We start from the raw sequence: 72,089 nt of genomic DNA, 5'->3' as shown, positions 1-72,089 counted from the left end.
TCAAGTTAGTTTGGTGGCTGTAAAAAGTTATATACAATACTTCTTTAAAAAATGGTTTGATCAATGTTCAGTTAATTTTTATGGCTAGGCAGTTTTTTTTTGCAGGCAATTTTAGTTTAAAATAAAATGCCTCTGGGTAGTGTCAAACTCATACCCTTGGGGATACCAGCCCAAGAAACATCGCACGCGCCACGGACTCAGTTGAATAAAACAATTAAATTTTGAAGTTACTTTTTTTTTCTTCTTTTGTCTTTGCTTTAAAAGAAAAAAGAATGCGTCATGACCGGTCAAATAGTCACTGCCTTTATTTTAACCTTCCAGCTTCTCCACCTAACTATCATACTGTATTGGCTGTGTTGTACTTTATGTAACTGTGTTATTTTTGTTATTCTCAAAACAGTCTGATATTTAGGAGAAAATTTAGTAATTCTAGGTGAAATGGTGTAATTTGGAGGTTGAAATGGTGTCATGAAAAAACTGGAGTCTGGCAACACTGTTATCTTGCATGTAAGGGGTCTGCTACTATTCAGTGAAATTCTTTTCGATGAGAGCCCTAGTTGGTGATTTTTTTGAAAATTATCGGGTACCGTAGCCTAATTATCATTGCTGCTTTTACATCGTTTTAACATCGCTAAATGTTGAAATAAGACCTTAACCCCTACTCTTAACCCTATAACGGCAATGATAATTAGGCTACGGTACCCAATAATTTAAAAAAAAAATCACCGAATAGGGCTCTCACCGAATAGGGAACTCACCGAAACGGGCCATTCCATGCATGTGGTGTATTTGGATCTTTCCTAATAAGCCTCTTCAAACACCTTGTAAACTGTTTTTAGGTTTACCATCTTCCAAAAGAAGTTTCGTGTAAATTTAACTATGGAAATCTAGAAAAAATGTTGAAAAATACATGTGATGGAATTTGCAATGTGACACAGTTTATAAATTTACGTTCAATAAATGGAAAAATTAATTCAGTCTGCAACTTCGAACAAACATTTTTTGGGAAATGTTGCACCATCTATTCTGAACAATTAACTGCACACTATGATGGCGTCAACTTTATGGAGGTTTCAAATGGAGCACAAAGATATCTTGCGTCAGGTTAGCTAAAGCAAATATTAGGCAAGTTTACATTACACTAGCCTATACCCTAATTAAATAAAAGTGCGTTACTGTATTGCTCATGAAGGCATTGTTTAAAATGCAGAAAAAATACGTTAAATCATAATGGTGTGTTGGTAGCATACATTAGCTGGCATAATGTTCACGCAGATGCTGACATGGGCAATCTGGTGCTCGCAAGCCATACCCTGTTTTTGAGTTTTTTAATCCTGGTATTGTATATAATTATCTAATCCTAATCTTGGTTTAATTTATGCTCATGCTTTAAATCAATTTAATTTTTTTATCACCATATTTACTTGACCGTGCAGGGCCTGCACGCATCAATATAGTGTATTGTGATGTCACTTGCTGCCTTGCATCCTGCTTATCGTCAGACATTAGCTGCTTGGTTAATCAATAATGTTAACAATTCAAGCAGAGACACTAGACTAGACAGTGTGTATTGTGATTTATTGGATGTTTTGACTGCTTTCTAATCCTGTGTGATTATAATTGGCACTTGCGTAAAATTTTCTCGAAAGTTCATGGCGAACAAAATGTCGGTTTTTGTAGGTTAATCGCTGCCATGGCCGCCTTTACGTTCGAGGCCTGTTTACTACGAGTTTACCACTTCTGTGCTGTATCCCTGACTAACCAAGAAGAGTACAGCAATCTTGCATGCAATGAGTCCGATTGTAAATCCAAGCACTTAAGCTGGCATTTCTCATAATCGTCACCATTTCACATATCACATACAAATGAATTTATTTTCACACGGGTTCAATCATAAATAGCTAAAAATTGATTTTGATCAAGTAGTAGATAGATCAATAAAAAATTTCACGAAAGAGTATGGTATAGAATTGTACCATACCCCAAGCTTAACCAGGAAACAACAACAATGTGCAAAACATTGGTTGACACTAGAACGACCAAGTGGCTTTTTTGACTCATTTCCATTTTTGAACAGCTAGCATTCAGTCAAATGTTGCCCTTTTCGGCTGAAACTTCCTGACATTTATTTGTTTTCTGTAGTCAACCACGTGTGGTTTTTATTACATGTCTATTACAAATAAAAAAAATACACATGAAACTACCTAGAACGACCAAGTGGATTTTTTGACGCATAGCAGTTTTTGTACAGCTGCGATGCGTAACAATTTGATGATTCAGCATTGTTCGGTAATGGCGTAACAATAGAATCAAATGTGTCAAATAAAAGTGATAGAAATAATAAATAAATTCTGACCTCATCTGCGAGCATTGTTTGTGATTGTTAGCTTCCTTGAAAGCAATAAATCGGAAAAATTGCACCATGCGTTAAAAAAGCCACTTGGTCTTTCTAGGTAGTTGTAAATATCGGTCGTTCTAGTGTTAATTTGATAAAAAAACATAAATGGACAAAAAGAAGCTTTCACTAATACAAACTCTAAGAAGATTGGATCATCCCAACCTTGCGAAAAATGCTCCCTTTGCGACAATCATGGTGAATACCGTAGTATGATCTCATTCTCTACTACAAACCATCTCATCACCAAATCAGAACAAAACTTTGGCTTATATGTTGCCACATGCAAACTATGTAAACAGCAATATGTTGGCCAAACTATTAAATCTGTTTCAAAAGATGGCCAGGTCACCGAACAATGTGGAGCATTGCAATGGTTTGTTTCACTCAGGTGAAGTACAACAAGGAAATGCAGCTTCTTGTCGCTTCTGGCTTAGAAAAGGTGAGACGGATGTGGTCACCTTACAAATACTTGAAATTCACCGGAATTGGAATGACTTGTAAACCGTCAACTGCAGCAAGTCGAGCTCTGTACAAGTACACCAGGAAGGATTACATTCGTATGTTTTTGGACCATGGGTGAGTTAAACCAACAATTGCTTGGCGATTATTTTACGTAAGTTTTTGTTCCTTACAAAAACTTGCTGACAGTACCGCAGTACGCCTATAAAATTATAAAAACTTATGGGTACCGTTATAGTTATTGTCTTTTTTAAAACTTTGAGGTTAAGGATAAGGATTACTAATTCAACTGTTAATCCAAGAAACATTTTTACTTTTGCAACTTTTGTGCTGTTAATAACATAATCCTATCGGTTCATTTTATATCAGCATTTGTCTATTTTTGTGATATATTTTGTTGTGGGTTCAGCAAAAAAGTCACGCTCAGCAACGGTTTTGCAAACCAAAAATTCCATCTTGAGAGCAAAAGTTGAGTGATTATTGTCATTAGTTTTGAGTTTACAATATAAAAGTTTACAAAATCATACATTGATATACTTAAAGTTGAAATTTGTTTGATAAATATCTTGAAAATTATAGACCAACACGAATGCTAATCTGGCCTGGCCAAACCCACGCCAACGCCTCAACCGACATCGACGCCTCAACCGACATCGACGCCTCAACCCACACCGACGCCTCAACCGACACTGACGCCTCAACCCACGCCGACGCCTCAACCGACATCAACGCCTCAACCGACACCCACGCCTCAACCGACACTGACGCCTCAACCCACGCCGACGCCTCAACCGACATCAACGCCTCAACCGACACCCACGCCTCAACCGACATCGATTCCAGCAGAAGCGACTCTGACTCCTCTCCGGGTGCTTCGAACAAGCCAAGCAATGTTAAAACAGCAGTGACACATTTCAGGAAGATAAACGCAACCCATTATTTTGAAAACACTTCCAGCGGTGATGCTGATCACCGCTCAAGAACTCGCAGGTTCAACGCCCAGAGGCGTCGTCGAAACGTACCCACGAAATGCGGGGTAAAACGATTTGTTCCGACACACCACACGTCACCCAGTGAAGGTGACCCGCATTGTAGCAGTAGCCCAATCCCACATGAAACCCGCCAATCTAACTCAAGTACATCTCGCGAAGAGGAAACCCAGGTCCCAAACGAGCCTTTCCATACCAAGCAGGATTGGCCAAGTGGGGCGCGTGAAGGGAAATTTGCAATGGCAGCCATGAAATTACCGAATGATCACGACGAAAGAAGCTCGTCTGATGATGAATGATTTGACAATGATTCAGAAGCTGTCTGTTGTCAGTCAGTAGACTATTTTCGTACGTGTAAAAGCGTGGGACTCGCAAATGACTATTTTAGGTCACTGTTGCAGAATTTAAAACAAACTAATGAAAAAAAATTGCTGACGTTTCAGCTCAGTATAAAATCAAGTGAAATTTTTATGAAGAAAAATGTTTTATGACACATCATCATCATAATCCATCGTCGGTTTGCAATATGGTAATAGTGCAATATGGTACATGTTTTGTTTTTGTGGTTCACTGTGGAGATGGTACGTGATAGGTGTATTATTCTGATCATCGTGCTGTCTACCATTTTCCCATGTGAGACTGACTGTGGCATGCTCTGTAACTTGGCTTTCCGGTTGTGCCGAGTCTCGGACCGATATGCTTTTAAACATCGGCCAGATACTAAGCAAACAGGACGAGGTGTTAGGACTTCAGTGCTTTCGGAGCTTCAGTAAATCTTTATAGCACTGAAGATGAAGACAACGCAGTTTTCAAAACTTTTGTTTACTAAACATGAGTTATGTATCCACATTTTGGGCTCTTTATTTTTTGATTAAACAAATTCGTCTCTTTTCGAGTAAAGTTAAGAGCACAATTCCAAGAATAAGAAGCCAAATTTGAAAAAATATTGCAAATATAAATGTTATTGTTTTAATACTTTTAAATCAAGCCGGGGTTGGTCTTTTTTAACGACTCCGGACGCGCTAAAATCCCTCCGACTTCACAGCCCTCTAGACAAAACCAGATAAAATGCTTACGAGTTGTGCGTGTATCTAGTGGAAGGTATGTGTTTTTTAATCCTCGAACCGTGAAAAACTTTCTACACAATTTGCCAGTAAGCGAATGCAATACCGGTATATTGTTTTTTACCGTCCATTCAATTATGTTTAAAGATTTTAGATCAGTGGTTCTCAACCTTTTTGTTTTGGCGGACCCCTTTGGTACGTTCGACGCGGTCGCGGACCCTTAAAAAATTGTTATCTGAAATTTTGGTATATCGCTTCTGTAATGGAATTAAATGTTTCGTAAGTTAAGTTTCGAAGCGACACACTCATTTGCTGAACTCGCAACGCACTTATGACGATTGATGACATTGACAAAGTTATGTTATGAGCTATATGTTGGCACACAGCATCAAAAATCAGTAATCTATATGTTGATTTAATGTTTTTCAATAAATTTTATCAAAAATCGATAGAATTTTGCTACCGTTGCAAACAGCTTCTTCCTTTTTTCATTTCTATTCAATATTAATTCGTTATAATCTTTGTCATTGCAAAACTGTGAGTAGTGATAGACTGCTGACTAACGTTTGCATTTCTAAGTTCTTCTTCGTCGTATGAGCTGTTCTTCTGGACTATATGTTTGGGCATGATGTCATCAGCCACTCGACAGTCTCGTCATCCAGGGCCTTCAGTCCAAGCGCTCCATGTGGTGGTTGATGGATTGGGCAGTCATGGACGACATGATCTACTGTCTGGTCTGTGGCGCCACACTCGCATCCCGGTGAGGGAGCCAGGCCCCATTTGCACATGTCTGAACGAAAGCGACCGACGCCGGTTCGTAGGCGGTTAAGTCGGACCCACGCAAGTCTTGCGAGGTACATTCCCGGAGGGTGGGGATCGACGTCGGGTAGGAAATCACGGAGTCGGGAGGTGTTGTTTTGCCACTCCATGTTCCATGTGTAGTTCGTCCAGTGTGCCGCACTTATTTTAAGATTTTCAACGTTGTTCAGAAGCTGTCTAAGTTAAGCATTGATCAACAGACTGCTGTCACAAAAGAATTAAGTTGAACAAAGCCTTACTAAAAAATTGATTTGTTTATATGATGTTTTTTTCGAAACCAAACCTTTAAACTTTCAAAGGAAATCGCACAAGTTCGTTGGAAGTACAGTTTGAAAATCACGGTAATACACAAATAAAGCGAAACCAACCAATTTTTAAATTCGTAATTTTACGATCATACTGCAAACTCGAAAACTTCCATGGACCCCCTGAAATCGCTTCGCGGAACCTCGGTTGAGAACCACTGTTTTTAGTGTTTTATATAATGGGAATGCGAAACTACTTTCGCCTTTGGTTTATCCGCCACACAAGAAGGGCTACTTTTTCTAATTTACAAGATATCATTTTCTAAGAAAATTATGAAGCTCGTTTTAAAGAAATTTAAAGTTTCTTGTTCTGTAGAAGCCTCAAGCTGCCAACGTACAGTTAGTCGAATTGACCCTTGTATTGTATGCGGTAAAACAAAGCTTCCACATAACGTAATGTCCCTTAGTCATATCTTTAGTAACAACATCTGTGGTTTTGACTGCCAATACTTGTGTGTCTGCATTGCGCTCGGTCTAAATAGCTGGTTCTTTGGTTACCAAACCCTTCTCTTTGATATCAACAGCCTAACTTGCAATCACTGTTAAGCTTTGAATGTTGAAATGCGTTGCTCAAGCGCACACCCCGAGAGTCGAACTAGCGTCGCTTGGTTTCCTACTTTTTCGTATGCAAAGTCGGCGCTTTCCCAGCTTCACATTATGACGCCATCCTGCGTATACCCGATGGTCTGCATTTTTCTACTTTATGAAATCAGCGTGTTGTGTCCAAGCTACTACCACAGGTCGTTACTATCTATTCTACTGTACATTGTGAAGTAAGCAACGATCATGCTGCTAAAAGCGAAACTCAAGCTATTGCTTAATAACTTCATTTGAACAACGCCATTGTTTTTGTATGCCATGTTTAATTTTAAAGTTATGGTTTAGACCTGTGGTTCTCAACGGGGGCGGTACCGCCCCCCGGGGGGGGGAGCACTTTGATTTTACAGGGGTGGCGGTATGATTACCTCGGATTAAAGAGGGCGTTTTGATTATTAGGGGGCATTCTGGTTTAACCCATCTAACGCCCAGCGTAACGATTTCGTCAAAGAGCTCGTATCTTCGTGGTAGCATTTCCTACCTCATTCCTGGTGGAAAAGGGATTCAGCTGTGTTGTTCTGCTACATACCAAACAGCGAAACCCACTTGACATAAGAGGTGATCTTCGAATGTTTCTCAGCTTTTCATTAAATATAGTTACTAGTCTCTAAAACCCATACAGCCTGTTTCACGCTAAAAGGGGGATCATCAAAAGGTCCTTATTCTAATAGAAATAGAATTCTATTTGAATAAGGACCTTCTGTTTTAATGAAAAACGGGCTGTAAGGGTTTTAGAGGCTGGTATCTAACCTATATTTGATGTAATTCGTTCTGCTTGGCTTTTTGCTTGGCATTGAGCACTTTTTGTAGTATTAATAGTATTTATTGTTTTATATTCGCTTTTCGTAATTAATTGTTTTTGTTGGGGAGCGGTAAAAATTTGCCAGTTCATGAAGGGGGCGTTGGGCCAAAAAAGGTTGAGAAACACTGGTCTAGACCGTATTTATGTTTTTGTGTTTGCTTTGTTGTTGTAACGGTGCGAGTGTTGCTCTCGAAATCTACCTCTGTGAATAAATCTTTGAAACTCTACTAAAATTAGTTATCCTAGTTTTGGAATCCCGTGATGGGATGAAGTATGTGCAGAATCCTTTTTGAAGATGCAGAACACTGCGAGGAAGATATGAGAACACCACTTCCCTTTGCTGCCAACAAGCGCATGACTTTACAAGAAACTACTTTTAGAGAAACATTCAACGGTGCTGGAGTCGGCATTAAAAAAAAATGTTTTTACAATGATCATAGTGAAAGAGTCAATAAGTCATGTAAATTTCACTGCGTGGAGCTATGTGCCCTTGAGAGGTTACTGATATTTTTTTCATTTAGGCTCAACTTCGGAATCCAAACTTTGAAAATTTGGTTTATAGGCCTATGGCTCCTTTCGCCCCCCGCCCTCCTTAGCTACGCCTATGCTTTGGTAAATATATCCGAATAGCATTCACCAGTAAGCAAATGAGGCGAAGTTGCCTTGTGTGTTGCTGAACAAATAAAGATTAGAATCTGTACAATTCATGAAATTTGTAAAGAAAAGTTTTGAGCTGTTACAGAGTTTGAATCAAGGTCGATACACCAAAACATGATTGTGCTTTTATTGCTTTTGCCATTTCAACAACCCTTATTTGTATGTTAGCAATGATTTTGCCTCCTCCTTTGGGCCTCACTCAACTTCTTAATTGTATTAAATTTAGGTAAGAAACCGAGAGCAAACTAATTTGTCCCATAAATATTTCCTCCTCCAAAATCGTCCCTGAAAAAATTGAGATAGTTGGATAGAGAAGTCGCGCAACTTTCCCCCCTAGCATAACATCGTAAAGGAAAAACGAGTAGTTTTTCGGTTTTTCACTTTTGTTGGGGCCCATTTTTTGCTACTAAAATTAAAATGTAACAGCTTAAAAATGAATAAATTTTTGAGTGAAATGGGTAGCCTAGTTTCAAGTATTTTCTATGATTGTACTGTAGATAATAGCCTACTTCATTTGTTTCTCATCAAGAACAAATCGTTGTCGTGAAGGCAGGCTATGTTCAACTGCTTCAATACGTAAAATCTGCTGCTATTAAGCCTACTGATTTCTGTGTCACTGAACGGTTTCTGTTGTTTCAACACGAAAACTGGTGATGCTTCGGCTAAGCGTGTAGCTAACTATTAATGATAATCGTGCTTTTATTTGCGCCCATTGCGATATCATACAGTGCATTGCGATCACAGATGCGATACAACAGACGACAGGAAGCAGCAAAGTGACATATAGTCTTCGAGTCAGCTGCTCCCCTTATTTTGGCTTGCCATTAAGTGTCTTTGCTGAGACACAGCCGCGTGTTCTCGAGCGGTGTCGAACCCACGCCCTTTCGAGCGTCGCGCAGACGTTCTCGCCACTCGGCTACGCAGCCGACTATTTTTGCTTGACCAACTGAACCATGACTTCAAAAACTGCGTTGGCCAGGCATGTTTAATCCAACATGCCTGGAAAGGTGAACAATTTTCAACCAAGATTAAAGAAGGTAAACCCTTCCTGCTCATAGATGGCATTTCTTTAAATCTATATAGGCTCATAGTGTACAGTGTTGCCCACATGTTATATCAATCTTGGAGTAATTGATCGGATTTAAGCTTGTGTCATTTTTAACTGCAAACGGCCAGATAGGAAATTCTAAAGAAAGCTGTCCCTACTTGCAGCCTACAGTTTAAAATCTATGCCATTATGTGGATTACAGTCCTAAACGAGATTCACTCTACCAACTTATTCATACAGCAAAAGGACTGTTCAATGGTTAGGTAATGTTCCTGGGCCGTTTCCGTACGGGCATCGGGCTTTTCCGCTCAACCATACACCAATGGGGAATGGCCTATTCCTCCTCCTGTGAATGTGGTGCCCAGGAACAGACCTTAGACCACATCATCAATGACTGTAGCCTACCACCTTTAAGTCACCTAACGGAGTGGAAGGTCTGCTCGTCATGAATGATGAAACCAAAGACTGGCTGCTCTCTAGTAGCCTCCCAGTGTAGTCCGGGAACATCGTGAATCTTGTGTGGTAAAAGGATAGACCCTCGGCCCCAGAGGCTCACACGACGACGAATAGTCAATCAACTGACAAATTTAATGAAATTACAGGAAGATGTAAGCTAAACAAAATTAAGGAAAGCTGGAAAAAGTAAGCTACCAACGAAGCTACTCGCAAGCTAAATTTTTTGTGGAAGTAGGCTATGAATTAAAAAGAAAAAGATTTTCTGGGAACGGAACGCTCCTACAAAACCGCTTCACCGGCTCAATCATAAAAAAAACGAAATTAATTTTTATCGCAGGCTATGTTGGAAAAGATTCGCTAGGTGTTGATAGTTTAGGGACAAATGTATCAAGAACATCATCGATTAGTTTGAAGTTGTATGGAAATTTCATCATATGTCTGATGTGCAGTTGCAAGCATGTAGAACAATTTAAACATGTTGTAGCCTACAATGATGAAATTTTGGATGAGTTGGTAGGCTACTTTTGAAAAGAAAGCTACCCAGCAAACTTGAGCTTCAAACCGGAACTCATCACCCAGGATCTTTATTCAAAGAAATCACCTAATCGTAATTTTTGAAACATTTTTCTAAATATTATGTTGCTTTGAAAATTTTTACGTAAGCTGGTAAGCTACCTCCAACGGCTGCGTGTTGAAAACGTGGTTTTAGCACACTGAAATTTGTGAAGAATTGCTTGTAAACCATGACTCAAAATCGATTGAACAGTCCAGTACATTTTGTGCACCATATCAGACGTTGCATTTGATGCTGTGATCCGTAACTTTGCATTGCTAAAGGTCAGGACTGGATTGAATGCTTTGTTGAGCTATTTATATTGCCTGCAGCCTATTGTGTGCCCAAAATTTTTTGTCCATCAAGCTAGGCGATACTAAAATTACCACCTACAACAATTTTGATTCGCACCATGATTGGTAGGCTACCAATACTGGCCTGCCACGCAAACTTGTTGAGGGGAGGACGTTATCACTGACCAAACAACAGCTCTTCCAGGATTTTAAACAACAAGCAAGCAAGAAAGGGTAGGCTATAACAGCTAACAGGATCATCAGCAAACACGTCCGCACTTTCCAAACACTACATAGATGGGGTCGCCTACTCTCAGCAGCCCTAAATGCTCACATTGCGCATCTAACATAGAGGACGTCGATCACCAGGCATGGCCTATGAGAGGGGGGTACGGCGTAGCCTACCCTTGAGGGACCAGACCTGTGATTGTTTGGGGGCCCGAAGTTGTGATTTTATTGCTTACGCGCAAAATGTTTGGATAAAATCATCCTGAACGACTAAATTCAAGCATAAAAGTTGTTATTCTCTAGTCCTGGAAGGGCCCGTAATGTAGCAGAAGGGCCCGGAAAGGTAATTGAGTGCATTTCGCGCAAATTAGAGGCCCAAAGTGGTGATTTAATGTTTTACGTGTAAAATGTTCTGTTAAAAGCACTTTAAATTAAACCTTGATTTTTTTAAAAAGCCCAGCCCACTAGGTTTTTTTTTAAAGCCCAGGTGTTTTTGAGCTTTTTTGTGTTTTTTTAAAAACTATTTGAAAAAAGTGGTTTCACGCTTATTTCACTTTAAAATGAATTTCGGAGTTGGAGCAGGAGCCGGAGTCAATACTTTCGGAGCAGGAGCGGAGCCGGAGTAAATAAAGTGACTTCGTTCACCTCTGCTAGGCATGTGGTGAATGCAAAAGTTAATGGAGAAAGGTTAAGGCACCTGCAGCTAATAAGGCCCGCTAATTTTCAAACCTCAATATTTTTCTAAATACTGCATAATTTTGAACGAAACTTGGAATGAGGATACTTTGGGTCTATCTAAACAACATATCTATGAAACAAGTTTTTAAGTAAAAGGGGTTGTAAAATATTAAAAAAATAAAAAAAATCTCAAGCGGGACTTATTATATGCACGTGTTGTGAATAAGGCCCGGTTTGAATTAGCACCAAAAGTGATGGGCAAAGGTGTATTTTCACTATAACAACACCACAAAACAAATTCTAATCGACAACACAGGCACATAACTAATAATTAAATACACAGAGACAACTTTTCCTTCCCCCTCCCCATGCTCCATTTTTTAAAAAGCGACATGGTGTTTTTAGATATGGTAGGGATGATAAAGTATTTTGATTCTGAAATTATGATATTTCATTGCAATAACAAATTGGATTAATGGTGTAACAAGAATTGTTTAGGTCACTCAAGCCTTTAACCCTCACTTTCTTAACCAGGGGTGCACAACGTTACCCCAGGGGCCCATGGGCCTCATTACCAAAATTAGCCTAGTCTGATCATCATTATCAGTCTTGCTTTAATTAGAAAAAAAGTTCAAATTTATTGGTTTTACTGCATCAGCATGCACATATCTTTCACATAAAATGCAAAAAAACGGAAGTCAAAGCGCGGTTTGTTAACTGCAGAACAGTCTAAAATATGTGAAAATTAATAAAACCACTCAATTTCAGTCCCCCCAAACTTCAACTTTCCGTAACTCAAAAAGTTCTCAACTTTAGGCTGTGAAACTTTACCAGTTAGTCTCAATTCACCATAGCAGCAATCAGAGCTTCCAATGTTGTTTAAAAGATTTGTAACAACGGAGATCCAGGGGGTGGGCCTTATTACTGGCCGGGCCTTATTAGCTGCAGATGCCTTATTGGTCAGGTCTGGTCAGGTGATTAATTTGATTATGTTTTAACAAGATGTTATGTTTGAGTCTTGGTAGAGAGCTTGACTTGTTGTACCAGATGCATGTAACACTCAGTAACGTTAACGGATTTACCATTTTTTGTTAAACATAGCCTACAAAAAAAAAACAAGAAAAAACTACAAGACTAAGCTTAAATGTAACGTTTTCGATACCACATAGTGTCCTGATCAAGAATAATTATAGGCTATGTCCAGTGATGTACGCGCATACAAAAAATATTGACGCCGTCAGCGTAAACGCAAACGTTCGAAAAATCATACGCCGTATGCGTCAACGTAACTTGTAAAAAAAGTTGGCGGCGTCAGCGTCAGCGCATACACTAGCGTAAACTCATTTTGTTTGCTAGGTGCAGGGATTCCAAAACAAACCTAAAAAGGTTTGTTTAGGAATCCCTGGCTAGGTGCCAAACATTTACACGGTATAAACCACTCGAAACAAACAAGTTTTATTTTGAATTTACACGAAGAAACACAAGCATCTGAAAGTGTTCATCTGACGTTTTGCTGCGTTTTGGTTTCAATATGTCTTTGCCCATTGAAAACATTCTTTCAATTGCAACGCTGGAAGGTATTGGCGTGTTGTAGCGAAAAAAAGACATTAGAAAGTATGCGTTGACGCTATGCGCTAAAAAACCGCAAAAACTTTACGGCGTAGCCTCAAGCAGCAAATATCCAAAACAATGTGGCCGTAAGCGTTAGCACAAACAAAAAGTCTACGCCTCAAGTCTACGGCGTAGAATTTGCGGCGTATACGTACATCTCTGGCTATATCTAAGTGAAATAAATAAAGGAATTTGAAAATTTTACATTAAAGCTGTACTAGCGACACCTCTCAACAGCACCATCGACAACGGCAAACATCACGTGTTTTGTCCAAGACAAAGGGGGCCCAGAGTGAGAGGAGGGCCAGGAATGACTCGTCGTTCCCTTAGTGAAAATTTCTCTCAGAGGCCCTGTCACCAGGTCAAGGATTGCCCATCCACCAACAACAGAGGCGTATATGGAGCAGTGGCTTATACGCATGTGACGATGTTTTTAAATACTGGTTAAGGCGTCAACAGCACCGTAGGCTATATGCGATGTGCACACCATACGACTATAGGCCTATTACAATTTTTCTAAACAAAATAGTGAGGAACAATGGTAGGCTAATTTTTCTGCAAGTGTATTCGAGTGATTTTGGTTGATTTTCATATTGAAAGTAGTTTTTTTTCATAACGATGCGCTGTAAAACTCTACACTTCTAAGAAATTCAGGTTCACACCGAGGGAAGTAGGCCAAGTTCAGCATAAAAGATATGATAAAATGCATGATACAAATTTGTTGGTTTTATTTTTGCTGGAAAGTGTTTTTGGGGCCCATTTTTTTGTATTGTTTCCCGACCAGTTCTGACTTCTCTCCGAGGCCCCAACTTGTGATCAAAGTAAGCTATTAAGTGAAGGATTTGGCACGTGCGCAACAACTTCATAAAAAATTTGAGGTAGAAATGGAAATAAAAGAAAATGTTACAAAAAAAATAAAAAAAGCATAAAAAAACTACAGCCCATAATATTATAGCTTTAATTAAAATTTTAAAGAATTGTATAAATAAATATTTGCTATGAAGATCGGCCATGGTGCGTTATTAAGACTGCTGATGGTCGTGAGGGGAACACATCTTGTAGAATCTGCTTGAAGATTTGCCTCTTTTTTGACACTTCGTATTTGCTCTCTGCTCCCGCCACTAAAGCATTTCATTCAATCTCTTTTTCTTTTGTATGAGCTGCTTCAACCATAGATATCTTATATATAGATATGCAACTCAGTGGTGCGTAACAATGTTTGAAGGCTAACAGCGTAGCTATGGCTGTATGCATTGACTTCAAACTTGGCACAGCAAAACAACTTTATTTTTAATATATTTTTTTGGTTTTTGTTTAAATAAAACTTTCTTCGTTTTCAAGTTGACGTATGGATTGCTTGTGATGACGTCACATTCTCGTTCCGCTTGGACTGCTTTATGGAGATTCTGGCGATTGAAAACAAATCACAGTCACAGAGGGTACCTCTAAATACCCATTGTCTGGCGTTGTAGGCATTGTCGGGCATTGTCAGGCATTGTCGGCTTTTTGGGGGGTTGTGGAGCATTTTCAGAGGTTGTCGAACATTTTCAGGGGTTTCAGGTATTGTAGAGTAGGCTAACTACTTTCAGGCATTGTTGGGAATTTCTAGGCATTGTGTAGGATTTACAGGCATTGTCGATCATTATCAGTGGTTGACAGGCTTGTGAGGCATTGTCGAACATTTTCAGGCATTATCGAACATATTCAGGGGTTGTCGAGCATTTTCAGGGGTTGTCAGGCATTGTAGAGTAGCTACTTTCAGGCATTGTTGGGAATTTCCAGGCATTGTCTAGGATTTCCAGGTATTGTCGATCAATATCAGTGTTTGACAGGTTTGGTAGTCATTATGGAACATTTTCAGGGATTGTCGAGCATTTTCAGGGGTTGTCAGGCATTGTAGAGTAGCTACTTTCAGGCATTGTCGGGAATTTCCAGGCATTGTCTAGGATTTCCAGGCATTGTTGATCATTATTAGTGGTTGATGGGTTTGTCAAGCATTGTCGAACATTTTCAGGGGTTGTCTAGCATTTTCAGGGGTAGTCAGGCATTCTAGATTAAGCTACTTTCAGGCATTGTTGGGTATTTCCTAGCATGTCTAGGATTTCCAGGCATTGTCGATCATTATTGATTTTTGACACGTTTGTAAGGCATTGTCGAACATTTTCATGCATTTTTATTCCCAGCTCTGCATGCGCAGCAGAATGATCCCTTTCTATTTTGTGTAGGTTGTAAACGTATTTACGGTATACACAAACACAGCAGCGTTTAAATGACCTGGCTATCATAAGTATCGACAATGCCTGACAAACCTGTCAAAACCTGGTAATGATCGACAACCCAAGAAAACGTTCGACACTGCCTAATAAACCTATCTACCACTGAATATGTTCGACAATGCCTGGAAATCCTAGACAATGCCTGAAGATGTCCGACAATCAGTGGCGTAGCTAGGGGGGGAAGGAAGGGCGGACCGCCCCGGGCGGCACGTCTGGGGGCGGCACTTTCAGACTACGATATTTGATTTTGATTATAATCTGATGAAAAATTCCATTTTATCAGATTATAATCATTCATTTTATCAGATTTTGATTATAATCTGAAAAATTTTCATTTTCACACAAGGCCGGATTTAACTGATGGGAGGCCCGGGGCACTTTTAGATCAGGGGCCCCGTGAAAAAAAATTCGCCTATGGCGCGCAACACCCCTTCGACGTCTACAGTAGCATCAATCCAGCACTGCACAGCATTTTGCAGAAACCACCAAAGCTAAAAGAAAAAAAATAACACAAAATAACATTTTTTTCACGTAGGGGGGCTCTTTAAAAGTCGGGGGTCCGGGGTACCTGCACCCTCTGCCACCCCTAAATCCTAGACAATGCCTTGAAATTACCGACAATGCCTGAAAGTAGCTACTCTACAATGCCTGACAACCTCTGAAAATGCTCGACAACCCCTGAAAATGTTCGACAATCCCTGAAAATGTTCGACAATGCCTGAAAATGTTCCATAATGACTACCAAACCTGTCAACCACTGATATTGATCAACAATGCCTGGAAATCCTTGACAATGCCTGGAAATTCCCGACAATGCTTGAAAGTAGCTACTCTACAATGCCTGACAACTCCTGAAAATCCTCGACAACCCCTGAAAATGTTTGGCAATGCCTGAAAATGTTCTATAATGCCTAACAAACCCGTCAACCACTGATAATGATCGACAATGCCTAAAAGTAGCTACTCTACAATGCCTGACAACCCCTGAAAATGCTTGAAAATTTCCGACAATGCCTAACAACAAGCCTGTCAACCATTGATAAGTAGGTAAAGACCTTTTTTGGAGCTGTAGTTCCAGGACAAGCTGAAGTTTTATTCAATTAATCTACTGAGTGTTACCAAAATGAAAGTTACTGCTGGCTACCGAAAGCTGTGCTATAGCATTTGGTAGCCTAGTTATGGTGTGTACCAAACATTAAAATTGTCTTGGTTTGGCGGTTGGATTCGTGATGCTAATGAAGCTGTCTCAGCAGGGGGGAGGATGCCCCCTGCCCTCAAATTTTCTCTGGATGGGGGGCAATGGTGCCCTTTTAAGGTCATGTAAGCTACTGCACATTTTGCAATATAGGCTAACAACTTCTGCTATTCGCTTTTAGCCAAATTATAGGGCCTATATAGCCTACAGTAGGCCCACACAAATTATCCCGTGGACACATTTTATACTTTGCAGCAGATTGTGATGCTATGAATGTGAAATTTACCTTTCGTTTCTTGTTCAAGTTATTGCAATTATTCATCTGTCTCACATTTCGACTTTCATGGCTAATAGCGGGAAAACGAATGAGTTGCCCAGCATTATCGCTACCGTATATCTCACCCTAAAATCGTTCCAGCGCCCCTCTATCACAGGTTTGTAAACTGCCTACAACAAGCTTTAATGAGTCACTGGAAATAAGCTTAAATGGTAGTTCCAACGATCATGAAACAGAAGTTGCATAACCTAGGTAAAGAAAGATTATTGTCTTGATTTTTCATAGTAGGCTATTCTGTGAAAACTTGAAATATACGCCAAACAAAATATTCCAAAGGAGCTCAAAAGCCGCCACTCGCCAAGCCCAAACCGTACAATAATAGCCTACCATAGATACGCTAGCCAAGCTGGCAACCTTGATTGTTGATTGTGTCCATAAAGTCAGTCGAGCGTGACGATAATTCCACGATTGCTGAGTTGCATATCTATATGTAAGATATCTATGCTTCAACCATGCTTCAACGTGAGGTGTGGTGTGCTGAAGTTCACTGCATGGCCTGTTCGACTCCCAGCGTGGCTTCTAGCTTAAAAGGTTTGTGCTTACTATTTGTTTATTTTGCAGTACTTGACCTTAATGTTTAAAAATCAAACTTAACAAGCATTTGGACAATTGAACTAAGCTCTAAATATTGACTTGCAAATATTCTGTGGCACATGAAACTCTGGATTGGAGTTGCCATTTTCCCCCTCTCTTTTTTCAAACCTGGGTTGTTTTTTTTGAGACAACACTAAAAGGCGGAAACACGGAAATAAGCCAAAATAACTTTAGAATTAAAACAGTCATAGTACCGTATTTAACGATCTCACAATTGCTTCTAAATAATATCTTTCAATGATATTTCAACATAAGAAAATGTTCGGTATTGAGTTGTGGCTAAAAATCGCATTTCCGCCTTTTTCCTATTGGGTCTACTGGGGTAATACGGGTAGGATTTTGGCCATTTTTTTTTTTTTTAATCTTGTAAAATCTTAACAGATGAAGTAATATTTAAAAAAAAATTGCAATGTAACATTTGATATGTGTAGAATATGTCATATTTATAATATTCAAAAATATTCACTTATATAACTTGTAGGCCTATCATTTTGAACCTGCATTTTGGTACCCATTTTTGCCAGGCCTCGGGGTAAAATGGGTATATCATTCATATACTCAGTATTACTCATTTTATTGTTGCATTACAGAAAAATAAAGAGCATGGAAAAAGAACCACAAACACAAGCATACAAAATAATACAGTAACAAGTTATTTAACATCAAACATCAACACAAACAGTCAAACACCATACTGCTATACAAACGACAAAAGTTTATTGGTGGCATCGGCTGCAAATGTGACGTGTAGTACTCAGTTCCTCTACAATAGGAAGCGGCGACGTATCGCACTCGCCACATAACCAGTTGAATGAAATAGTCGGATTTAGGACTTATATACAGCGCGCTTCTCGTCTTTTGCTTGGAAAGAGAAAAAGAAAAAAAGTGACTGTATAATGACATAATGACGGTCAAATAGTGTTTCAGATTCAAAGACCGGCGCCGGTCAAATAGCCACTGCCTTATATATATTATCCTCTGACTCTTTCGATTGATAACTGGAACAAGCTTCATTCGACTTCTGTTTCCTTGCCACTGCAATTTTCTTTTTCTTTGTTGTTCTTCCATAAATAGGTGTTTTGCAGCAGTATCTGCAGTCAATACTTTCCCAGTCTTGGCCTGTACTCGTTTTCTCTTTTGGGGTAGTCTAGAGCACCTTGTATTTCAGCAGATGCAGGAGGAGCAATTGCATTAATGATGGATTGTCGAAGGTTCAGCTTTCTTGGAGACTGAGATGGCTGCTGAAGAAGATTCAACTCTTGAGTGCTGTTAACAATTCGAGGCTGTACTTTAGTAAGACCAAATGGATGGAGCCCACTTCCCACAAATCTTCAAAATCACTTCCTACAAATCTTTTTGTAGGTCCATGGCATTTCTTCCAGCAAAGCATCACAAGCATACCCATTTTACCCCATGTTCTACAAATACTGGTTTCCAAGTATTATATACTGTGCATGAAAAGCAAAAATAATTGACAGAAAGATGGCCTGACACCTTCTAAATGTGATTAATACAATATTTTGATGCTTACTTTTGAACTTTCCAAGCAGCATAGAAGTTTCAAACAATACCCAAAAAAGGGTCTTGCACAAAAAATACTTCAAAATCAATAAATGGATTAATTAAACTCTTCTTCGCACTTTTTTTTGTGTTAAATTATAGCTGTTGGTATAAATGACTATCACTGAAAGCAGCTCTACATTTTAACTACAACAAATGATGCAACCATTGAAATAATATAATTACCTGTTTTACCCCAGGTACCCATTTTACCCCTGCAGACCCTTTCAATAAATTCCATTAAATTTCGAAATTTCAATAACTGTGGAATTAAAACAGTCAAAGTATTTAATGACCTCACAATTGCTTCTAAACAATATCTTTCAGTGATATTTCAACATAAAAGTAGGTTCGGTGGTGAGTTGTTGTAAAAATCGCATTTCCGCCTTTTTTCCATGTTGCAACATTTCATTCATTCATGATGAAGTTATCGCTATGTTAAACGATTATAATACAATGTAGACGCCAAGATCGTATTTCCGCGTTTTCTACATCGGCATTAAATCGCTACTTCTGCGAACAATACGCCATTTCACGTCCGGCTTATTTCCGCCTTTTAGTGTTGCCCTTTTTTTTTTAACTCAGCTATTTGTAGCATTTGGGTGTGTTGGGCCTTCTTGACCATAACTTGGGATCATTTGTTTTGGCACTCACATGTGCTCTTGTCGTCTACAAGTACCCCACATACCGTCAACCGGGGTGACTTTGTTCACCGGGGTGATTTTGATCAGCACTGTTTTAGCTTTGTAATTGCCAATTTGAGTAACTGGACTTCGCTCAAGTATACTTCAGACCCCATCCTTGGAATTTGAGCGAAGTCCAGTTACTCAAATTGGCGATTACAAAGCTAAAAACAGTGCTGATAAAATTAGGAAAGTCAGAGTTTTTTAATTTTCTTGAATTTGAGAATTTCTCTGGATAATTTTCCGTTCGTCATAAGAGGATGTGACCGTGTTTGCCGAATGACACAAAAATGTAATGCGTCGTTCGGCAAACACGGTCACATTGCAAAAATGTAATGTAATCTATGCTCTAACCCTAACCCACGCTGATCGCAGTTTCCGCAAACATTTATCCATAGTTTCCGCTAACCGCAGTTTGCGCTAACCTTTACCCTAACTCTAACCATAAAGTAATCTATGCTCTAACTGTAACCCTCGCTGATCGAAGTTTCCGCCAAACATTTTTCCGCAGTTTCCGCTAACCTTTACCCTAACCCTAACCATAGAACAATCTATGCTCTAACCCTAACCCTCGCTGATCGCAGTTTCCGCAAACATTTTTTCGCAGTTTTTGCTAACAGCAGTTTTGGCTTACCCTAACCCTAATTCTAACCATCGAGTAATCTATGCTCTCTAACTCTCGCTGATCGCAGTTTCTGCAAACATTTTTTCCGCAGTTTCCGCTAACTGTGTTTTCCGTTAACCCTAACCCTCGAGTTTGTTTGTGGAAACTCCGATCAGCGACTTCGGCTTTGTGCTATTAAACTGCGATCAGCGACTTCGGCTTTTTTTAATTTTTTCTCTCGATCTTTTCAGGGTACGAACTGAGGGTCCGAAGTGTTCAGGGTACGAACTAGGTTGCACCCGGTTGCATCCACCCACGCGCCATCCAATCAGTTGAATATAATCGTCGAATTTACAAGTTATATACGCACTCTTCTCGTCTTTTGCTTTGAAAGAGAAAAAGAAAGAAGTGCCTATAGAGTGACGTCATGACCGGTCAAATAGTGTTTCAGATTCAAAGACCGGCGCCGGTCTTTGAATCTGAAACACTATTTAACCGGTCATGACGTCCATAGGCAGTAGGCACCAACTCCGGAGAGGCGGCGTCCCCCCCGTCAATTTAGCTCGGGGTGGCTGTCCCCCGCAAATTATTTTAAAAAAATCCTAAAGCAAATGTTTCTAAGTTTAAATTTGCGTTAATTTGACCTTCATTGCAGATTGATCTCAATTAAAAGATCTACTTGTTGCAACAAGAGCGCTGCTCCTAAGATAACAAAAGAAACAGAAGTACGGTAGCTGATAAACGCCAGCATGGTGCCGTTGAAGCATTGTAGCAATGATTGAAAAACATATTTCTTGCTTTCTTCCGCTTTGTTTTTTCTTGGGAGTGTCAATAACGAGGTGCAGTTTGCTGAGTTTAGTATCTACGCGTATTAAGAGCCAAAGTTCAAAGTGACTAGCATATAATTCGAAGTAGCATACAGGCCTCGAAATTCGTTTTTGTTGACGGCGGACAAACGTGTCCGGTCTGAGCAGCTATCTGGACGGACAAATTAAGTCTCACGGCGGACACACCAGTTTTAGCTGTTGATCGTCATGCTGAATTACTTTATCTTGATAATAATTCTTCGCCATTTCAGAACTATAACTACGGTTTTAGAAGGCTTTTTAAAAATCAGTAAAGTCACTCTGAAAGGCTTTCATCAGAACAATGACTTGCGCTTGAAGAGTCAAAGCGCTGTGTAGCTGGTCAATACGTCACATAACTGATTAACTTGGACCCTCAAACGAGGTCGTGTGGCTTATTGCATCACAATACTCTGGGCACTGGGCAGGAGTCGGAAAATTTCTACAATGACGCTACTATTTTCTGCTGTGCAAAGTTTGACAGGCTTTTTTCTTTAAGTTTATTTTTGCGTGTCATGTGAGCGAAAATAAATTTTCCTTGGGTCTTTTCTTTCTTACTGTAATACCAAAACTTAACAAATTTTGTTGCATCTTGCTGTAATAGCCTACTTGTATATATAACAGGGTTCCCACGCAGTCAGGAAAGTAGGGAAAAAGTAGGGAATTTGAAAACCCGTTTTCCAGACCGGGAAAAGGTCGGGAATTTTGTGAAACCTCACTCGTGGTATTGAAAAAGTATGGAAAACCTTGATGACTAAATTGTAGATAAAAAATCCGATGTAACGGTATCAGTGATATCGGCCATTGTTTGAGTATCAGTCTCGGAAAAATTTGGCCGATTCTAAACATGTAAAAAGGGCGTTTGCTGCGGATTTTCTACAAAGCAAAAATATATTTAGATTTTTTAAAGTAGTACCGTCAACTGGGGTTACTTTGGAGTAACCGGGTAACTTTGGACAATTTTTAGATTTTGTTCATTTTATTATAAAATCTGTTGTAAAGTGCTGAAGTTGCAGTAATTGCATGGAAATGTCTTCAAAATTATCTGTGTTCATATTTAGAGCATTTTATTGAATTGTGGGGTAAGTTGATTGGTGCAAATTTCTAAGAATAGCCACATCATTAAAATATCATTTTTTCTTTGTCCCCAAAATTAGCCGTCAAGCTGACCAATGGCTAGTAACATACAAAATTAAATGTTACCCATGTTAGTATTATCTTAGCCTTCATGTTGCCCCAAAACAATGATTATGTGGGAATGTGTTACAAAAAATATTATATATTATATTTTTGTGTGGTGCTGATACAGGCCTCGAAACTGAAGGCGGCCATCGCGGCCATGGCCGCGATTAACCTACAAAAACCGACATTTTGTCCGCCGGGTCTCGCCCTTCCGTCGGCCGCATTTGTCCGCCATGAAGTTCCGAGAAAATTTACGCAAGCGGCCTTGTGAATAAAGTACTTTGCCACTTATAATCACAAAAGATTAGAAAGCAGTCAAAGTATCCGATAAATCACAATATACCCTGTCTATGCTTGAATTGTTAACATTATTGAGTGACCAAGCAGCTGATGTCTGACCTCCGCAGAATGCAAGTGACATCACAATACATTTTATTGATGCGATATATTCAGTCTTCGAAATTAGCGTCGGCAAATGGCGCATTAGCGTCGGCAATAAAAATGCCGAAGCTACACGAGCGCTTGTAACGTTAGGGTTAGACATTCCTCCCAGTCGTTATGGCACAGCCATAGATTTGTTCCTTCAAAGTCAACACCCTGATGGATCTCTATGAAAAAGAAAGAGGCGTGTGGATTGGTATCAAAGCCCGAAAGCCGCAAAACGTGGACGCTTCATTGCGAACGGCAAAGGCGTGATGACGCGACAACCTCGTGCTCCGATACAGCATTTGATGATTCCGATTCTGACAGCTAGTTCTTTATCAAACAGACTTTGTGTTGTTCGCAGTATCCCAATTGTGCCGAAATTATGTTAGTGTATAGTATATACGTAAATCGATGCAAACTTCTCGCAGGGAGCTATTAATTTGTTACCGGTACCTGGTTGAGCAATTGACATTATTTTATGATAGTGCAACGTTGCTAGATGTCGAATTAATGCAAAACAAACGTAACTTTCTTATTGGGCATTGTTGTTACGCAATATAACCCGCCGGGAAAATTAAATCGATTTGTGCTGACTCGAACGTTGAATCAACCCAAAATTAACTTACTTTCCCCCCGTGAGTTATTTAACGTGAATTACTATAACAGCGTGCAACGTGCGTATCTTGTTGCTCGCTTTATCGCTACTTTTGGCATTATTACATCACAACAAATCAAACAGTGCGGTCGTGATAGACTACTCTAGTATATTTTTCGCTTCTGCCGAAGTGAAAATGTGCTAATTTCGAAGACTGTATGTTGATGCGTGTCGAAGTTCCGATGGCCGCCATGTGCTTGTGATTGGGCGCCGAACAGCTTGCTTCAGTCGGACACGTTTGGCCGCCGGAAAAAAAAAGTTGTTTCAAGGCCTGTGATATTTCAGTCGAAACTGGGTAACTTTGGACAAAGTTTACAGAACTTTTCCATGTGTTTTCCCAGGTGTTGTTTTCCCAGGTTATTTATGTGAAGGTTATTTATGCAAAAAATGCTATAGAAGTGCTTTAAAAATCAGGTTATTTATGCAAAATGTGTTTTCCTAGGTTATATATATAATATGATACATAGTGTGGTAGAAAAATAGTGAATGACAGCAAGATTATAATGGTAAGGGCATATAAAAGGAAGCCAGGTTCGAGAAAGTACCAGGATTACACAGAGGAAGGTCTGAAAAAGGTCGTTAAAAGTGTTAAAAGGAAGAAAATGTCATTGAGAGAAGCTGAGAGAAAGTTCAAAATTCCCAAATCAACAATAAGTAATAAAGTGAAAGATATACATACAAATAAACCAGGAAGGCAAGCGGTGTTTACCATCGAAGAGGAAAAGGAAATAGTGGAGCATTTAATAACATGTAGTGTGTGGGGACAACCCTTTTCACCACTAGTTTCCAACAAATTTTGTTCCCACAAACCTCACTAAAATACATAACACCCTGCTCAATTATTCTTGTAACATTTACATAATTTTCAGTCGTCCTACTTTACCCCTAGGTGGGCTTAACATTGATCATAATATCTGTTTGTTATGCTTTATAATGCAAACTTGTGATCGGTCCAAAGTTACCCCACAGCTGAGTTAAGTTTGGACAGTCAAAAATTTAAAAAAATAAACAAACTTATTAATTGCTTCAGTTTATTTTTCAATCCACATGAGATCTATAGTTACCTTCTTAACATTCAAACACATAATTGCTTGGAAAACCCACATTACATTGAAAAAAAATACCAGTTATGTCCAAAAATTGCCCAAAGTAACCCCGGTTGACGGTAACTAACGTCACATTGATGTAGAAAAATAACAACCTGTTAACTTTTTGATATCTCACACTCCCATGACTTCTTGCGCGCGCATTTTGGCATTTGTTGCTTGCAGTGATTCTTTCACTCAAACAAAACGTTTTGTTTCAGCAATTTTGCGTTGTTCGATAATTCTTAAGTTGTAAAGGAGACTCAATTTCTCCATTATTTATCATTTGTTTTTCTTTTTTACTCTCAGCAGAGTATAAAACTTGTAAAAGTTTTTCATCCATACGACATCATGCAGGGGTCGATCTGAATATTTTTTTTCACCAGCCACCGGACTAGTTGCTCCCCGTTTTCACTAGCCCGCACAATTTTTCACCAGTCCGACCAGTTTACCGACTTTTCACTTGTCTGATGACGTATTAACAATAGCGATAACTACCCAGCTAACACTCAGCGTTAGACACTTTGTGGTAACGTTGAATCAGCATTTGATCACAATATATCAACAAAAAAACGTTAATTTCGCTAACTGCTGCTTGCTGGGATGCTGGCTTCGTGCTGGCGACCTGCAGGGTTGCCAACCTGTCTTCACCAAAAAAAGCCAGACCTAGTCACAAAAAAAGCCTAAAAAAAGCCAGCAAAAAACAGCTGAAAAAGCCAAGAAAAAGCCAATTAGTATTCATTAAACATACACATATAAAAAGTGCACAACCAAATAGTGTCCCACCGAACTTTGACTTCAGCCTCTGGCGACCTGGCGTGCTCACTACTATCCTACCACGTGTCGTGTCTAGCGAAAATGCGAGAAAAAAGTAGTCACGTGCTCAGTTGATCGACTTTGCAGTCTTCTTCGTGCAATTTCGCCTCTGGCGAGCAAATTTCTGCAGTATTTCAGCGTGAGAGTGACGTCGCCAATCGCCATTTTGTAAAGCAAAACTTTTCACCGGCGAATATTTTCACTAGCCAATCGGACTAGTACTGCAACATTTCTACTAGTCTGTGCAAATTTTCACTAGCCATTGGCTAGTGGACTACCGCTAAGATCGAACCCTGTCATGAATGAAATACCGTATCTCAAATCGGCGTAATGACGTGACATCATCTAAACATTTTATCGAATAAGGAATTAACAAATTCGATCGTCACAAGTGGTTTGGTTGTGGTAAACAAATACGTTTTGACTTTGAAGTTCAGTGAAACAAAATATCCATTAATCGATATGTAATATATGTAGCCGAATTTCATATCAAGAATAAGTCCATATTTTTTCAGGTTTATGTCAGCTCCAGAGATCAGTAGGCACAACCAGACCTTTTACTGATTGGTTCAGTGAGGATTCGTGGTCCCGTTGCTCTCATTTTTAGTGAATAGACTCGTTTTCAATTCATTCTTATAAGACATTACGTAATGAAAAAATATGTGATAAGGTTGGAAGACATTATGTCATGTATTTTCAATACAAATTGAAGTTTAAAATTTATTCTTTTGTTCATAGTTGTAATCCACCTGCAAAGCGGTATTACAAAGAGCAAATTTCGATAAGGGGGGCATTAAGCATAAGTCGACATGACTTAGGTTTACATCAGCTCCGGAGATCAGTAAAATATAAGGTTGTCATCTTAGGTGCAACAAGACCATTGATTGATTGGTTTAGTGAGGATTCGTAGTCCCATTGCTTTCATTTTGAGTGATCATACTGATTTTCAATTTATTCCTACAAGACATTACGTAATGAAAAAATATATGATGACTAAGGATGGAAGACATTACTGTACGTCATGTCTTTTCAATTCAAAATGAAGTTTAAAAATTATTCTTTTGTTCATACTCGTAATCCTTCTTCAAGTTCAAAGCGGTAGTACAAAGAACAATGTTGTGGCACAACATGCAGCTTTTCAATGAAGTTCGGAAACTGTTTTTTTTTTCTTGTTTATCTGCGCTTTAAATACCTGTCATTCTCCGTTGTTCATCCACTAAGCAGTTTAGGTGAACTGTGGTTAGCCTACTTGCAACAGGAGTTATACTGTACAGACAGTGGCGTAGCGTAACCATGGCGTGACTTATTTAATTGTGGGGCACTCCAGAAGCAGAAATATTGAACTTGACATGAAAATTTAGCCTCAGGCGATTTTTGTTCTGTAGCCTAACATTCAAAATTTTACTTGTTACCGTATATACTCGATTGTAGTTCGAGATTTTCGCAAGTGGTTTTCACCTCAAAAAGCCAGGTTCGACTTATACACGGGACAAGCTGTTTCCAGCTCGGCAGCCTTCAAAATTAACACATTTTTGCTGCGGCAAAATTATTGCCGACCTAGATTACTGAGTGTGAAACAGCGTCGGCTGAAGTAAAAGTTTTAAATACGTTTATTTGCCGTGATTTTCTTGTCAATTCTAAACTTTATACACTTGTTGAGCAATACGCAAAGTTCACGAGACAAAAGAGCTCATTTAAGCAATCGATATTTTTTATTTTTGCGTATATAACCGTTCTTATTACCTAACATTCCATGATCGTTAAAGTCAATTAGCGGCCGCATAAAACAATGATGTCAGGTTGGCTAGGTGATAATAGCTGTAAGAGACATCGTTAATGCGGCAATATCTGTGACCAAGACCACAATACGATACCTCAGTCCTTAATCACGGTGGCCTTTCGTTACTAAAACCTACTATTATGACACAACAACAAAGACAATATCATTCATAAATCTTATGTACTGTACAATCTCTTTGTGATTAAGTGTTCAGAATCACAAAGATAGTGATCAGTGTTCTTTTCACTTATATACTTCATTTTGTCAGTAGTGTGTTTTTTAATTGTTTTGGTTTGGCTTATGGCAGGTTGCCATGTCCGATAGAATGAGGCTTTGAATTGCAATTTTAGTATAAATGTGACAGGTTATCCAAACATTTTCTAGATGCGCCCTAGAATGCGCTGGAAAATATATTATTGCAATAATTGTTCGTGCTATGCAATGACAATTTGCATCGCTAGTTTCTGTGTTGTTTCTCGGTGGACAAATATGACTGATCTAGATGGTACTTCCCATAGACATCACATGCTGTGACGGCGGACATGTCCGCCGTGAATTTCGAGGCCTGAACCTACATTATGAAGCTTGGCGATATACAATGGCAGATAGACGCAAACAAACATCAATGCTGAAAAACAAACATCAGCATTTTGAATGCAAGCAATCAGTTGGCTAGAAAGTTTGCTCCCCCGGCAATTTTCAAAACCTATGATGAGCGCCTATGATGACGCATTACCCAACGCATTACATTTTTACTCTCAACAAGTTTATTACTCAACATTTAAAACACCCTAAATAAAGCAATTTTGCCTAAAATGCAAATAGCTTTAAAGACATAAGACACTGCCATCACGCATACGCAAACCTCTTGCGTTTTCTATACGAGCAGGGATTATTTGCTAAAATATTTAAAAAAATTGAAAAAACTTTCTTGAAAGAAATTGAATGGGAAAATTTCATCAGATTTCACCAAAAAGTTATCTGGTTCCAAGGTCAAAAATCTTGGCAATAAAGACCTCTAAATTTCACCAGCATTTTTTAATTTGATATTCTATTTCCCCATCTGGCAACGCTGAGAGAGAGTGCAGCTTAGTTGACGTCAAGCCCGCAGTAGAAAAGCATCGCTCGGAAGATGTTGATGTGGCAGGTATGCTGAGATATTTCAGAGCCAACTCCTTTAGCAGGGGGCATCTGCTTAATGTTGTTACGCCCACCAGTCAAACTATCGCAGAGTCGCATACGCACGTGGATTGAAAAAAAGCATTGCAGGATTGTGCAATGTGCATGTGTACAAAGCGTGAAGAAAATTGCGCGCTTTGTTTCTTTGATTGCTCATGCGAGCGAGTGACGTAGGGTTGCATGCGCCATGCGCGCACAACGCGTGCAAAGTGTTTTTGAAAGTGCGGAACTGCGGATGGTGTCTGTGCAAAGAAAAAATTGAGCAAACCACACTTTTTTTCAGTTCACTGTCTCTAGCTGACAGCTTGCACAAGACTTTTGCATATCTTTAAAACCGAATCTTATTACCCGGTTGTTACCGTTTTGGATTAAGATAGTTTAGGATCCGAATCCTTCTGGATTCGATATTCTGAATTGCCCATACCTAGTATGGTATTCAGTGTTAAGATAAGCTACGGATTACGGAAAGTATACAGTACCTTCATATTTTCCAGACTATCTAAATCTTCCTACAATATCACATTGTTTGTGGTACGTTCGCTGTTCAAGCATTAGCAAGGAAAACGAATTATTTCCTTTGTTTCGAGCATTTAAAGAGAATGTCCGGCTGTCCGCACTGATTGATAACCTCTGTTAATAATTTGTGCCATAAACAGCAATAATTTTAATCTGCTATTTTGATAATGATATAATAATTATGGTAATTTGTGCCATAAACAGAGTTTTTTAGGCAATTGACTGATTTGTTTTGATGCTAAAGCAGCTACGTACTGCCCATTGTGTTATACTTACGCCGCTTCGTTTATTTGTATGTGCGTCAGCAAAATCTGACATTTTGTCGACTCTGTGTTGAATTAACGTAGTTAAAAGTTTGCGGCGGCAAAGACAGCTTGTACCTTTTCGTGTATGAGGAATTATTTCTCTTTTCGTACTATAAATGACGTCTGTGCTTGTCATGTAAAGCTTAAACTGTAGTGTACTCATCACTCAACATTGATAAATTTCCCTTTCACGATTTCAAAAGGCACACTTGACCTACTTCTTAAGTACAATTGATCTACAAGTAGCAAGGCACTTAAAAAGTTAAAACTGGCTTGTCTAAGGTGTAATTTGACCAAATGGGAGCAAAGTTTGTTAAAAATGACTGCGCATTACCGAAATTGACTAAGTTCAAAATTCAACAATTTTATTCAACTGAGTTTGTGGCGCGTGCGATTTTGGGCTGGTGTTTTCGAGTGAATGAGTTCGATACTACTCAGAAGCGCTTTTCTTAAACTAAATTTTGACCCAAAGTGAACTCAATCGTTAGGCTGCTGCATTTTTGTGGTCAATTTTTAATTCGAGTAGCTTTTTTATGTCTTTTCAAATATAAGAGTATTTTTAATTTTTTTGAATTTGAGAATTTCTCTGGCTAAGATTCCGTTGGTCATAAGAGGATGTGACTGTGTTTGCCGATCAATGCATTACATTTTTGCTCTCAAGTTAGTTTGGTGGCTGTAAAAAGTTATATACAATACTTCTTTAAAAAATGGTTTGATCAATGTTCAGTTAATTTTTAGGGCTAGGCAGTTTTTTTTTGCAGGCAGTTTTAGTTTAAAATAAAATGCCTCTGGGTAGTGTCAAACTCATACCCTTGGGGATACCAGCCCAAGAAACATCGCACGCGCCACGGACTCAGTTGAATAAAACAATTAAATTTTGAAGTTACTTTTTTTTTCTTCTTTTGTCTTTGCTTTAAAAGAAAAAAGAATGCGTCATGACCGGTCAAATAGTCACTGCCTTTATTTTAACCTTCCAGCTTCTCCACCTAACTATCATACTGTATTGGCTGTGTTGTACTTTATGTAACTGTGTTATTTTTGTTATTCTCAAAACAGTCTGTATATTTAGGAGAAAATTTAGGGCGTTGGTGTAATTCTAGGTGAAATGGTGTAATTTGGAGGTTGAAATTGCGTCATGAAAAAACTGGAGTCTGGCAACACTGTTATCTTGCATGTAGGTGTCTGCTACTATTCAGTGAAATTCTTTTCGATGAGAGCCCTAGTTGGTGATTTTTTTGAAAATTATCGGGTACCGTAGCCTAATTATCATTGCTGCTTTTACATCGTTTTAACATCGCTAAATGTTGAAATAAGACCTTAACCCCTACTCTTAACCCCTAACCCTATAACGGCAATGATAATTAGGCTACGGTACCCAATAATTTAAAAAAAAAATCACCGAATAGGGCTCTCACCGAATAGGGAACTCACCGAAACGGGCCATTCCATGCATGTGGTGTATTTGGATCTTTCCTAATAAGCCTCTTCAAACACCTTGTAAACTGTTTTTAGGTTTACCATCTTCCAAAAGAAGTTTCGTGTAATTTAACTATGGAAATCTAGAAAAAATGTTGAAAAATACATGTGATGGAATTTGCAATGTGACACAGTTTATAAATTTACGTTCAATAAATGGAAAAATTAATTCAGTCTGCAACTTCGAACAAACATTTTTTGGGAAATGTTGCACCATATATTCTGAACAATTAACTGCACACTGTGATGGCGTCAACTTTATGGAGGTTTCAAATGGAGCACAAAGATATCTTGCGTCAGGTTAGCTAAAGCAAATATTAGGCAAGTTTACATTACACTAGCCTATACCCTAATTAAATAAAAGTGCGTTACTGTATTGCTCATGAAGGCATTGTTTAAAATGCAGAAAAAATACGTTAAATCATAATGGTGTGTTGGTAGCATACATTAGCTGGCATAATGTTCACGCAGATGCTGACATGGGCAATCTGGTGCTCGCAAGCCATACCCTGTTTTTGAGTTTTTTAATCCTGGTATTGTATATAATTATCTAATCCTAATCTTGGTTTAATTTATGCTCATGCTTTAAATCAATTTAATTTTTTTATCACCATATTTACTTGACCGTGCAGGGCCTGCACGCATCAATATAGTGTATTGTGATGTCACTTGCTGCCTTGCATCCTGCTTATCGTCAGACATTAGCTGCTTGGTTAATCAATAATGTTAACAATTCAAGCATAGACAATGACTAGACAGTGTGTATTGTGATTTATTGGATGTTTTGACTGCTTTCTAATCCTGTGTGATTATAATTGGCACTTGTGTAAAATTTTCTCGAAAGTTCATGGCGAACAAAATGTCGGTTTTTGTAGGTTAATCGCTGCCATGGCCGCCTTTACGTTCGAGGCCTGTTTAATACGAGTTTACCACTTCTGTGCTGTATCCCTGACTAACCAAGAAGAGTACAGCAATCTTGCATGCAATGAGTCCGATTGTAAATCCAAGCACTTAAGCTGGCATTTCTCATAATCGTCACCATTTCACATATCACATACAAATGAATTTATTTTCACACGGGTTCAATCATAAATAGCTAAAAATTGATTTTGATCAAGTAGTAGATAGATCAATAAAAAATTTCACGAAAGAGTATGGTATAGAATTGTACCATACCCCAAGCCTAACCAGGAAACAACAACAATGTGCAAAACATTGGTTGACACTAGAACGACCAAGTGGCTTTTTTGACGCATTTCCATTTTTGAACAGCTAGCATTCAGTCAAATGTTGCCCTTTTCGGCTGAAACTTCCTGACATTTATTTGTTTTCTGTAGTCAACCATGTGTGGTTTTTATTACATGTCTATTACAAATAAAAAAAATACACATGAAACTACCTAGAACGACCAAGTGGTCGGTAATGGCGTTCGGTAATGGCGTAACAATAGAATCAAATGTGTCAAATAAAAGTGATAGAAATAATAAATAAATTCTGACCTCATCTGCGAGCATTGTTTGTGATTGTTAGCTTCCTTGAAAACAATAAATCGGAAAAACTGCACCATGCGTTAAAAAAGCCACTTGGTCTTTCTAGGTAGTTGTAAATATCGGTCGTTCTAGTGTTCAATTGATAAAAAAACATAAATGGACAAAAAGAAGCTTTCACTAATACAAACTCTAAGAAGATTGGATCATCCCAACCTTGCGAAAAATGCTCCCTTTGCGACAATCATGGTGAATACCGTAGTATGATCTCATTCTCTACTACAAACCATCTCATCACCAAATCAGAACAAAACTTTGGCTTATATGTTGCCACATGCAAACTATGTAAACAGCAATATGTTGGCCAAACTATTAAATCTGTTTCAAAAGATGGCCAGGTCACCGAACAATGTGGAGCATTGCAATGGTTTGTTTCACTCAGGTGAAGTACAACAAGGAAATGCAGCTTCTTGTCGCATCTGGCTTAGAAAAGGTGAGACGGATGTGGTCACCTTACAAATACTTGAAATTCACCGGAATTGGAATGACTTGTAAATCGTCAACTGCAGCAAGTCGAGCTCTGTACAAGTACACCAGGAAGGATTACATTCGTATGTTTTTGGACCATGGGTGAGTTAAACCAACAATTGCTTGGCGATTATTTTTTACGTAAGTTTTTGTTCCTTACAAAAACTTGCTGACAGTACCGCAGTACGCCTATGAAATTATAAAAACTTATGGGTACCGTTATAGTTATTGTCTTTTTTAAAACTTTGAGGTTAAGGATAAGGATTACTAATTAACATAATCCTATCGGTTCATTTTATATCAGCATTTGTCTATTTTTGTGATATATTTTGTTGTGGGTTCAGCAAAAAAGTCACGCTCAGCAACGGTTTTGCAAACCAAAAATTCCATCTTGAGAGCAAAAGTTGAGTGATTATTGTCATTAGTTTTGAGTTTACAATATAAAAGTTTACAAAATCATACATTGATATACTTAAAGTTGAAATTTGTTTGATAAATATCTTGAAAATTATAGACCAACACGAATGCTAATCTGGCCTGGCCAAACCCACGCCAACGCCTCAACCGACATCGACGCCTCAACCGACACCCACGCCTCAACCGACATCGACGCCTCAACCGACATCGACGCCTCAACCAACGCCTCAACCGACATCGACGCCTCAACCGACACCGACGCCTCAACCCACGCCGACGCCTCAACCGACATCGACGCCTCAACCGACACCGACGCCTCAACCCACGCCGACGCCTCAACCGACATCGACGCCTCAACCGACACCCACGCCTCAACCGACATCGATTCCAGCAGAAGCGACTCTGACTCCTCTCCGGGTGCTTCGAACAAGCCAAGCAATGTTAAAACAGCAGTGACACATTTCAGGAAGATAAACGCAACCCATTATTTTGAAAACACTTCCAGCGGTGATGCTGATCACCGCTCAAGAACTCGCAGGTTCAACGCCCAGAGGCGTCGTCGAAACGTACCCACGAAATGCGGGGTAAAACGATTTGTTCCGACACACCACACGTCACCCAGTGAAGGTGACCCGCATTGTAGCAGTAGCCCAATCCCACATGAAACCCGCCAATCTAACTCAAGTACATCTCGCGAAGAGGAGACCCAGGTCCCAAACGAGCCTTTCCATACCAAGCAGGATTGGCCAAGTGGGGCGCGTGAAGAGAAATTTGCAATGGCAGCCATGAAATTACCGAATGGTCACGACGAAAGAAGCTCGTCTGATGATGAATGATTTGACAACGATTCAGAAGCTGTCTGTTGTCAGTCAGTAGACTATTTTCGTACGTGTAAAAGCGTGGGACTCGCAAATGACTATTTTAGGTCACTGTTGCAGAATTTAAAACAAACTAATGAAAAAAAATTGCGGACGTTTCAGCTCAGTATAAAATCAAGTGAAATTTTTATGGAAAAAAAAGTTTTATGACACATCATCATCATAAGCCATCGTCGGTTTGCAATATGGTAATAGTGCAATATGGTGCATGTTTTGTTTTTGTGGTTCACTGTGGAGATGGTACGTGATAGGTGTATTATTCTGATCATCGTGCTGTCTACCATTTTCCCATGTGAGACTGACTGTGGCATGCTCTGTAACTTGGCTTTCCGGTTGTGCCGAGTCTCGGACCGATATGCTTTTAAACATCGGCCAGATACTAAGCAAACAGGACGAGGTGTTAGGACTTCAGTGCTTTCGGAGCTTCAGTAAATCTTTATAGCACTGAAGATGAAGACAACGCAGTTTTCAAAACTTTTGTTTACTAAACATGAGTTAAGTATCCACATTTTGGGCTCTTTATTTTTTGATTAAACAAATTCGTCTCTTTTCGAGTAAAGTTAAGAGCACAACTCCAAGAATAAGAAGCCAAATTTGAAAAAATATTGCAAATATAAATGTTATTGTTTTAATACTTTTAAATCAAGCCGGGGTTGGTCTTTTTTAACGACTCCGGACGCGCCAAAATCCCTCCGACTTCACAGCCCTCTCGACAAAAGCAGATAAAATGCTTACGAGTTGTGCGTGTATCTAGTGGAAGGTATGTGTTTTTTAATCCTCGAACCGTGAAAAACTTTCTACACAATTTGCCAGTAAGCGAATGCAATACCGGTATATTGTTTTTTACCGTCCATTCAATTATGTTTAAAGATTTTAGATCAGTGGTTCTCAACCTTTTTGTTTTGGCGGACCCCTTTGGTACGTTCGACGCGGTCGCGGACCCTTAAAAAATTGTTATCTGAAATTTTGGTATATCGCTTCTGTAATGGAATTAAATGTTTCATAAGTTAAGTTTCGAAGCGACACACTCATTTGCTGAACTCGCAACGCACTTATGACGATTGATGACATTGACAAAGTTATGTTATGAGCTATATGTTGGCACACAGCATCAAAAATCAGTAATCTATATGTTGATTTAATGTTTTTCAATAAATTTTATCAAAAATCGATAGAATTTTGCTACCGTTGCAAACAGCTTCTTCCTTTTTTCATTTCTATTCAATATTAATTCGTTATAATCTTTGTCATTGCAAAACTGTGAGTAGTGATAGACTGCTGACTAACGTTTGCATTTCTAAGTTCTTCTTCGTCGTATGAGCTGTTCTTCTGGACTATATGTTTGGGCATGATGTCATCAGCCACTCGACAGTCTCGTCATCCAGGGCCTTCAGTCCAAGCGCTCCATGTGGTGGTTGATGGATTGGGCAGTCATGGACGACATGATCTACTGTCTGGTCTGTGGCGCCACACTCGCATCCCGGTGAGGGAGCCAGGCCCCATTTGCACATGTCTGAACGAAAGCGACCGACGCCGGTTCGTAGGCGGTTAAGTCGGACCCACGCAAGTCTTGCGAGGTACATTCCCGGAGGGTGGGGATCGACGTCGGGTAGGAAATCACGGAGTCGGGAGGTGTTGTTTTGCCACTCCATGTTCCATGTGTAGTTCGTCCAGTGTGCCGCACTTATTTTAAGATTTTCAACGTTGTTCAGAAGCTGTCTAAGTTAAGCATTGATTAACAGACTGCTGTCTCAAAAGAATTAAGTTGAACAAAGCCTTACTAAAAAATTGATTTGTTTATATGATGTTTTTTTCGAAACCAAACCTTTAAACTTTCAAAGGACATCGCACAAGTTCGTTGGAAGTACAGTTTGAAAATCACGGTAATACACAAATAAAGCGAAACCAACCAATTTTTAAATTCGTAATTTTACAATCATACTGCAAACTCGGAAACTTCCATGGACCCCCTGAAATCGCTTCGCGGAACCTCGGTTGAGAACCACTGTTTTTAGTGTTTTATATAATGGGAATGCGAAACTACTTTCGCTTTTGGTTTATCCGCCACACAAGAAGGTGTACTTTTTCTAATTTACAAGATATCATTTTCTAAGAAAATTATGAAGCTCGTTTTAAAGAAATTTAAAGTTTCTTGTACTGTAGAAGCCTCAGGCTGCCAACGTACAGTTAGTCGAATTGACCCTTGTATTGTATGCGGTAAAACAAAGCTTCCCCATAACGTAATGTCCCTTAGTCATATCTTTAGTAACAACATCTGTGGTTTTGACTGCCAATACTTGTGTGTCTACATTGCGCTCGGTCTAAATAGCTGGTACTTTGGTTACCAAACCCTTCTCTTTGATATCAACAGCCTAACTTGCAATCACTGTTAAGCTTTGAATGTTGAAATGCGTTGCTCAAGCGCACACCCCGAGAGTCGAACTAGCGTCGTTTGGTTTTCTGCTTTTTCGTATGCAAAGTCGGCGCTTTCCCAGCTTCACATTATGGCGCCTTCCTGCGTATACCCGATGGTCTGCATTTTTCTACTTTATGAAATCAGCGTGTTGTGTCCAAGCTACTACCACAGGTCGTTACTATCTATTCTACATTGTGAAGTAAGCAACGATCATGCTGCTAAAAGCGAAACTCAATCTATTGCTTAATAACTTCATTTGAACAACGCCGTTGTTTTTGTATTCTATGTTTAATTTGAAAGTTATGGTCGTGTTAGTATTTTCGTGTTTGCTTTGTTGTTGTAACGGTGCGAGTGTGTGTAGCTCTCGAAATCTACCTCTGTGAATAAATCTTTGAAACTCTTCTGAAATTAATTATCCTAGTTTTGGAATCCCGTGATGGGATGAAGTCTGTGCAGAATCTCTAGCAGAATCCTTTCTGAAGATGCAGAGCACTGCAGGTAAGATATGAGAACACCACCTCCCTTTGCTGCCAACAAGCATATGACTTCACAAGAGGCTACTTTTAGAGAAACGTTCAACGGTGCTGGAGTCGGGATTAAAAAAAGTATCTTTTTGTAATGATCATACTGAAGTTTGAGGTTTTTGCACAACGATCCAATATTCTGAATTTAAACGCATATTCACTTGTTCGTTCTGGGCTTGCTGCTATTTTTTATCACTCCAATGTGGCGTATACGCTTACCGAAAGTACACTAAGTGATGTAATCAAACAGAATTAGCTTGATAGCTCACCATTTATCGGCATCTAGTGGATGAAATAGTTAGACAACCATCACTTCAACAAGCGGACATATTGGTAGCCTACTTTGCAACATTGACACAGGTCCGCTACCGGGATTGACAAAGTCTCTACAAGTATGCGAAACTGCCAGGATTTGTATCTGTTGATTTAAGTTTCAGATTTCTAGCTCACAATGCGCGTGACCAAAATTTCTTTTCAAAGAAAATGAAGAGCGAAAAAATTAAAACATTTTTCATTGGCGTATTAATCATCCCTCTTGAAAACCATCATCTCACCGAAACTTCAAGACAACTCTCTACTTAGTCATTCAGATAAGGATAAGATCAAAACATTGGCCTCTGTTCGTAGTTATAAATGTCTTTTTATACATTATCCTAAAAAAAGTAAGAGTCAATAAGTCATGTAAATTTCACTTCGTGTAGAGCTGCGTATGCTTGAGGCTACCTACTGATATTTTTTATATTCATTTCTTTTACTGCCAATGCTGCATTAAACTGGTTTGGTTTGAAATCTTTATCCTCGGACTGACAAAGTCTTGATAGATTATTCCTGGTAGTTTTGCATAGGCTACTTGTAGAGCAGTGGTTCTCAACCTTTTTGCCTTGGTGAACCCCTTTTGGTGGCTTCGAAGCGGACCCCTAAAAATTTCCATTTGAAAATTTTTTAGTTACCAAACCACACCTTTGTGCAATGTCCTTTGCAATTTCAAACGACGAACTAGTGCGTTGCGACCAGTTTGAGAATAACTGCAGGCTAATACATAAACAAAGCACAAACAGTTTTTGAAGTACGTACGGTAATTTATCAACTGAAAACTCGGAAACTTTCAGGGACCCTCTAAAATCGCTTCACAGACCCCCGGTTGAGAACCACTATTGTAGAGGTTTTTGACGTAGGGCCGGTTACCGAGATTGACAAAGTAAAATTTCCGATTGTTAAAGTTTTGTTGCCGGGGAATTATCCTATCCATTAGGTGCCGCTGAATGGAGAGCAGTCCTTAGAATGAGTTGCTCAATCACACACCCCACGAGTCGATCCAGCTCCGCTTGATCTTGAAGCTTTTTCGATCACGCGCTAACCAACTGAGCTACCGGGGCGCGGAATTTTTTTCCCAGGAACTTTTTGTTACTTCGCATAGAAATAGAGTTTGTATTTATACCGCGTGAATGCAAACATTTTTCGTTGGCGTGTTTGGTTCAGTGGTTTCGTCTTTTGCTCGTGAGGACATCAGTTCGACGCCCATCGAAGTCAATTTTTATTCTTTAAATTACTTTTTGCGGTGCACAAAAGCTTTTCAAAGAAAGTAAGGTTAGGGTTAATTTAATTCGGAAAATCTTACTTTTAGACTAGTGACCAAAATCAATTTCTTTTTTAAACATCACTAGGTGTGTCTCCAGGCTACGTACTTTTTCAAGTTCAATGTTTAGATTTAAACTGGAAGGCTAAAATCGGCTGCTGTGAGGGCGAAAATCGGTAAAAACAGTTACGCGCGGTAACCAGTAATGGCTACACTTACAGAGAGAGAGAGAGAGAGAGAGAGAAACCTTTTATTTCGTCTGTTGCGACAATAGTACGGTACAATTATAAACAATACGAATAAAATAGTACCATAGCTATCTAAATACCACAACAGACAGGAGAATATACAGAAATATACAAACGAAACAAAAAGATCGTGGGGAAAATAATTTCGCTACCGGGGCGGACAACTCTAATTTCCAATGCTAATATAACTCCACGAAAGAATTCTATTGCGTCCTTCGACTCTCCATGCGATCTACCCAACCAAATTTATACATCAAACATTCTCTGCTAGATAATCAAGTTTTATTTTTTGACAACATTGAAGTAAGCTTTTCTGATTGGACAGTCACTTGTTCGACGTAACTTCTCATTTTTTCTTGAATTTTGTCGTTAAGGATTGACTTTAGTCGTTGCTGCAAAAGTAAAAAATTTCTTTAACCGATTACTACTAATATTACCTGTAGTAAAATATCATAGATAACTTTCTCTACTGTTCGAGGCAGCTCTTATTTTCTTTTACGAAACTTTCCGTTCCAAAAAAAGTTTACACAGATTCAAAATATGCTTGTTTCACTCGGTTGTTATTCTAGTAACATAAACCTTTGCGCAAACACGAGGGATTGATTTCAATTTTTTTTTACAATAGAAGGCTGCGGGATAAGCACAAATGAATGTAGATTGTAGTTAACCTAAAATTAAAATATAACCAAATGCATGCTCTTGAAAGTCAGCTGACTTATTTCTGACAATCACTTTTATCGGTGCGTAATTCTGTTTGGTTACCAGGGACAATGGCAACCAAGCCAAAGGTATACAAAGGCATGCATTGAAAACAATTGGTTAGTTTACCTTCAACTTTGCAGCAAAGCCGTTGATACTGAGACGAATCGATGACAAGGTAGAAGTGGGGAGGTTCTCTCTATTACGGGCACATGCTGCAACAAGTGACGCTGCTTAGTTTTTAAAACTGCAAATTTCTTCGAATATTGCTGGTAAGTTAGTCAGTTCTTAACAATTGCAACTTGGTACCAAGTACATTTGATTTGCATCTTAGAATTTCAAGCACTAAATCATGAGCTGCTACTTGTTATTCAATATTGGTTGGGTTTATGACACAACAGAAGAACTTGTATCAAAGCTGCAATGAGGCAGAAGTTTCAAAATCTCTATTGCAAACAAATAGTGTATTTGTTTTTCTTCTGCACATACGCTTATTTTTGTTGCTATTGTGGTCAGGCTTACGCTCAGTGGTTGAAGATTATGATTAAGCGAACGGGAAAGCAAGGAAGCCAATCTTTGTGTCCACGTTCAGGTATGCCTTTTAGGTGTCTTGTCAAATACACAGCCGCACAGCGGTGTCGAATCAGCGTCTATTTGAGCGTCAAACCAGGGCTATCCTTCCGACTAAGCATATGTATTATGTACTGTAGTTACTGCCTTGACGAACTTGAAAACAATTAAAATATTTGATATCAACACAGCATTAAGGATAACCAGTTAAACATACCTGATGACAATTTTTGGCAAACTTCAATTAATTTTTCAATAGAGTCATTGTCCTTTTCCCAACCAGCTTTTTGCAACCCGCACCGTAACGCTTTGTGGAGGTGTTGAATCGCTTTTTCGTTCTCAACCGCAACATCCCCAACACCGTCCCCGCACAACTTCGCGTATAAAACCCAAATACGAGAATCCCCGGTCACCTGGGTGACCACATGCCCAAACAAGGTCAATAAATTTCTTTTTAACGATGATCCTGAACAGAAATTGTGATGAGTAAAACAGAACTTTATGTTTATACAGAAGCAAAAAGCCATGACTAAAGAGTGAACATAACAAATGCAGCGGTGGTTCTACTTTAGGTCTCCAACCAAAAGCGTAGTGTGTTACAACATGGTCGTTACTGTGGCACAGGTAGTGAAGAACGATGACAAGTGTACAGCATGTAGATAATACAATAATGCAGGCCTAACTAGATCACACCAATAGTGGTTCAACTGAGTTCAAATGATATTTGATAATTGAACTTAATTTAAGGATTTAAACGATGGTCTTCAAGTGAATACAATAAAATAAATCTAATAACTTTTCGTTGCTAAGAAAGTAGTAGTTTGTTTATACTGTAGTCCAACATACCTGGGTTGCCTTTGGCATCCGGTATATCTTCAGTGACAGCTCTCACAAGCACATTTAATATTGGGACGTCAACATATTTCTTCTTCAGCTCAAGCAGTCTATAGTTCAAAGCAAAATGACTTTCAGAATTGACATCGCCTTTCTTACATTTATAGACAGTAGACAGGCATGCCAAGCATATCTAGTTATCCACACAAAATTGAGCAACGAGAACAAAACGACATTTCTTAAATATTACAACGAAATTCTTCTCTAAAAAGCTTCTTTAGAAATAAAATGTTTCAATATACTTCATAATTTTATTTCAAACAGTCGTAAAAAGTATTCGACAAGCTAATGACTTCCGAGTTAATTGCTTGAACAAACGGAATTCCAGATTGTCCAATAACATTCAACATGAGGCTTGGTGTCGCAGTGCAAACTGCCACAACATCGACAGTTCGACACTGCCACAAACAGCGCTCTGCGCACAGTGACAGGATGCCTGTGTCCTAAACCATTGGACAGCCTCCTCAATCCTTATTCTTGCTGGGATCCAACCTTGTGACTCTCGGACGATGGGCATTGGATCTCAACCAGCTTCTTCTTCACTCCAAGCCCTCTGCTCCTTTAAACGTGCACCCCCGTCGACTGAACTCAAGATACCCATTCGTGCCAGCCACTCAACTTCTGATCAACAAAGCTGATGGACAAAACATCTCTGCGGCTACTTGGGCGGACTATAAATGGAATTCTGAATGGAATTATAGTTCCACCAGACTTCATTCGTTCATCCCCGACGCCGACACACGTCCCACCGGCCTGACACTACAAAGACAGGCATGGGTGCGCTTCAACCGTCTTCGCACGAGCGTCGGACTTTTCCACTCAACCATGCACCGATGTGAAATGGCCTCTTCCTCCTCCCATGAATGTGGTGCCGAGGAACAAACCGCATCACCAATGACTGTACATTTGTACATTGTACAATCTTCAAGCCACCTAATGGAGTGGAAGGTCTGCGCGTCTTGGATGATGGCACCTAAGGCTGGTTGCTCTCTAGTGGCCTTCCAGTGTAGTCCGGGAACGTCCTGCATCTGGGGTGGTAAAACTAAAAGGATAGACCCGTCCCTCGCCCTCGGCCCCAAAGGCTCAGGGTCCACGTCTTGTAGGCGAAGACAGTTAGGCGCCGGTCAAATAGGCGCGCACACTGTGGCGTCAGGACACTTAGGTGCGAAGCACTGTGGCGCCCGTTCATTTAGGTGCTATTTCTAGTAAAGTCTGCAGATTTTATCAGCTTGGCAGGTGGGGCACCAGAAATGAACGGGCACCACAATGCTCCGCACCTAAATATCCAAACGCCACAGTGTGCGCGCCTATTTGACCGGCGCCTAACTGTCTGCGCCTAAAAGACTTGCTCCCAAGGCTCATACGACGAAGAAGAACATAAGGTAGGCGGGCATTGAATTGAACTTGATCTAAAATGCGGAAATTTTATCCAGTAGCGATGTCGCTGTTGTACAAAATGCAATTATAATTGTTTTCGTTACAAAGAAAAGCTTTCGTCATAGTGTACATACCGACCTGTTATAAGCTGATATGGCTTCATGGAATTGGCCGACGTCTGTGGCTACAGCGATGTAGTTTTCCCACAACTGCCAGCGGTCAAAGTTACATTTGATTGCTTCCGAAAGTGCTCTGAACGCTTGTTCTCTGTAACCCAACCAAGATGGATTAATTACAAATTCACCATCGGCCTCATTTGCTACGAATACAGAAGAATGAAATGACCTTGTCTTGAAATTCGTGGGACGAGGTTTACTAACGTTTCGACGATATCAATCAACTGCTGTTTGCAGGAAGATCAGTTAGACAAGCAAGAAATCAATTAATTAAAAATTTTTTTACGTAAACGAAAATTCATCGATCCTTTTATTTCTGGGATATTTAAACAACTTGGGCAAGACTTCGTTCACAAAGAGGAAAATGACGCAATCCAATGCTTTATGTCATAAAAGCTTTCTAAAGATAGCCTATCGGCTACGGAAGACGAATAGATACTTTAAGATAAACTCTTTTAAACTATTTTTCACTTCAGCGGTATTTGCACCAGTGACCATACCAGCACTCACTTTTTCCCACACCGCACGTAGGCGCCAGATAGGTTCGTCCAAGCTTCGTAATTCTAAACAGAAACAATAATCCGCGGTGGCCAAACGGAAACTCTCAACAAGTTAGCGAAGAGGTTTTTATGATATAGAATCAATCAATGGTGAAACAGATTGTAGATCAGCATTGCATTGAAAGTGATTCCGTTCACTTGCTCACGCTTAGTATAGCTTTGAGTACACTTGTTGTTACATAGATATTACAGTGCATATATTGTACGACGTACGTACAATCCAGATAACCTGGCAACCCTGGTAGTTAATGCAAACGCAAAAGCAAATTGCCAAGAAACGTTGGTCCTGCAAACTATGCAGAAGAAGCAATTTACGTGTAGCTGCGCTGATGTCAAAGGAAGTGTAGTGAGCCACAGTAAAAAAAACAAAAAACAGTACAACATGTTTTGTTGCTTACATCCCAATCAAGACTGACGCATCTTCGAAACGCTTCGGCCGATCTTGAAAACTCATCCAGACTGAGCAGAGCACATCCCATGGTGAACCAGCTACCAACCTGAAAGGAAAATAGATATAGACTTCAAGATATGACAGGCCGAGCTGACAAAGAAAGTGACGATTTTGAGAACATTACTTCTGTCTTTTAATTGGGATATGCTTTGGATATGAGCGATAGTCAATGTGACACTGCGCTCACGCAAACCGGAAGCCGTAAAGCAGCAGTCAATAGTGCGCCCATTTGGGCATTTGAAGTCAGTAAACAGAATAGTTTCAAAATAGAATAGAACATAATCAATAATAGAATCAGAATAGGAGAATTGCTGCGCGGAAACAATCGGCCACCCCCACTAGTGGGGAACAAACCGACGATGGATTATGATGATGAATAGGAGAGTTAAAATCGCACTAACTACGTCAATAAACAACATTAAACGTCAACAGTCTCGTAGACCGCAAGCCGTATACCTTGTGTTCTCAGTTTCGCTTTATGCTGTACAACAATACATGTTATACATGATAAAAAACATTAAATTTTTATTGAAATGCTGCTATGAGTGATAGCTCTTGATTATTAGGTAGATCGCTCATTTGGGTAAGTGCCTTAGTACCAGATCGCCTATTCCAGTAAGCTTTTTCCACATTTAAACATTAAAACGTTTTTCTCCTGTTAAACTGGCACATTTAAACATAAATGGAGAACGTCTTTTAGTTGCAGATAGTTAGGTGCCTGCCAAATAGGTGGGTCAACCGTGGCGTCAGGATATTTAGGTGCGGTGCACTGTGGCGCCGGGTCATTAAGGTGCTATTCCCAGTAAAGTCTATTTCATTAGGTACTCGATGGTAATACTGCAGACAGTGGCGTGCACAGGCTTTCTTAGGGGGGGGGGGCATTCTAAATGCTTAAAATTTGAATCGAAAAACGAATTAATAATAAAAAACGCCTATCTGCTAATTATAGCCATGAACACTGATATGTTTCAAACTGAAAGTGACTTTGTAACACAGCGGGGAGAACTGTGAACTGTCGCATAATCAAGCATTTTTGATAAATGATTATGAGTGTAATTTGACACACTAAATGACTGGGTGCCACAGTGGGGTCTGCTACTATTCGGTGAGTCCGATTCGGTGAGAGCCTTTTTCGGTGAGAGCCTTTTTCGGTGAGAGCCCTATTCGGTGAGTTTTTTTTTTTTAATTATTGCGCGCCGTAGCCTAATTATCATTGCCGTTATAGGGTTAGGGGATAGGGGTTGGGGGATAGGGGTTAGGGGGTTTTTGTGTTTTTTTTTAATTTTTGTTTGAAAATTATCGGGTACCGTAGTCTAATTAAAACCCCTAACCCCAAACCCCTAACCCAAAACCCCCAAACCCCCCAAGTCCCCAAAACCCCCAACCCCAAAAACCCCCAACCCCAAAACCCCAAAAACCCCCAACCCCAAAACCGCAAACCCCCAACTGAATATTATTTCTGAATAATGTCATTCAACCGCATTTGTTAGGGTAGCCAGTCTACCGGAGCAACTCACTTGTAGAGACAGTATAGACAGAGACTTTTCGAAGCAATCCACAGCTTTCTCATACTCTTTTTTCGAAATGTGATAACAACCGAGTGACGTCATGGCACGGGTGCTTTTCTTCTTGGAAAGATCCCAAGCTTTTTCGTAATGCTGCGGTTCCTAGGAATTTGAAAAGTTTAGTACAATCCTCTTGGTTACCGTTACCAGGAAATATCAGCTTGCGAATGCCTGAAGCTAATTGTTTGATTTAACTCAAAACAAAGGAACGTAGATGATGAAATAAATGTTGATTTCAAACTATGGGTCGCCAAACAAATTGAAATTGGGCGACAGTGGGTAGTTTACACTGAGAACCACCCATCAAGAGATCGTATAGAGAGTTATTTTCTGGAATGGGGTCGTATCTTGAAAAGGTATGAATACTAAATAGCCCTGATTTAGAAGATTATATCACGGTTAGGTGTCAAATAATTTAAGGCAAGGAAATAACACAATACCTGCGTAATATCCCCGAGCAGACACCACAAGTTCGGTGTCTCTTCCACTTCGAGACGAGACTTTATCATTTTCATGGCGTCGCCTGCCCGGTTGGTGCGAATCAGGCACAAAATAGCGTCTTCCCACATCTCAAGCCGCTCGTAGATCGCCAGAGCACTGGATTCGGCTCCAAGACTGATGTACAGTGTTGCCAAATCTTTCTGAAAAGGTAATCAACCACCTATGAAGAAATATCCACACGTCTTTTCAGTATATATATGTATTTTAAATTAAAATGTGTTATGAGGCAAACAAAAAGTACATCGAAACAACGTAAAAAAACAAATAAATTTGATTCCCGATGGCAAGTCAAGCACAAACCTCCAAGTTCCAAAGAGGAGGAGGTTGAACAGCGTAAATCAAATCAAGTCTGTTGGATGAGCTAACGGATGCCGACGTGGAGTTTGATACCAAACTGTCCATCTGTGTCATGCTGCGTTCAACAGTACGACTTCTCTCCTTCTCATTGATGCAGCGCAGTCTCAAAGCCTCAGCATGGATGCACCAGCAACTGGGAGCATTGAGGAGGAACTAGATGGAAATAAATCCAGCGTCATTGGACAAAGTATCGATTGAATTAGTGAAATGCAGACAGTTTATCACATTGGCAATCTGAAATAATGACTTACTCAGACTGAACTCATCCAAAAAGAAAGTTCGAAATATTTTGAAGTTATAGTCGATTGGGCTGAATCGTTCTTCAATCGGCTTCACTACGTGACAGTAACGACAGACAGCTGCGGGACATTTAAACTACTAGAATTACATCGTCACAGCTGGTTCTGTTAACAAACTAATACATACTGCAAGACACCTTACCATCATCAAGCAAAATAGCATACGAACCTCAATAATAGCTTGGAGCTTTTCTTGTTTAAGCCTGTGAGCTGGGTTGGTCTTTTGCATAGCTGTGCTAAAAGAAGGAATTTTTACAAGTATTTACGCTTAAAAATGGTAATTAGACAAGCGCCATTCTCTTCAAATTCGTCACTGCATCTTTTGAATTGAAACATTTGCTTCACTCTCAGTTTGCAGCATAAACGTTTCGCTTTTTAAAACACAATTGTATGTGTTTAAAAAACAATTACTGTAGTGCAGAAACCATTTTTTCGGTATTCTAAGAACTTTCTGCAACCTGTACACTAAAATGATATTTAGACATAGACAGGTTGATGGCATGGAGGGTATCAGCATAGGAGATAAGAACGTATTCAACCTGTGGTATTCAGATGATATATACTGTCTTACTGGATGAATCAGTGGAAGATCACGATTAGATATGAAACCATTCCTTGACACAACTTTCTATCACTCACCACGCGGCTAGTATCATACAGTATTCTTCTGGACATAAATCATGTTGGGTTGATTCGTTTCCATCTACTAACTTGATGCGGTCTAGCAGAGTATCGTCATTAAGAGAGAGGTTCTACAAGTAGATAAAAGAATCTGGAACGATTTGGTTTGCAAATCTTATTAGCAATTACCAACAGATGTCCATATTGTCCAATCGCATATTATATTGGCAAATCATGAAAAAGAAAAGTATAATTATATAGTATACCTTCTTGGGTAAAGGCCTGCACTTTTTGACATTAATGTTTTGTTTTCACTTTTTAATAGTTGGATAGAAAACTTGAACGCAATTAACAGCCCCGCGCTTAGCTCAATGATGAACGCTAATTAGTTTGATAATACTGGAGTATTATCGACGCAAAAATGAAATCATTTTATCAGTCTTTCTCTCTGCGACTGAGTGACTGAAAATTTATTAAAAAGACTGGTGAGTGGGGAACTTAGCATTAAACAGATTGCATTTTGGCTTCAATTTATTCATTCAATTTATAGAAGTTACCGTTAACCATCGCCTTAAAATACCTAGATACAACACTACAAGCATGTACGCAAATATTTTACTTTTAAAGTAATTTTAATTCTGCTCAGATGTTTTGTTTTTTCTTTCGCCCATGACAACTTAGATTCTTCTTCTCCTCCGAGGCATCAAGCCATAACATAGGCTACTTGTTTTAGTCAGCGTGAAAAAGATTGTTGGAAAACTAACCACAGGCAGATCTTCAGAAGAAGTCTTAGAGATCACAGATTTCAAAGTTTTATTTGAGGTTCGTTTCACTTCCACGAGAAGCTGGGAAACAGGTTTTTGTTGAAACTTTGTCCTCACTCCCAATGCACCTACAACATTGTAAATAAGAGCATGTTTGAAAAAAATTAAGTGAACTACACCTACTCCAAACAAATATCAAACGACTTGCTGCTCAATTGTACAAACAATAGTTTCAAATGATATACAAGATTGCCATCATCCTTGGCTGTGCAACGGATGAGCAATGAGCGAAAAATGCAAAATACATGGTTATCAGTTGGACTATCTTGAGACGTCCATGAAACACCACGCTGCTAACTGTAAAACTTTAACACAACATCTGTGGTTATAACTGGTTAATAACGTTTTCGTTTTCGAAGCAGAGCGAAATCCGATCTTTACTGTCTTGTACTGGACTACTGGAGCAGCAACGTCGCCACAGCAATAATTACAGACAAGATGTCACCTGTAAAACCAAATTCTACCCCGGTAAGTTTTCGCGCAGCTTCAAAGTGTTCGTCAGCTTGTTTGTATTGGTAATATTGAAGGAGGAATAGACCCGACTCTATGCGCAGTTGAAACAAGAAAGAGCTGAAAGAAAACGCAAAAGTTAAAAAGTAAAGATTGGTGACTTTGAAGCCTGCGCCTGTGTTTCGGAAGCTGTGAAGTCAGTTTAATTAACGAAACAAAGCAGAGTCAAAACGTTCCAATTTCTCATATTAAGACGTCACATAACACAAACAAACGGCAACAAATTAATGAGATTGAATGATTTCAAATAGTAGAAATTGCCCAAAAGCTGGTTCCAAAAAGATTTGTGAATATAATACTAACTTGAAATTTAGTCGCAAGAAAAACATATTTTCTGAGACTTCTCTTATCAAAACCTGAAAGGGCAGTCAATGCACAAGACTAATAAATAATTAGCCGCTGTGTAATAGCTCAAAAATATTAAAAGTATTTAAGAACAGCTTATATGGTATAGTAAGAAAATTATTTTCAACTAATTTTGCACAAACATGGCTGTGACAGCAAGGCTTCGACATGGATGGAAAATGCGTGAACAACTGCTAGGTGCACCGACGCACCTTGCAGGAGAACGTTGATCCACAAGTTGAAAAACTGTTCATGGCATGTGTGAAAAATGTGATGTGCTATGGAGCCGAATGCAGGCATATAAAAAAAGAGGATATCAGGTGAATGCAGGCGGAAGAAATGAAAATAATTAGGCTAATGTGTGGGCTTTGTGGCAAAAACTCAGTGGTGAAATCACCGATAATATGCTTAGAGAGTGGACTGGCAATACTGGCATTGAGATTATTGATGACATCTAAGAGAGCATCGCTTGAGATAAATAGGGAACCTTTAACGAATAATGTGTTGCAAGAAAGTAAAAAAGCATAGCTGATTGAGAATACAAGAACAGGACCAAAGTAAACGTTCTCGACTACACGGTCAACGCTAAGTTTTACTATTGATGATATGATATAAATAACGGAACAAAATGGAACCGTCACTGCAGAAGCACTGGACAACCCTAATGAGGGATGATGACTTGCAGACTTTGGCCAACAATTGATGGATTTTTTTTTTATTTTGCATTCTTTTTTTGTAACAGAATCAGATACATTGATACATGTTGCTCTCAGCTTTTGAATGCATACTGTGACCATGAAAAAAGCACAAACCTGTGTTCAGTATCGTTTAAAAAATCTTTAGATAGAGCGGAAGAGATGACATTTGAAGCTTCTTCGTACAAACTCTGGGATTTCTCCAGCAATATCTGTGCATGGATGCAATGACATCGAAATAGCCACCAATCTGAAGTCTGCAAAGGTTACATCGACATCATGAAAACATGTTATACCACAAGCGGAATGGCCCGTTTCGGTGAGTCCGATACCTTAACGGGGGATTTTTTCAATTTTTTTTTTAAATTATCGGGTACCGTAGCCTAATTATCATTGCCGTTTTAGGGTTAGGGGTTGGGGTTAGGGCTTAGAGGTTAGGAACTCACCGAATCGGACTCACCGAATAGTGGCAGACCCTACCACAAGACGCCATCCAACAACCGCCATGTCCAACAAACATAGCTGTTTGCCATGTCCCACTTTGTATCAAGTGAAGACCTACCAAGGCAGAATTGAATGTTTTAACCACCGAAAAACGAACATCTGCTCCAGTTTTAGTGAACATTAGAAAAAGAAAAGTTAATAACATTGTGAGAGTTCAGTTTATTGTTTTGCTGGCGATAAACAAACAAAAAGTACATACAAATTGAGTGTCTATCAGCAGTCAGCACAACAGAATGGCAACAAAAGACCTGTAAGATCATCTATGTCAGCTGCCACCGCGATGAAATTTTTGACAAAAAATATTACATAATGTACAAATGACATGTTATTGTTGACATATAAAACTCAAAGGATAATAGTATTTCAATGGAATGACTCAATATGCATAATGCATGATCGTCAGATAGTATTTTTCAACGAACACAAACAAGAATATTAACGGAAACAACACAATCGGATAGCAATGCCCTCTGTGTGTGCATAAGATACTTTTGAAGATTAATAAATACGAGCATTAGTCAGTTTAAAAAACTTCCAGTGATGTGTTTCAATGTTGGTTATCATGAAAATACATTTTAAACACAGTATTTTTAGTTCTTATTCAAAAAGAATTTTATTGAGAAATTTACTTTATGACATCAGCCAGGGAAACATCCTACTAAAACTACCGTATGCGGTACTGGCACTGCTGAAAGCAATGTATCTTTTATTCATGGTTTGCCCCTAATACTGATCCATACTAAATCCAACAAAATGTGTCATTGTAATATTGGCAATCACTCATGCATAGATGACAAAATGCGGGATAAAATATCTCACTTGAAAAACTTGTTCTTTACGTAATGCAGAGAATATACATTTAGCAGCGTACAAACAATGCGGAACTTTGACTAAGTGGTATACTGGTTGGCTATCTTTGCTTAGCAGCTCCAAGGCTTCAGCAGTTATCTGCAAAACAAACGTTTGCAGTAATCCAGTATACATATAACATAACAAATCGTCAGTAGAGTTCGTACTCTTAGTCTTCACTGCAGTACTTTTGAATATGATACTTTATAAAGATTCTTCATGTAAAATTAATTTTACTATTGCAGCTGGCTGCATAGTGCATAATGACTAAGTAGAAAAATTAATTGACATATATAATTATATATATATATACTTTGCTATCTTTGACACCCAAGTCTGCTGTCATACTGGGTCCTGTCCAGTTGATTTGAACAAATAATTGCAAGCATGATACACCACAACAAAACAAATAGAGCTTTCTGAAAAACAAAAACATAAATCATGTCCTAGTATAAACATGTCAATACTGTAACCATATACTACCACATTGAGAAATATTATAAGAAATTATGTGTTGTTCTTTCCTTAGATAATCCTTGGTATGAAACAACGGCAAGATGGTTTTCCACCAACAGGTCAAAACTTGGACAAATTCAAAAAAGCATGAGCCACAAATTGGTTAAAAAGTGCATTTAAAGTGAGAAAAGTAACAACTAGATAGACAGGCACTTGATTGACACCAAATAGAAAGGCATTAAGGCTTTCAATTCAATATCCTGTTGTATTCAATAGAATATGGAGAATCAGATTTACCTTTCTTTGCCATTGTCACCTTTATCATGGATACCACCATGCAGATCCACCAATTTATTGTTTAAGAAATTGATAGATTGAAAGAAGTTTTCAGCCTTCAAGCATTCTGCCAGAGCATGTTCATAATTATGATCCAGCAAACTTTTCGCAATATTGTGAATCGTCGACAAATTATCTAAAATCAAGAAATAAAATTGATATATGCTTTTAGTTAGTTATGGTAGTCACTGTCAAGAAGTGAAATTGATTGTAGTTTATAATTATTTACAGATTCCTGATGAGGACTTAAGTTAAGTCGAAAACGTTTGATATGTTGAACTATTTGTAAATATGTAATATACTGTTGTAATGCTCAACCCTGTGTTATTGTTGTGTCTTGCCTGTCTTTGATATATTAGGGTGGTCCTTAAAAATCATTTTTTTGAAATTTACTGCTCCTAACCCTTAAAAAGTTTCGTCCTTACAAAAAATGAGGTCTTGCAAAATTTTTTTAAATTTGAAGATAATTTAGAGGGTGCACAAGACCCCTCAAATTCCGCATCCCCCTAAAAATGCAAAATTTAGATATCTCGAAAACCGCTTGATCTAGAGATGTGCTTTTGGTGTCTAAAGATGCAGAAGACAAGGTTTTCTATATGCTTTTTGAACATTGAATATGCCTATCTAAAGTAGAAAAGCAGTTATTTTGAAAAAACTACTTTTTAAGGGTTTTGCGTGTAAGATTCTCAATTAAACAATAGTGTAGACCAAAAAACACAATTCTGCAATTTACTTTTCTGACCTGTTAAATTGTGATGTTACAAGTAAACAAAAAACAGTGTTTAAAGTGACTAGAAATCCAGCGACCTAGGCAGCAGATACACAATGTTCATAATCTTTAACAACCTGTAAGTACTGTTTTCATGTCCCTAAGTCTAGCTGAGTTCCGAGCTAATGTAAAACTTCATGAAATTCATGTAAAACTTAAAGCTGAGTTCCGAGCTAATGTTCCTGTGGTTGTCAACTGGGATGGAAAGCTTCTCAGAGACTTGACAACCAAACAGCATGTCGACCGCTTGCACTTTGCAGATTATTGTAACTGGTAATGGGGTTTCTCAGCTGCTGCAAGTAGCAAAATTGCCAAACGGAACGGGATCAAAACAAGCAAAAGCTGCTGTAGAAGCTCTCAATGAATGGGGCCTAAAAAGAACAAGTGATTGCGCTATTTTTTGACACTACTGCTTCCAACACAGGGCGAAAGCTTGGCTCATGTGTTCTCATTGAACAAAAGCTGCAAAAAGACCTATTGTATCTAGCATGCCGCCATCATATTCATGAGCTGCTAGTACAAACAGCTTTTACCACAATCATGGGAAGCATTGCTTCACCAGATGTTCTAGTATTTAAAAGATTTCAAACACGCTGGGAGTTTATAGACACGACAAGGTTCACCACAATAGCTGAAAACAAACAAATAGCTACTACAGTCATCGATGTGGATTTAATAGCTTGGGCTGAAAAATCTTTGAAGGAAAGAAAAGAGTTACGATTTACTATTCCTCCGAGGGGTGTTCATTTTATGACTCCTGGCCCAATGCATAAAGAAATGTCGAAGATTTTGTACTCATTAAAAGTTTAGATGTTTTATGACCAGTTTAAACTTACAGAAAGAGAAAGGAGTGGGCTCTTGCAAACGTGTATTTTTGCTACAAAATTGTACCTTAAGGCATGGATAGAATCTCCTGCTGCGGCCCCAAATAACGATCTAGATCTTTTAAAGCATATTCCAGTATTAACACAGCAGTGTCGAATGCTGTATCATCCACGTTTTCCTCCCACCTGTGGTATCTGTCTGAAGAACTAGCTGCTCTTGCCTTTTTTGATCATTCTGTGTCGGCCCAAACCAAAAAACTCATGGTTAAAGCAATACAAAAGCAAGAAACTGAGGATGCCCCTTAACGACTGACCATCAATTCTGCAATGACTGATCGACTGGAGTTGTCTGACCAGGTTAATAAGGGGTCATTGTCACTGTTCAAAGAACTGGACATATCAACTGAGGTTATGGAACAGGATCCAGAAACCTGGGCAATCTGTGATGCTTACTGTGAGGCATCAAAGGTAGTAGACACTCTAACTGTCACAGATGACCACACTGAGCGAGGTGTAGCTCTCATAAGAGGGATATAACCGGCAACCGCATCCTCACTCACAATGAAGAACAGGTTCAGTATCTGATGCAGGTGGTTGCAGACCTTCGAAAACGATTTCCAAACTGCAATAAAGCCACTTTAGCTGACAAGCATGTGTTGGCAAACAATTAACAATGCGGACAGAAAAACTATGTGATTTTTATGCCAAAGCAATGCGAAAAGCTAGTTAATTTTGCGATCAGTGATATTCTGATTTAAAGCCCAATAATTTGTCATAATGCTAAGCTTATGCTTTGTATGATATAGTTTACTGCGCATTTTTTTCCTGTTTTTGATTACAAGAAGTGATTTTGTAGCTTTTTTCAAAAACAAATTATCGAGTCTCAGAATTTAAGCAAATTTTCTCGTAAGGACCACCTTACCCGACCCTGTTATTTGTGCAAGGACCACCCTATTACCCTACAACACATGTTTGCAATGTTCTATTTGTTTACTTGTAACATCACAATTTAACAGGTTAGAAAGGTAAATTGTAGAATTGTGTTTTTTTGGTCTACACTATTGTTTAATTGAGAATCTTACACGCAAAACCCTTAAAAAGTAGTTTTTTCAAAATAACTGCTTTTTTACTCAAGATAGGCATATTCAATGTTCAGAAAGCATATAGAAAACCTTGTCTTCTGCATCTTTAGACACCAAAAGCACACCTCTAGCTCAAGCGGTTTTCGAGATATCCAAATTTTGCATTTTTAGGGGGATGCGGAACTTGAGGGGTCTTGTGCACCCTCTAAATTATTTTCAAATTTAAAAAAATTTTGCAAGACCTCATTTTTTGTAAGGACGAAACTTTTTAAGGGTTAGGAGCAGTAAATTTCAAAAAAATGATTTTTAAGGACCACCCTAATATATATACATTAGAACCATTACTACAATACTACAATTGCTAAGCATTTTCAATATAAATATATATATATATATATAAATAATATCAATTATTGGACAGCTAGCTTGCATGAGTGTAGTTCTCAACTTTGAAAACATCTTTGGTCAAACAATTCTTCTTAACTTGATACTGTTCGACATAAAAACCTACTTTTCAAGCCAAATTTTTATGTAACATGTTTGCATGGACACTTGAGAAAATATAATACATTGAGTTGTCTGGTGCAACATTCGATAAAATTAAGTTTGAATATGATAGAGTTCATCTAATGATATATGAACTAAAAAATGACATTCTGCACTCCTAGGCAATGCACATCAGAATTGCAACTCAACAATGGAATGCAAGGAAAATGTAGACTATGTCTCAAAATAAAAACGCCTCTAAAATTACATCGATAAATGATATATATTATATCACTAAAACGTATCTACTAGGGTGCGTCGTGTGCCTCAATGTTCATATTTTTTGTATTATTTTTTTTCAATGGTGAGGTTTCACTGAAACAACAATAATATGAAGTTTCAGCAAAAAATATTAATGTTTAGGTGCTCCACATTGCAGTTAAAAATACAGGAATTTCGACCCCCATACTCCATAAATACCTTGTTTTAACATAACACTGGTCTACACGATTTTTGCTCTATGAACTTTGAAAACTGAATTAGAGTAATTTTGGGGTGCTGAATCCAAATCTGCCCTCAGATTTATCCTATCACGTCAGGTATGTGAGATATGATGACAGCAAATTGTTACTTTTGTCAAAAGTGGAAGATTTGACGTTGCGTTTATTGCACATACATATTTTGCTATATGCAGAAATCCAGGCCATGTCGTGCATTAGTAGCGGAAATACACCAAATATAATTTTGATACCAATTTGTTTTCTAAGCAACATTATTAACCATGCAGTAATAACAATCTAAAAGGGAGGCTAAAAGTATAACTGACCCCCCCCCCCCCCCCGTCAAAGGTTTGCATGAAACCACAAAGGATTAAGTAGGCCTGTGGCAATGCTTGTACAGTAACCTTACTTAGGCTGTTTTGGTCTGTCTAACACTAACCATTCGTTATAGCACTGCATATGTTGGTGGTGAACGCAATGCCAAATCTTCTACTTTTGACAAAAGTAACCATTTGTTGTTATCATATCTCACAAACCTGACGTGATCTGAGGTTAGATTCGGATTCAGCACCGCAAAATTACTCTAAATCAGTCTTCAAAGTTCATGGAGCAAAAAATTTTTTTTTTTTTGTTTACCAGTGTAATATATGGATTATGCCTGCATTGTGCTTGGGCATGTTGAATGTTGATGAAGACTTGCAGTTTTTGTCAGTCGGGAAATTATGTCATTCAAGGTGGCTAACACTTGCTTGTAGGCTACTTCGTAAATACACTCATGCAATCAACCCTTCCAAAAGTTTCATGAACTTGTCTGAGTACTGCATCAAGGTTTGCTTCCCACCTTGGTTTGAAATAAAACACCACAATTCATTATCTGATGGGTCAAAAAACTTCTTCAACATGTTGCAAAGAAATCTTCCCAAACCAAGAAGTAAAAGATTTCCAAGAAGGTTTTGGAATGCAATGCATTATTCGCTCACTCTGAAAATGTCATTGTTGGAATGCTAGGTGATGAAGACTGCCAAGTTAGAAAAGCAGCAGGCCAACAAATCTATTCCTTAGGTGCACAAGCACAGGAAAAGCAAAGCAAGAATCATGTTGGCTCCTCACAAAAAGCAGAAGATGAAAATCGAAAGCTGAGAAAGGAAATTTCATCAGCCGTGCCACCTGCAATATGCAGATTTCTTGTGCCACAGCTTAATACTAAAGCAAAATCATACCACCAACTTGTGAAGCTTGGCACAGTTCATAAGTCTGAGCCACCTATCATGAGATCGCTAGCAGATTAACAGCTTGACAATATCATTGACGAACCTCTGCGGCTGGATTATCCTTGCCACAACCAAGCAGTGGAGTGTCACGTTAAGCTAGTGACTGTTAAAGCAAGCTTATATGCTGTAGGTTTTGAAAGGGATGGACTGATTCGTCAGAAGGTGCGATCTCGTCAACTTATGAAAGAATTCAACAGCAAGAAGGAATTCCCACTAGATTGACATGTTCACCTTTTTGTGCTGGTTGCTAAAGTCTCTATGTAGTACAGGTAGTCTAGCACATGCAGCAGTATGGAGTATATCAATCTGTGTGCTGGTATTTCCTTGACAATGATTTCATGGCAGATCACAGTCTACCCATCACCAATTATGTCTACTAATTACAGTATTTGTTTTATGCATCTACACTTTGAACAGTCCAGTTAGTAACCCCCAGGTCGTGCAGTAAAGTTGTTACTTGCTACTGTGTGTGTACATGACACGAGCACTATATTGTATTTCCAGTCACACTATTGTACCGTTAGACCACTGCCTACATGCTCTCGATTAACCCTTGTATTCTCTACATCATGTGTAGTGTGTACCGTATATTATGCATACCATGCTGTATATTTATTGCAAATGCAATAAGTAAAAGTATCCAAGTCATCTGTGACCTGCATCAACATATGCAGTACAGCATGTGCATTTACCCATTACCTTGTGCCTGCGCTACCGTTTTGTCCAAAACATTGTCAAATATACGCTTTTTGTCATAACTTTTTTTCTAGTGAAATTAAGGCAAAAAATCTTCATAGAGCAGATAAAAACATTATGATTCTGCATCATTTGATACCAAACTCATGTTCCTAGCACCAGCAGTTCCAAAGTTACATCCGGTTTGAGAATTTTGGGGGTATTCCCCCATAAAATGGGGGGGTAGAACGGCCAATATGTGGTACAACTCCCTGAAACCAGTTTTGTTATTGTTTTTAGCCAATTTGTCAGTGGTCTAGACCCCCCTTTTTTTTAATTAAAAAAAACATTTTTTTCAATCCACCCTATTGTCAAGCCAACAAGGGTATACAGCAGGCCTCGAAATTCGTTTTTGTTGACGGCGGACAAACGTGTCCGGTCTGAGCAGCTATCTCGGCGGACAAATTAAGTTTCACGGCGGACACACCAGTTTTTGCGTCGATCGTCATGCTTAATCACTTTATCTTGAAAATTCTTCGCCATTTGAGAACTATAGCTACGGTTTAGAATGCATTTTAAAATTTCATCGAAGTCACTCTGAAAGACGTGCGCTTGAAGAGTCAAAGCGCCGTGTACCTGCTCAAAACGCCGCATAACTGATTAACTTCTACCGAACGAGGTCGTGTGGCTTCTTGCGTCACAATGCTCTTGGCACGAGTCAGAAAAACTTCTACACTAACGCTACTATTTTCTGCTGTGCAACGTTTCACAGGCTTTTTTTTTAAGTTTATTTTTGCGTGTCATGTGAGCGAAAGTGAATTTTCCCTGGGTCTTTTCTTATTGTAATACCAAAACTTAACAAATTTTGCTGTAATAGCCTACCAAACTCGTATAATCTAATTTTGTATCCAACCTTGCCTTATCAATATTACTCGGAGATTAAAGCAAGACATTGTGACGTAAAACTTGAACAAAGTTGCGCTGCTTAGTGTGGAAGTACCGGTACTCCCATCGATTGTTAACGAAGAATTCACCTTTGTTACGATGATTCAATGTCATCAATCGTTGAAGCAACGTATAAATCGAAAGTTTTCCTGCTTGAATGGAAGCTACCCAGTACCCAGTCAACAAAATTTATCCTTTTTACATTGATTCAACGTCTGCGTCTACATTGAATTAATATAAGAATGATAGATTTTGTTGTCTGGGTGAGAGATACAGTATTCACATTTTCTAGATGCGTGGGAAATTATATTTTCGCAACAATTGTTAGTACTATGCAATGACGATTTGTATCGCTAGTTCCCGTGTTATTTCTCGGCGGACAAATATGACCGATCTAGATGGTACTTCCCGCGGACATCACATGCTGTGACGGCGGACATGACCGCCGTGTCCGCCGTGAATTTCGAGGCCTGATACAGGCAATTGGGATGTGGAGCACCTAAACCTTGACCAAATTTTTTGAAATTTTGTAATTTTGCTTTTTTAGTCAAGCCTCACCCACAAAAAATAATAATTTTGTTTTCAACCATTTTTTAAATTTTTGGGGGCACACGACACACCTTAGTATCTACTGTACTTTCGTGAGCCAGTATTTCTAATAGTTTACCTGGAAAGAGAGTTTCAAGATCACATTTATACTTTGATCCCAAAAGCGATAACTCAAGTGGAAAGATATGTTGAAAATCAGGCATATTTTCACTAGACACCAAGAATTACACTGTATGATAATCTATGAAGCAAACAAAGAAATTTACAAGTCTAAATAATAATTTTAGTTTATTTTGGTATATATATAGCAACCAATAACCAAAATGAGCGTTGATATAAAAGCAAAAGCTAACACGTAATCATACTTTGACTGCTATTTTAAAGGAAGTGGCTGCATTTACGGCGCCGTAAATACAGCCGTTCCATGCCATTTTTGTCTGGTTCATACTCGCAAGGATATGAGTTCGATTCCACCGAAAGGGTTTTTTTAAAACTCAATTCTAACCCGAAGTGACTCAATCGTTAGGCTACGTCTTTTTGTGGCCGTTCAGTTTAGTTTGTTTTTAGTTCTGACCATCACAACAAAAAAACAGTATATGACAAACATAACAGAGGTATAGAAAAAGGTAGAAGCAACAAAACGCGGAAGTTATAGTGTGTATGATAGCAAAGCAGGACAATCAGTTTAAAAAATGGCACGGTCGTAACACCGAAAAATTTTATATTTCATGCCTTTTTAGAAAAAGGTAGAAGCGACAAAACGCAGTAGTTATAGCGTGCATGATACCAAAGCAGGACAATCAGTTTGAAATATGGCACGGTCGTAACCATGGCGTCGTCGTAACACCTTAACAATTTTTTTAAATTTAAAACAGAGAAAAAAAGGCTAGTGAGTTTTTTTTTCTTTAACAATTAAAATGAGTAAAAAAAAATTCTAAACTTATAAAATTTTTAGGTGTTACGACCGTGCTATATTTTAAACTGATTGTCCTGCTTTGCTATCATACACGCTATAACGTCCGCGTTTTGTCGCTTCTACCTTTTTCTATACCTCTGTTATGTTTGTCATATACTGTTTTTTTGTTGTGATGGTCAGAACTAAAAACAAATTAAACTGAACGGCCACAAAAACACGTAGCCTAACGATTGAGTCACTTCGGGTTAGAATTGATTTAAAAAAAAACCTATATCCTTGCGAGTATGAACCAGACAAAGATCGCACATGCCACTGTAGGGTTGTAAAGGGGTGGAAACTTTCCGGGAATTTTGGAAACTTTCCGGGAATTTTGAAGGACCCTGGAATATTGAGATTATTGGGAATTTTTATTTGGCATTTCTTATGTTTAAAACATTTGTTAAATATTTCATCAATTAGAAAAAATATCAAAAACCTATCTTAAGCATTTCTTATTTTGTTTAATTATTATAAACACTAATTTGGTGTTAATTAAGAATGAGGCTTATGCACACACTTTTTCAATATTTAAAAAAAAATACTAATCATATTTGGGAACACTCACACCAAAGTCCGCGATAGGCTCGCAAATGAAAGGGTGGAAAGACTAGTATCAGTCAGGTCAAACTTGGCATTATTTGAGCCGTGTGAAGACAAGTCAACTCAAATTGAAGTTGACTCTGAAGTCGATGACGCTGCCAGAACAGTCATTAGTGTTATACATAATCTGAAGAAGCCTAGCAGGAGGAGATGCTAACCGGCAGCAACTAGAACAACGATTTTGTAACTAACTCAGTATTGTTTTTCTTTGTAAAAAACAGATTGGTGATGATTCATTTTTGGAGTTATTATATAAACTAAACCATGTGTTTGTATGTTCTTAAGTATTTTAGTTACACATAGTACCGTACTTTTATTCTAAACAGTATAAGGCCATTATTTTCCTGTTTCAACATCAAATTAAGATTGTTTTGACAGTTTCCGAAAATTCCCGAATATTCCCCAAAATTCCCATTAATTCCCAAAATTTCCATGGAAAGTTTCGGCTCTGAAAATTCCTGGAAATTTTGCAACCCTACGCCACTGATTCACTTGACAAAAACAGTTGGATTTAGAAGTTATATATATGCACTTTTTTTCCAGCAACAGCGCGCATGCGCAGTAAAAGCGACGTAAAGATTAAAAAAATGGCATGGAACGGCTGTATTTACGGCGCCGTAAATGCAGCCACTTCCTATTTTAAACATGAACTCAAATGAAATGCAGTGCCTTGTAGCCTATGTGTAAATGTATTAAAGATTGCACTTTCAGCCTTCAAATTTAGCATATTTAATGGTAAAATGATTGCTGACATCTTCATTGACTTCAAACGACATTCAGGTGAGACCATAGGCGCCGAGTTTTCAAAATAGCTGGGAGGGCGAACACATACTGTCACGTCATAAAGGTTATTTTGTGCGTTTTTCAAAAGGGCGATTTTGCTAGGTTGTTGGGCCATCCTAGTTTTACATTTAAGTCTATGTCTCCTCTAAGACGATTTGGAAACAAGTAGGCTTCCTAGTTCCTATAAATTGCAAATACCTAGCGATAAACTGCGCTATTGAACCGAGCTTACATTGAATCTACAATTAGAACAGTTATATAACAAAGGAGCTGAATTGCAACTAATGACAACCAACGGTTTCATCCGGCCAAGCCAACACGTGTGCACAGTTATCAGTGACGTAACAGACGCAACTGTGATGATTAGAGACGACAAAATAGAGCATTTTGGCAGCAGAGTTAATTGATAACGTCGTTTGAGAGAAAATTACTCCTTTGAAGAACAATGCTACAGTTTTTACACCGATTTAACATCTGGCGATGTAAAAGCAGTGGAAATTGCGTCAGACTTTTGCCGCGAATGCAGTTCCTCGCAGGTTTGCGCAATTTACTTGATTTATAGCACTGGGCTGCGAGTGGCAGAGTGGAGACAAACGGCGCGGCTGGACACTTTTGCTCGTTTAACGGCAAAACAACGTTGTTTAACGTTGCATAAATGTAACAATGGCAATAATTGACGGCAAACAATTTTTTTTACTAATCGCTTAATTATTAGGTGTAGTAGGGCCTATCATATGGCGACAGAACCCTGCGAATAAGGTAAGTAGGCTAGTATCAGAAGATGGCAGATGGTTACAGAACTTTTGGGACTTAAAATTGCATTAATTTTTTATTTTAATTCCTAAAATGTCCGGCGGGCCGCGCCCGCCCGCGACTCGGCGCCAGTGGGTGAGACGTTACTGTAGACCAAGCATCATTTGAGTATGGTGACATATATATATAGGTAGTTTACAGAACGTACCATACCATTGGAGATACCGTAAGTCATTTGATTTTGAACTGCATCATTAAGTTGTGGACTGTAATGATGACCCCTCATAATCATATGATTTTCAGAAAGATTACTTCATTCTCTGAGTCAAACAATTTTTTTTACAAAGTGGTGGTTGTATTTACTTAATCTTGGTGGACATAATCTGGATGTAGGCTAATTACAATTACTGTACAAAATATAAAATTAAAAGTGGGCCCAGAAATTCTCTCTAGAACAAGTTGTTAACTTGTTGAGTGCCGGAAGTGTCATACGATAGGCTACTACCACACTGTATTCAGGCCCGTAACTAGCTTGGAGCAGCAGGGGGGGCAAAAAGTATTGTAGAGGGGGCCCAACTTTTACCTTCCGTATCATGTACGAAAACAACGTTTGTACACAATGTGGGTAGGCTATATTTACGCAAGAACATTCATCGTAGGCTTAATACAACGTTTATATTAGAATAGTTTATTATAGAAACAGACAAACAGTCAGTGGCGTAGCCAGGAATTTTAAAAGGGGGGGGGGGGGGGGGTTAACGGCCAGCGGACGAAGCCCGACGGCGTCTTCGCCAAAGGCGACACCCAGCAGCGGGGGGTCTGGGGGGCCACCCCCAGAAAATTTTGAAAAAATACTTTGAATTTGGTGCATTCTGAGAGCAATTTTAACAAAAATATGGGTATGAATATTCCTGTAAAATGGTGCTGTCCGGTGGTATAGCAAAAAGATAAGATCATGTTTTCTAGGGCATTTCTCGGTAATAAAGCTAAGTCTCCATGTTTTCTTGTCGCTAATTCCTGGCTGAGATATTTGAATGTTTGGTATTGGCAAAACTCGCTCTTTTAATGCAGTTTCGTTTAAAATTAGGCAAACTTTGTTTTAGAGACAACATTTTACCACACCATTAAACACACAATGTTTACAATTAAACAACACAAGAAAATTGAGTATAAAACTGAAAAGTCAGCGACAGAGCAAATTAACATAATTTTTTCCAGGGGGTGCCAACATTTTTGCAGGGGGGGCTTCGCCTCCCCTGCGCCCCCCTAGTTACGGGCCTGACTGTATTATTGCTGACAAGCTGTCAAGTGTGCCTGCTTTTCTGGTCTTTCACAAAAATGCTGAGCAAAACTTTAGCTGCCAAACTGATCAATGATCATGTCATTGCTGCAGACTACACGTTTACTTGATACTGATGGTCCGCCCTGATAACTCAGTTGGTTAGTGCATGACTTCTGGAACAAAGAAGCTTCAAGATCAAGCGGCGCTGGTTCAACTCTCGGGGTGTGCGCTTGAGCGACTTCTTCTATTGCAACTTACAATAACCAATGCACGATAAGGACTGCTCTCCATTAAGCGGCATGTACGGTACGGTACCGGGATACAACCTAGTTCGTACCCTGAACAGTTCGTACCCTCAGTTCGTACCCTGAAAAGATCGAGAGAAAAAATTAAAAAAAGCGGAAGTCGCTGATCGCAGTTTCCGCAAACATTTTTCCGCTAACCCTAACCATAGGGTCATTCCATGTCAAATCACCCAAAAAAAAGTTAAATCTTAACCCCTACCTCTTCGATTTTGCTGAAATTTGGTATATAGGGAGGTCTTAGCATAATTAGCCCAAATCCAAAATATTAGCTCAATCGGACCAGTGGTTCTGGAGATATAGGCCCTCGAATTTCCACATTTTGGCAAAAATGGGCGCGGCGGCCGATTTTTAGGGCCCGATATTTTGGCAACCGGTGGGCCGATTTTGATGAAACTGGTGTCATTGGAAAGGTAATTTCGCAAGGAATCCAAATCTGTAAATCTTTCCTTGATAGGAGCAAGTTAAATATGTGTGACCTTTTGACCTATTGTTTGACCTTGAATATGACCTTGTGGCCCACGTGACCTTGAAAATAAATTAAGTGCAAATTATACCCCAAGATGTTACCTACAACATATAAAAAATCCAGAGATGTAAAATTTTTGGTTTATTAATAAAATACACTTTAGTGGACATAGACAATTAGAGAGAGGCCACATACATAGATCTATAATACCGGTAATGCAAAGGAATTTATTCTCACACGAGTCAGTTTAATCATAAATAGCTAAAAATCGATTTCGATCAGCTAGTAGCTAGATCATCTTCAGTTAATCTTATTCAAATAGAAAAAATAGCTCTATTCTCAGATCTGTGATCTCATGATCATCATCATCATCCGTTCAGTCGTTTACGACTCTCGGTCACTCTATACGTCATCTTTCTCCACATATCTCGATCCCACGCAGCCTCCTTCAATTCATGCACTCCCATGCCACTGTCATTTACAATCGTGTCAAGCCATCTTGTTTTCGGGCGCCCCCTTCCTCTTCCTCCGCTCACCAAACCAAGCATGATGTCTTTTTCCATTGATTTGCTTCTCATTATGTGGCCAAAATATGAAAGTTTCTGCCTGACGATTCTAGCTTCTAGGAATATGTCCGGTTTAATTTGTTCAAGAATTTTCTCGTTTGTTATTTTGGCTGTCCAAGGAACACGCAGTAACCTTCTCCAACACCACAATTCAAATACGTCAATCTTTCTTCTGTCTGTTTTGTTCATTGTCCATGTTTCGCATCCGTAAGTTGCAATTGGGAATATTATAGTTTTGATCAGCTTCTTTTTTGTTTCTAATTTTATATCCTTGCTCTTCCAAATGCTATTCATTCCAACAAATGCAGGTCTCCAACAAATGCAGATCTCATGATCACAGACCTACAATACTATCATTCCCCAGACTCAGGCAGTCGGCTGCTGCCCTTCGAATCGCTCTAGTCTGTGACGTCACTCCAATGGGCGTACTAGTTTATCTTTAACCTTTAACTTTAAGGGTGTTTGAAATCTTCTGTTCATGACCTTATGAAATTATGTGTGTGCTCTACCGAGAACGAAATGTGTATGGTGGGTCATTGTAAATGTAAGGACTGCCCTGGTTGTGAAGGGCTCGTCGATCACCTTAAAAACTCTGAAGAACTGAACGATGTTGAGGACGTCACATACCAGCAATGGATTAGCACCGATCGCACGAAACTTGCCACTATTACTGAATCAAGAGAAGACTTCATAGACAACTTTTCCTCGCAGCTATTAAAACTCACCCGCCACAGTTTCACTGCAAAATCTCAAACTACATACATGAAGGACCTTAAATCATCAATGAAGCCATTGGAAGAGACTATTCTACAGGGGGATTTTGCTGAAAATTACTCATACGTTGTTCAGGATGAGATCCAAAGTTTTCATTGGGAAAATAAACAAGCCGCACTACATCCATTTGTTGCCTACCGCAAGCTCGATGATGAAGATGGTATGCTAGAACACCGAAACATTTGTGTAGTAAGTGACGTAAAGGAACATTCAACCTCGACTATGTATGCTTTCCAGAAAGTGGTGATTGAATTCATTAAGAAGGAGTTCCCACAAGTAAAGAAAGTCCACTACTTCACGGATGGCTGCGCTGGACAATATAAGAACAAACATAACTTCATCAATCTTTGCAACCACCAGAAGGACTTTGGCCTGGAAGCCGAATGGAACTTCTTTGCCACATCACATGGCAAAAGTGCTTGTGATGGTATTGGTGGAACTGTGAAGAGACTCCTGACAAAAGCTAATCTCCAGCGACCCTACACGGATCCGTTTCTGACAATAGAAGCCATCATGGAATTCTGTGTTGAAAGGATTCCAGGAATCAAATTCTTCAATGTCCCACCCAAAGAAGTGACAAAAGTAGACACAGACTTGAGAAATCGATTCGATATTGCTACAACTATTAAAGGAACACTTCAGCTTCACAGATTTGTACCACTTTCGCAAACCCATCTTTCGATATATAAATTGAGTACACAAGTGGATCCTCCTGTTGTGGTAGCCATCACAGAGCATGCCGAACATGACAGAATATCGGAAGTGCCGATTGACATTGAGATTGCTGAACATATGTCTGCTGTCTTTATGACAACGAACCATGGATTGGCCTGGTGGAGGATATTTCAGACGAGCATGGGGACTACAGTATAAAGTTCATGCATCCCCATGGACTGGCCAAGCTCTTTCATTGGCGTAGAGATGAAGACAGATGTTGGCTTGACAAGAAGAACATCCTTTGTGTCATCAACACACCATCTCTTACACTTTCCACTCGGATGTACAGCATCGGCAAGCCTGACAATGTTAAAATAACTGGACTATGTAAAAAGTGGAAATGTTAATATCAGGAAAATTATCACAGCCAATATTGTTAACAGCCTACTTTTACATGGATTTGTATAGCCTAGATGTCAGTTTGCATTATTTTAATGAAAACCATTGTGAAGGCCTAATTAATTAATTAAAATACGTCAATTAGTATGAGCAAAGCCTGTTATAGTGTCAATACAATATGCATTATACTTTGAATAAGGATTATAAGTTCTGGATTTGTACTAAACTACAGTATGACATATCTCCTGTAGTGTATTTGTGTACATTAATGCATTATAAGTTTGAAAATTGTTATTTTGTGGTCAGGTATGTCCACTTTAAGTGTATTTTATTAATAAACCAAAAATTTTACATCTCTGGATTTTTTATATGTTGTAGGTAACATCTTGAGGTATAATTTGCACTTAATTTATTTTCAAGGTCACGTGGGCCACAAGGTCAAATTCAAGGTCAAACAATAGGTCAAAAGGTCACAAATATTTAACTTGCTCTTATCAAGGAAAGATTTACAGATTTGGATTCTTTGTGAAATTACCTTTCCAATGACACCAGTTTCATCAAAATCGGCCCACCGGTTACCAAAATATCGGGCCCTAAAAATCGGCCGCCGCGCCCATTTTTGCCAAAATATGGAAATTTGAGGGCCTATATCCCCAGAACCACTGGTCCGATTGAGCTAATATTTTGGATTTGGGCTAATTATGATAAGGCCTCCCTATATACCAAATTTCAGCAAAATCGAAGAGGTAGGGGTTAAACCCATTGGGTGATTTGACATGGAATGACCCCATAGACTAATCTATGCTCTAACCCTAACCCTCGCTGATCGCAGTTTCCGCAAACATTTTTCCGCAGTTTCCGTTAACCGCAGTTTCCACTTACCCTAACTCTAACAATCGAGTAATCTATGCTCTCTAACCCTCGCAGTTTCCGCAAACATTTTTCCGCAGTTTCCACTAACCTTTGCCCTAACCATAGAGTAATATATGCTCTAACCCTAACCCTCGCTGATCGCAGTTTCTGCAAACATTTTTCCGCAGTTTTGCAGTTTCCGCTAACCGCAGTTTCTGCTAACCTTTACCCTAACCATAAAGTAATCTATGCCCTAACCATCGCTGATTGCAATTTCCGCAAATATTTTTTTGCAGTTTCCGCTAACCCTAACCATGCCCTAACCCTCGAGTTTGTTTGCGGAAACTCCGATTAGCGAGTTCGGCTTTGTGCTATTAAACTGCGATCAGCGACTTCGACTTTTTTTAATTTTTTCTCTCAATCTTTTCAGGGTACGTAGTACGTACCGTACTGAGGGTACGAACTGTTCAGAGTACGAACTAGGTTGCAAGTACCGTACGTAATGGATGAAATAATTCTCGGGCAACAAGACTTCAACAATCAGAAACTTCACTCTGTCAATCTCGGTGACGGGTCTGCATCAGTGATTCAAGGATTCTACAGTCTACAAGTATGCAAACCTGCCAGGATTATAACTTCAAGATGAATGTACGACTAGTCCAATTCATGTCAAGTTATCTTGTTGTGTATCGCGATTTCGAATAATAAATTCTCTTCAGCACAACTTTATAACAGGCATAGTAAAATCTTCAGTAGGTCAGTTTAAGAATGCAGCAGTTAAGTTTAGAAAGAAATCAACAATAGTGTTTTTCGGTTGCTAAGAAACAAATAAATTTAGTCTGCGAGCAGTAGTGACAATATTATGTAAATTATGAAGGGAATTAGGCTAAGTCATACATTAGTAAAACGGAGTGACAACGCCAGGGAGGGATTCTGGGGAGGCAAGCCATCCTCGCACAAAAGTGACACAAAATTGCCCTATAACGGATCAAATTGATACGGTACAGTCACTATCAATTAAATGCAAAAATAATGAAAAAGGCAATATAACGCAAGAGAACAACTGCACGCCCAGCAAGCTTGATCAATTGATCTTGATCACGCCCAGCAATTTGATCCGTTATAGGGCAATTTTGTGTCACTTTTGTGCGAGGATGGCTTGCCTCCCCAGAATCCCTCCCTGGCATTGTCACTCCGTTTTACTAATGTATGACTTAGCCTAATTCCCTTCATAATTTACATAATATTGTCACTACTGCTCGCAGACTAAATTTATTTGTTTCTTAGCAACCGAAAAACACTATTGTTGATTTCTTTCTAAACTTAACTGCTGCATTCTTAAACTGACCTACTGAAGATTTTACTATGCCTGTTATAAAGTTGTGCTGAAGAGAATTTATTATTCGAAATCGCGATACACAACAAGATAACTTGACATGAATTGGACTAGTCGTACATTCATCTTGAAGTTATAATTATTTGGCAGTGCATCCTATGGATCCGTAATTGGGCCTCTCTCTTGCATCAGCTTGCTGGGCGTGCAGTTGTTCTCTTGCGTTATATTGCCTTTTTCATTATTTCTGCCAGGATTAACCTGTCAAAGAAGCTTTCCCAAACCAGCGATAAAGATTAAATCGATCAATATGTATATACTCTTACTGTCTCTGTCTGTAATTACCAAACAACTTACGCCCAGTGAGCTCAGTGGTTCCTCGCCCGGCTCAAGATCACGCGGAGCTGGTTTGATTCTCTGGGTGTGCGCTTGAGCAACTCATTTCAGGACGGATGCAACCTAGTTCGGTCCCTGAACAGTTCGTACCCTAAGTTCGTAGAATGCAACCTAGTTCGTACCATGAACAGTTCGGACCATCAGTTCGTACCTTGAAAAGATCGAGAGAAAAAATTAAAAAAAGCCGAAGTCGCTGATCGCAGTTTCCGAAATCATTTTAAAATTTTCCCCCTGAAATGATCGAGAGAAAAAATAGCTTAAAGCCGAAGTCTGCTGATCGTAGTTTCCGCAAACATTTTTCCGCAGTTTCAGCTAACCCTGAGCATAGAGTAATCTATGCTCTAACCCTAACCCTCGCTGATTGCAGTTTCTGCAAATATTTTTCCGCAGTTTCATTTTTCCGTACGGTAGTTTTTGCTGACCCTAACCCTCGTGTTTGTTTGCGGAAACTCCGATCAGTAAGTTCAGCTTTGTGCTATTAAACTGCGATCAGCGACTTCGGCTTTTTTAAATTTTTTCTCTCGATCTTTTCAGGGTACGAACTAGGTTGCACCCTTTCAGGACTGCTTTCCCATTTAGCGGCATTTAGTGATGGGAATAATTCCCCAGAAACAACACTTCAACAATCAGAAAACTTCACTCTGCCAATCTCGGTAACCGGTCCTGCGTCAAAAACCTACAAGTATGCGAAACTACCAGGAACGAATAACCTGTAAAGGCTTTGTCAGTCCGAACTCCGAACATAAAGATTCAAAACAAAACCAACTGTTTCTTTCACTAGTTTCACATCATCACATTCACATGTGTCATTTAAACATGTTGCCAAATGTGAGATTTTGGTTCTAAGTTGACAAACATGAAAAATAGACCTTTCCTGAGCCAACCAATGAAGCGTGACGTGGAAAACAAACCACTTCACGAACATAAATCATAGTAGTGAAGCACAGGTTTTGAACGTCTTGGATGTTGTTTTGATCGAACAATCGCTAATTTTAGTTCATTTCGTTCTAATCGTTCATTTTGTAGGTAACTAAAAGTACAGTACTTTTTTGACAGTATCACAATAGACCTTTTGCTTATTCAAAATCAACAGAGCGTGACCCTGAGTTACGCGGAGTCTGAGGGTTGAGAATCGCTGGTTTACTACGGTTTATGAAGGCGTTTCTTGTTATTGCAAGCAAGCGTGAGGTCGGTGGCAGGTGAAAGTAAATTTTTTGTGTTTATGAATTGTTGTAGATTATCGGCACACTTCAATTCTTGTTCGTTTTAATCATAGTGTTGGCTAACAGACTAGGAAAGGCAATTTAGGACGCCATTGTAAAGTGTGTGCATTTTGACCGGGAATTATGGACCACGATAGTGGCACCTTGTCTTGCAACATTTTATTTTCATTCTGCATAACATAATATGCAATTCGAACCAACCACATTTTATTGATGATACCAAGCATAGTCACTGGTATTTTCCTGTCGAAGATGTGAAATTGACGAATTTTTTTATGGTCCTCTCTACATGAATGCGATGGCGTGCAATACTTTGTTTATTCAACACTTCGTCCTTACTCATTTGAGGCCTTCTACATAGGAACGGTGAGATATTCAAATGTAGGCCAATACCATGTAGGCTAAGTCTTTTTCTATAAGAAACCCTTTATCGGCCATAACAGCATCATGAAGTGCAGTTCATTAGCAGCTATTTTCTGCTTTAAAAGGTGAAAAAATCCGCTCCTCTGATATATTTCTTTGTCACTCACATTACCAGTGTACAACTGAAATACAAACATATTACCCCCATTTGGATCAACTCCCACTAATGACTAATGCCTTTGCAGTGTTTGTACTTTTATAGGTCGAGTACGTTTGCGACTGACGGTGAAGTGAGGACAGTGTTTCGAGACGTAGGCCTACTTCAGTGCAGTCGATGATGATCATGGTGCTTGGGTAGTCCTTTTTGAAGTCTGGCTTCATGGTTGCTATGATAACGTCACGATGAGGGAATATGTTCAAACTAATCAACCTTAAATACATGAGGTGCATTCATGAATGAAAAAACGGTGTACAGTACAGTACGAATGCAGAACTAATACCAAACCTTGTGCTTTAAGTCTGTATAAAACAAACCCAGGCGAAGCTTCAACACTAGCAAAAATTCAATCTTCCACCGCTAATCTATGTAGATGCAGTGCTCCTGCAGCATTTTGAGGTATTTCGAAAGTAGCCTCATCATTAAGTTCTGCATCAATATTTTGATTTGCATGCTTAGCTTTTGAAGCTGTATAATACAAGAAATTCTTCCTATCTTTGCCTGGCAAGATCGCTTCCAGTTCATTTGTTTTTTTTATTTCTGACCATCATATCAAAACAATACACGTCAACATAGCAAAGGTCAAGAAAAAGGTAGAAGCGACAAAACGCTAACGTTAAAACGTGCTTGTGATCGAAGTAAGTTATTGAGTTGAAAAAAATTTGGCACGGTCGCAACACCTTCAGAAAAATTTAAGATATAAAGGGAAAATAAAAAAATAAAAAATGTTACAAAACAAATAAACATATATAGGCTATAACTTTATTATAGTCCGGGAGCCAAACGCCATTTTTCCCCTTAACCTTGCATTGTTGTATTAAGTTTTTTTTACTGTTGATTTTGGTAGCCAAGGGTCTCTATTTTCAGAAACTGCTTGATGACATGTTGTCACCTTTGGGCAATTTGAGAAATTCAAGATGGCGTCCAAGATGGCCGCCATTACCTATAAATGACCATAACTTTCTATCCATTCACCTTAGGAAGGTGATTTTTGTCTCTATACCTAGATTGTAGGGGTCAAGCTATCCATTAGAATTAAATATCCTCTTAATATCGTATCACATGAATAATTGTAATTTCCAAGATGGCGTTCAAAATGGCCGCCATTACCTATAAATGACCATAACTCCCTACCTATTTACCTTAGGAAGGTGATTTTTGTCTCTATACCTAAGTTGTAGGGGTCAAGCTATCCATTAAAACTAAGTATTAACTTAATATCTTATTACACACATAATGGTAATTTCCAAGATGGCTGCCATTACCTATAAATGACCATAACTACCTGTAAATCCCATAGATATCATATTGTAGTAGACAGGCACTAATAATTCACTGTTGTCTTCTTAGGTGCTGCCCGTGCCTATAGTATAGTATGACGATTACCAATAGTGAAACATGAATGGAGAAGGAGAACAGTGCAAATTTGGATGTGAGAATAAGACTGAACCATTGAAAGGATAGACCCTCGGTATTGTCAGTATTCAAAACTTTATCAAGCATAGCAAAACCTATGGGGACAGGCATCATGAACTTCTTGAAGAAAAAGTTGAAGGCTGAATGCACAATGAAAATCCTGAAGGCTGAATGCACACTGCACAGTTAAACGTCACAGAAACTGCGCTTCAACTTACACTTCAAGCCTGCAGGTTCAAAGGTACAAAACGAAAAATCCAGAATACTCGTCTTACATTCCGCCTAAGACCAGGAGACGGTCATCACTATCAGGGTTTATCTTCAAAGTACATTGTTTGTTTTGTGGTGAAACATGTGAGCTTGAAAAAGATCCGAAACACCCAAAACGTTGGCGACCAGCATATTCATGTCGGAAATAGGCAGTGCAGGTGGCAAGAAGTCGCTCAAGCAAACTATACGTCGTCGTCGTGTGAGCCTCTGGGACCGAGGGTCTATCCTTTTACCACCCCAGATT

The 72,089-nt window shown here is 39.0% G+C and overlaps 2 protein-coding genes across 2 annotated transcripts; one reads left to right on the top strand and one right to left on the bottom strand.

Annotated features, from left to right (window-relative positions):
- Positions 1-30,676: 30,676 nt before the first annotated feature.
- LOC145780663 (uncharacterized) lies at positions 30,677-33,739 on the top strand. The gene is made up of 3 exons (XM_082592284.1): positions 30,677-30,771; positions 32,401-32,588; positions 33,001-33,739. The coding sequence occupies exons 1-3, from the start codon at positions 30,718-30,720 to the stop codon at positions 33,737-33,739; spliced, it is 981 nt and encodes a 326-aa protein (XP_082448410.1). The 5' UTR covers positions 30,677-30,717.
- A 5,074-nt stretch (positions 33,740-38,813) lies between these two features.
- On the bottom strand, positions 38,814-58,473 carry LOC145781027 (tetratricopeptide repeat protein 27-like). Its single transcript, XM_082592734.1, has 19 exons — positions 58,354-58,473; positions 51,096-51,270; positions 50,656-50,761; positions 50,313-50,441; positions 49,107-49,246; positions 47,885-48,009; positions 47,380-47,507; positions 46,634-46,746; positions 46,164-46,230; positions 45,639-45,848; positions 45,278-45,478; positions 44,790-44,939; positions 43,220-43,318; positions 42,772-42,824; positions 42,224-42,352; positions 40,661-40,758; positions 40,032-40,280; positions 39,374-39,459; positions 38,814-38,937 (listed from the first exon to the last, which is right to left on the bottom strand). Exons 1-19 carry the CDS (start codon positions 58,436-58,438, stop codon positions 38,821-38,823), a joined length of 2,460 nt encoding a protein of 819 aa, XP_082448860.1. The 5' UTR covers positions 58,439-58,473; the 3' UTR covers positions 38,814-38,820.
- Positions 58,474-72,089: the final 13,616 nt, after the last annotated feature.

Source organism: Aplidium turbinatum, chromosome 12 (assembly GCF_918807975.1).
Source record: "Aplidium turbinatum chromosome 12, kaAplTurb1.1, whole genome shotgun sequence".
Taxonomy (NCBI): domain Eukaryota; kingdom Metazoa; phylum Chordata; class Ascidiacea; order Aplousobranchia; family Polyclinidae; genus Aplidium; species Aplidium turbinatum.
Note: the sequence above shows the minus strand (reverse complement) of the source record. Positions and strands in the feature narration are given on the sequence as shown.

What these genes read in the sequence shown, in the direction of transcription:
- LOC145781027 (XM_082592734.1), bottom strand. Translation starts at nt 58,438, where the DNA reads ATGCCTGATTTTCAACATATCTTTCCACTTGAGTTATCGCTTTTGGGA. An exon ending in GGATGCCAAAGGCAACCCAG is followed by an intron (nt 40,281 to 40,660) that starts GTATGTTGGACT and finishes ATTTCTGTTCAG; the next exon opens with GATCATCGTTAAAAAGAAAT. An exon ending in GCTTTGCTGCAAAGTTGAAG is followed by an intron (nt 38,938 to 39,373) that starts GTAAACTAACCA and finishes TTACTTTTGCAG; the next exon opens with CAACGACTAAAGTCAATCCT.
- LOC145780663 (XM_082592284.1), top strand. Translation starts at nt 30,718, where the DNA reads ATGGCGTCAACTTTATGGAGGTTTCAAATGGAGCACAAAGATATCTTG. An exon ending in ACAAAGATATCTTGCGTCAG is followed by an intron (nt 30,772 to 32,400) that starts GTTAGCTAAAGC and finishes TGTTTCACTCAG; the next exon opens with GTGAAGTACAACAAGGAAAT. An exon ending in CGTATGTTTTTGGACCATGG is followed by an intron (nt 32,589 to 33,000) that starts GTGAGTTAAACC and finishes TGAAAATTATAG; the next exon opens with ACCAACACGAATGCTAATCT.